Consider the following 72,089-nt stretch of genomic DNA (forward strand, 5'->3'; position numbering starts at 1 on the left):
ATACTTGGGTGATATGTACTTGGCTTCATCAGAATCAAAGACCGGAAAGGCAATAATACCCTTTACTCCACAAGAGATGGTATCTGATAGGTGTGCGTATTCATTCGGTCTGTAATAACTTACATTTGAAGTCCATTCTGGAAACCCATAATTCCATGCCCGAACTAAAATTTCATGACGTGAAAGCCCTTCCCGACCCTCCAGTTGACGATATTCAAGTAGCGTAGAATTTGAGACGCACAGGTGAGGGTAAGGGAGATTTTTCAGGGCGAATCCACGCTTATCTCGAGCCCAAAATTGTGCCAAAAAACAACCACTTCCTAAAGAATCTTTAAGCAACGATAACGTTTTTTCCATCTTTTCCCGTAGTCTTAACATTGCAGGAGGCAAATCATCATCGACGCAAGACAAATGTTCCACATCCATTTGTATTTCGACAACGTTTTTCTGGCAACAAGTCTTCTCACTCCTCAGATCTTCTTATCCATGGCTGGAAAGCGGAACGATGAGGAGTGGTTAAAGACTTGAAGGAGGTTGACTTGTTAACTTTTGGCACTGTGTCTTAAAACTAACTTGTTTTCTGCCCCTTTAAATTTACTGATATATTTCCTCTATTCTGATAGTTTAATTATTTTCAATTTCATCCTTATGCTTTTCTTGACTTAAAAAAAGCTTACAAGGTTTTCTTAAGTGAGTAATAATCCATATGACACAGAGCTGGCTGAGAATCTCAAGTGCATTTGGATTGCTTGTCTAAATTTTAAAGCTCAATCACCGTCTTGTTATTTAATCATTGAAAAGAGAATAAATTTGAAAAAAGTTAAATCCTGACTTGACTATCATAACTAACAAAGAAGCTTCTTCTGCACATTTTACTCTCATGTGTGTTTAGAGTATTTGATTATTTTCTATTTAAAAATATATTAAAAATATATATTTTTTAAATTTACTTATTATATCAGCTTTATTTAAACTCTACCTAGATTTAGCCCATCAAACTCTGGTCAGATATAACACCGAATTTCAACACCTTACAACATGCAATTGTAAGCCTTGTTACGAAGAACAAATACATACGAACACTGATAAAAAAAAATAAAATAGATGCCATGTAAAGCTCATGTCTAGTAGCAGAAATTGTAGATTGCAATAACAAACAACGAAATGGCATAGATTATCCAAGCAACCCACTTGACACCAGGGGGGAATGGGATTGAAATGGTGATGAAAAACACGGTGGCTGCCAGGAAAACTGCAGCTTTACCCAACACTTTGGATGTCCTCGGAAACTTGGTGGGGTTGATAAAATGTGAAACAAAGAGGCAAGAAAAGAGAACTGCAACAAGAATAGAGAGTAAATGCAAGGAATCGAGTTTGGAATGAGTAATTTGGTGAAAATGAAGGGCTATTTCAAGTCCTGATGTGAAGCAGATGCTTAGAAGCGTCTTTTGCCATTCCATTTCCTGCCTAGCATGGAACCTGTTGACCAGCTCTTCTTCTTCGTTCATGGGGGGATGTGGTAGCTGCTGTGATTCTAGTTGTCCTGCTCCATGCCAGAGTCGGGACACAGATTCTGGAATTGAAAGAATAAAACCCTTGATAACTCGAGCACCATTCTCCATGGTTTTCCTGTGCTGTATGCTATAAAGCTTGAGAAGACTAGAAAATAATTTATTAGAAACGAAAAAAACTGTCGAGAAAGTATGCTTGTGATGCCGATATTACCAGCTTATTTATACCAGCAGAAAAGAAAGAGATGGAGTTTGTTGATAATCGGATTCGGACCTCAAGATGAAGTCATCAACCGAATGTTGGAGTTTGAGAACAGTCAATCGGACTTGTAATTTTTTTAAGGTCCGATTAATTTTTCTTGGCCAAGTTAAGGTCCGATTAATTGCCAGCTCATTTAAGGTCCGGTTGACTTTTCTCAAACTCCAACATTTGGTTGATGACAAACTCCATCTCAAATAAAGGTCCGATTAATTTTTCTTGTCCAAATAATAATCATATATTCTTTTAGACCTTATCTACGATCCAAGTTGAATTTAATCAACCCACTATAGGCCAATAAATCATTCCTATACATGATTTAAGTTGTGATATGGAGTGATTTATTTTAGACTAGTTAAATCATCAAATAATTAAGAGTGATAAAATCAATCTAATTTTAGAATTTTTTACCAAGTTTAACTCTTCATAGTATATTCATTATTATCCTATAAATAGCAACTGGTAAATTAAAAGGAAAGTAGGGTGAGTAAAAAAAAATTAAAAATTAAAAAGATTAAAAAAATATTAACAGAAAAAATTGAACCATAAAAAAATAATTAAACAGATTATAATATTTTAAAAAATATTTGGTCTGGTTCAGGTTTAGTTTTGATTTCATAAGCTGAAACTAGAAAACCTCAATCGGATCAAACCAAATCAATTTAGTTAAAAATACTAAACCAAATCAAAAAAATAAAAAACTAAACCAAAATTAGATCCTTTACAAAATCAAAAAAATCTTAAAAAATAATATAATTTTTAATTTTTAATATAAAATAATTAAATTAAACCAAATTAAACCGAATGAAAACAAATTAATTATGATTAGTTTTAATTTTATTTTTTATATTTTATAAAATTTTAATTTAATTATGCCAAATAAAAAATAATCACCCCTCAAAGAAAGCATGAATTTATTGCTTTGGGTAAAACGGAGGCTCTACATCCAAAAAAAAAAACTAGAAGAAGAAGTGTTATAGAAAGTGACAATAATGCAGGATCAGAATCAATAATATTATTGAAAGAAGAAGGTTGGCTTTATATAGCCTTACATAATCTCAGCCGAGGAGATATTCACGTAGAAAATCATGCAAAATATAAACTAACAATCCTATGGACTAGGACTTATTAAACTGAATGCAAATTCTAACTACTTCCTTAACAGAAGCCTAAGCTTTCTCTTCATTCCCTCCCTTAAACTAGTTCCCAACTGTTACTAGTTTATTCAGGAATTTCACAGACTCCCAGCTAATTTCTAAACTTCTGGAATGTAGCTAATGGGAGAGGTTTTGTCATTATATCTGCCAGTTGTTCTTGTGTTCCACAGTAGACTAATTCAACTGCTCCTTCTCGTGTAAGATCACAAAGAAAATGGAATCGCACATTAATGTGCTTGCTGCGACCATGTAACACAGGGTTTTTTGACAACTTAATTGTGGAACTGTTATCGCAGAAAATTGTAGTGCCCTTGCTTTCCTTCAGACTTAGTTTCTCAAGTATTCTTTGCATCCAAACAGCTTGCGAAGCACAAGCAGCTGCAGCCACAAACTCTGCTTCAGTGGTTGAAAGTGTGACTATAGGTTGTTTTCTTGAAGACCAGGCAACAACTCCGGATCCCTTCATGAAGGCATACCCAGATGTGCTTTTCCTGTCTTCTAGATCACCTGCATAGTCATTGTCAGTGTATCCAATTAATCCTTCACGCCCTCCCTTTTTGGAGAAGATCCCAAGTTCAGTAGTTCTTCTTAAGTAGCGCAGAATTCTCTTGGCAGCCAATAAGTGTAACTTAGTCGGTTTAGCCATGTATCTGCTAATAAAACAAACTGCAAACATTAAATTTGGTCTTGTAGATGTTAAATACATGAGACAGCCCACCATTTGTTTAAATAAAGTTTCATCAACGCAAGCTCCATTCTCATCATTGTAAAGTTTACATCCTGGGGCGATAGGATTATGGACTGAGTTGCTGTTTTCCATCTTAAATCTTTTTAATACCTCTGAAGCATATTTTCGTTGGCAAATGTAAATGCCTCCAGGTCTCTATAGAACTTCGATGCCAAGAAAGAAACGCATTCTTCCTAGATCAGTCACGTCAAACTCCCTCAACATGGATGTCTTAAACTCAGCAAACATCAATTCATTATTGCCAATAAATATTAAATCATCTATATATAAACTGACAATAAAAATTTTACCTTCCATGTCAGTTTTAATGAACAAAGTATGCTCACTATAACACTTCTCAAACCCTTCATTTATAAAATGTGCTTCAATACGGCTGAACCAAGCTCGTGGAGCTTTTTTTCAGTTTGTATACCTGTTGTGATTCTGCTTTTTCTCATATCCTTTCGGCTGTTCTACGTAGACTTCTTCATTAAGTTCTCCATGCAGGAAAGCGGATTTGACATCAAGCTGATATAATATCCATCCTTTGTGAGCTGCTAGGGCCACAATCATTCTCACCATATCCATTCTTGCAACCGGCGTAAATACTTCTGTATAGTCTATCCCTTGTTGCTGCACATACCCTTTGGCCACCAATCGTGCCTTTAACTTGTCTACTTCTCCATCCTCTTTTAGTTTGGTCTTATAAACCCATTTTACTCCAATTTTCTTTGCACCGGCTGGCAGATCAGTAAGTTCCCAGGTGTTGTTCCTCTCTATGACCTTGATTTCAATATCCATTGTTGTCCTTCAATGTTCATATTTTACTGCGTCTTCAAACTGTACTGGATTTGTTGAAGTAAATAAAATCAAGTTAACATTTGCATCTTCTTCCTCTGAAAGTTCCCCAGTTACATAATCTCTTATCCACCTTGGAGGTCCTCTAACTCTTCTTTCATGAAAAACTGATGATATTCCCTTGTTCTCACCATGTTGAGAACTGCCACCGTAATAACCTGGCGATGCCCTGCTATTCTCACCAGATTGAGGACTAGGTTGAGGACTACCAAGAAGATTTTCATGAAAACTTGATGATTCTCCCCGATTCTTTCCAGGCTGAAAACTAGTAGTTAAGTCTTCATTTGTATCTGCTCCATGTTCTAGTTCTTCAGGAATGTCTTCCTCATTCATGGATGTTCCAGTATCACCTTCATCTCCACACGCTAGATCAGCCACCAATTGTTCATTATAGCTTTGATCCCAGTCCTAAGATTTTTCTTCATCAAATACTACATCCCTACTAATTACAATCTTCTTCTCAACTGGATCATAGAGTCTGTAAGCCTTAGATTCTTCACTGAGCCCCAGTAGCACGCAAGGAATGCTTTTGGCATTGAGCTTTGTCCTTCGTACATTAGGAATATGTACATGAGTCATGCATCCAAAGATCTTGAAGTGTTCAACTGAAGGTTTGATGCCACTCCAAGCTTCTTCAGGTGTGTGATTTTGAACTGCCAAAGTAGGACTTCGATTGAGAACATATATTGTCCAATTTACTACCTCTGGCTAGAGATTCTTGGGAATTCTCCTTTCAGTTAGCATACAGCGAACCATATTCATTGTTGTTCTGTTTTTTCTTTCAGCTACTCCATTATGATGTGGAGTATATGCTGCTGTCAACTGCTGCTTGATACCATGCTCAATGCAATACTCATTGAATTCAAGGGATGTGAATTCCCCTCCTCGGTCTATTCTTAAGCATTTTATTTAGCCCCCTATTTCTTTTTCAACGAAATTCTTAAAACGTTTGAACATATGTAATGCTTCAGATTTCTCTACTAAGAAATAAGTTCATGCTTTTCTAGTAAAGTCATCAATAAAGCATATAATGTACCTCTTTTTGCTATTAGAAATAGGAGATATCGGTCCGCAGAGATTTGCATGGATGAGCTGAAGCTTCTCTGTGGCTCTCCAATTGTTGTGCTTTGGAATAGGATCTCTATTTTGCTTCCCAATCATGTAGGTAGCGCATATTGTTAATGGAATCTTGAAATGAAGTATCCCATGCACCATGTTCTTTGCTTGAAGAGTCCTCAATCCTTTGTAGCTCAAATGTCCATATCGACAGTGCCACAAATGTGCTAAATCTGGTGTTGAGTTATAGAGGCAGGCTGGTTTCTAATGTAGTGAATTTGTTAACAGCACAAACATCCTATTTGCTGTCATTTCAGTATGTATAATAAGTCCTTTTTCCGGATGATAGATGTTCATATATCCATGTTGAATGAGGATTGTCAACCCTTTGTCTTAAAGTTGACCAATGCTGAGAAGATTAGTCTTCAAATCAAGGATAAAGAATACATCACTAACAACATGTGTAAGACCATTCACTTTCAATTTCACGTCACCTTTTCCCAACACATCCATTCTTGTGTTATTTCCTAGCTTCACCTTCTGTCTAAAGTTCTCATTTATCATATGGAATAGGCTCTTGTCACCACACATGTGGTTACTGCACCCAAAGTCTAAAAACCAGACATCTTCCCTTTAAGCATGATTCATATCCACATATGACATGAGTAGCATTTCTTCTTTTTCTCCTAGTTCAGCGTAGTTAGCTTCTTTATCCCAGCTTGGACACTCATATTGAAAGTGTCCAAGCCTATGGCACTTAAAACACTCCACTGTTGCTTTGTTGTTGTAGAACTGACTGCTTTTCCCTCTACCTCTGCCTCTATATGCACCTCGCCCTCATCTTCTGGCATTGAATCTATCTTCAGAATTGGTGATCTTGAGTGCTTGTTCTTCTCCTGTGTGACGCTGGAATTTCTGCTCATGGACAATCAAGGAACTCTGGAGTTCATCAATTAAGAGTTGATCAATATCTTTGGATTCTTCAATTGAATAGACAATATAATTAAACTTCTCACTCAATGTTCTGAGAATTTTCTCCACCACTGTAACATTAGTCATTCGCTCTTCATATGTTCTCATTTTGTTAGCAACTGTCAGTACTCTTGAGAAATACTCAGAGACTCCTTCACCAGCTTTCATCTCTAAGGTTTCAAACTCTCTGCGGAGAGCTTACAGATGTGATCTTTTGACTCTAGCACTTTCTTCATACTTCTTTTTCATTGATTCCCAGATTTGTTTGGAAGTATCCTTTACAAGGATGGTTTCCAATATTGTTCGATCTATGGCTTGAAAAAAATAATTTTTCACCTTCATGTCTTTCAGCTTTAACTCATCAATCTTCTTTCGTTGCATTTATGTCTGCTCTATGCCACTTTCAGTCTCAACATAGCCATTTTCTATCAACCCCCAATATTCCTTAGAGCGCAAGAAATTCTCCATCAATATGCTCCAGTGGTCATAATGGCCATCAAAACGAGGAATGGCTGGCTACACAAAATTTCCTTCCGATGTCATATTTCTTTGCTGCTGCAAAGGAGACTCAAAGACTGCTGCTTTAATTTAAGTAGAAAGGCTCTGATACCACAATGTTATAAAAAGTGACAATAATGCAGGATCAGAATCAATAATATTATTGAAAGAAGAAGGTTGGCTTTATACAGCCTTACATAATCTCAGCAGAGGAGATATTCACGTAGAAAATCATGCAAAATATAAACTAACAATCCTATGGACTAGGACTTATTAAATTGAATGCAAATCCTAACTACTTCCTTAACAGAAGCCTAAACTTTCTCTTCAAGAAGAAGAGGAAGGAGGAGGAAAAAGGAGGAATAAAATTGCTTGTGTTTTTGGTCTTCCTTTTGAACTGATTATCAACTTAAGTGTTTTTTTCTCTTTTTCGCTCTTTGGTTTGCAATCCATTCTCACACCTTTCCTTGCGTCGTACTGTAGGCAGTTGAAGCTACAAAGAACGTAGAGCTTGGAAACAAAGAGTTGTCTCCGGCAACACAGCGGAGTAGCAATAACAGGACTTTTCTCTTGCTTTTCCTTTTTGTTCTTACTTTGTCAATCCTCTTTCTAGATTGGTATAGTTGAATTTCTGATAGTATGTGGACTGTTGCGAGTACAGTTTTCCCTGTAAATTTGATTGCGGAATGGGAAAATTGAAGATTTATTATCAACATTTGAGCAAATTGAGTTTTGAGCTGTTGAAATTAAAAAAACCTCTGTGTCTTACACTGAAACAGAGACGTGCGTTTGTAGACCTAGAAGAATTTGCTATGCTGCCATTCATTTTGGTTGAAGCTAGAATTTCCGACATTGGAAATCTCATCTGGCAAATCAACAAAATTCCTTCATATTTGCTGTGACCTGTAACTGCCTTAGCCATATTACCATCATAGCTATGAACAAAAAAACCACTCTCGACTAGTCCATGGCAGCTAGCTGGTTTTGGTAGTCCTTATTTGGCTTCAATTCTTCTTCCTTTTCCACAGAGAAATGAGTGCATATATTTAGGTACTTAGCTATGAGTGATTTAATTCCGTAATTTTTCCCCGCAGAAGTAAATCCCATCGCCTCAAGAAACACTGCAACTAATCTTTGTTGTAGTCATGGGGCAAAACCCTTCTAATCACTGCTTTGTGCCTTTGATGATTTTGTTCTCCGGTGTGCTCATCCATTTATTCCGTTAACTCCTTAATCTCAGTTTCTGTAAGAATGTGATGGCAACCTGTGAAAGCCAGCATGTCTTTTCATATCTGCAATTGGTGCTGCTTAGCTAGCAAGATCTAGCAAGGTTATCGTGTCATGTTGTTTTTTCAGGTGCCTCTAAGGAAGAGCCATGAACGTTCGACCATCATTCTTGAGTCTATAGACCAGCTTATAGCTTTTCAATTTCTTCTGTAAATCCTACTCCTTATATATATATAAACGTATTTCTTGAATAAAATTTAACATGGGCCATAGGCCGAATAAAAGCTACTCTTATAGTCCATAAGGACGGCCTCCGAACTCTCCTTCCTCTATATAAACACACTAAAGAACCAAAATCTAGGGTTTTCCGGTGTACTTGTTGCCGCTACGGAGTTTGAGCACCTTTTTACGAGGGAGTTTTGATCAAAGTAAATAATTAACAAAATATAGGGTACATATGGGTAGATTTAGGAATATGACATTTACAGTATTTAACTTTTAATTCGTGAAACTTAAATTTTAGATTGCCACTGGTCAACCAATTTGCTTTATATGGTTGATCGGTAACCTGTTGATGCTATTTTGGCTTCCATTTCTGAATGTCTTTTGCTTCTCTTCCTCTGTTTTGTCCAGATCCTCTATTCCTCGAGAATATCAAGAACTGTCTTGTTTTGAAAAAAAATATTTATACACTAACATCCTCTTCAATCGCAATGACTCTTTTCTTATGGGCCTATCACATGATAGAACTTCTTTTGCAGCGAGTATAGAATTTTATCTACCACATGTATCTCTTCCACCTTCTCCTCATATCTTTTCAATTGATTGTATATGGATAATACTCTTATAAAGTATTCTAAAATATTCTTCAATTTAAATATATTTAACTTTTCAAAGTCACCACATAATTTTTGTAGACATTCATTTCTCACATTATTAGCTCCTTAATTTGATTTTCGTAAACTTTACATGCATGCTTAGCAGTGGTTGCGTTGACCACTATTCCAAAAGTGGCATCATCCAAACATTTGTGGATGATTGCAAGTGCTTGTTAATCTTTCCTTCATGCCTTTTACACGGCCTTTTTTTAGGATAAAGGCAATGTTGCTTTATCTATAGGCTATTCAAAGTCTTTTTCAACTGTTTCTTATACATCTTGGGAACCTATCTAAGTTTGTACTCGAATACACCAAATTTCATATTTATCATTTGTCAACCTAGGACATTGAAATAGAAAGTTTAGATTGGTCATGTCAAATAATCAAACCTAAACTCTAATATCACTTGTTGAAAATAAAACAGGTGTGGTATAAGATCAACAAATCAATACAGGGTTAAAACCTCAAGAACAAGAAGAAGATTGAGAGGATGATATATTTTTATTAAGTGTTTCTCTCTACATTCTTTTAGCGATTCTCTCTCCTTCTTGTGTTTATTCATAATGCTAAATTACGAGTATTTTTATAGGCAAAATGTTCTAGACAATCAAGGAGTTAAACTAATACAAAAAAATCATAATTCAAATAAAAAAAACATTATACCAACTTACTGGTTAACCAGTTCTCAATCATCCTTGAATTGATTGACTGATTTTCAGCCGTCGGACTGATTCCTCTGTTCTTTGAAAAAATTAAAATCTAGTTTAGTTTTAACAGTGAAGGTAGTAAATATGTCCATAACTTAGCTGCCTGCAAACAGTTGGGCTTATACAGAGCTTGTAACAGCATCAAATAAGAACAATGTCTCTTCGCGCAATTATTTCGGACTCAAACTGATGCAGTTGTAACAAGGAATGCCTCGTGAGCTCTAATTAGAAGCTCAAAGATTGTTTCCCTTCAGAAACACTAGCAAATGCGAACGCAGAGATCACAGAAACAGAAGCTAGGGGGGGCAATTCGCATTTTATGAGATTTCAAAAGCAGAAAAAACAATAACTTTGACTTCAACTCAATATGCCAAGGAAAGCTACTCTCTTTCATCTCTTTCTTTTATTCTCCTAGATCCAGACAATAAATAGAGTGGTATTTTCAACTTTATCCAAAATCTGATTGAAAAAAAATATATAATGAAAACAAACCTGGAGAGCATGAGTTTCATTCGGTCTGTAATAAGTACATTTGAACATTATTTTTAAACCCGGTTTTGGTGGTTGATCTGATTCAAAGCTCGGATTATAAGTTTTGACTGGATCAATTCTAAATTTTTTATAAATTAAAATAATATTATTTTAATTTTTAAAAAATAATCAACGGGTTATAACCGGTCACCCAACATCATCCCATTAATCAACCAATTATTTTACTTTTTTTATTTTTTTTTATAAATTCAGCTTGAATTTTAAAATTATGGATTTGAAGTCTATTCTAGAAATTCATCTCGATTATCATATATATATATATATATATATATATATATATATATATATATATATATGTATAAAAGTTGTTTATGTTAATCTAAAATAATTTTTTTATATATTTTTTAAATAAAAAAATTAAATTATTTTAATTTAATTTTTTTAAAATTAAATAAAATTTTGATTAAAATTTAATTAGATCAATCAAATTAATTATTATTTATTTTTTTAAATTGATAAAATCAACCTAGATTTAATTTAAAATAACATAATTGTAAAATATATGTATGTATACAAATTATATATCTTAAAGAACCCGACACCCTTAAACATAAAACATAAAGGATAAATTAATCATATTAGAATTTATATTTCCTAAAGGAAAAAAGAAAGCATTTTTTTCACAAATGAAAAAGAAATGAAAAAAAAAAATTTCAGGGGAAAAAATAAGAATAAAAAACTAGAAAGAGATAAGAATAAACGGTCTTTTTTCTTTTTCTTATTTTCTTCTCTTTTTTTAAAAAAAAAAAACAAAATTCTTCGTAAATGGTGACGGAGGACAACAAACTCCTCCTCCTCCTTCCCCTCCTATCTTCTTCGTCTCACCATTCTCCACGATCTCAATTTTCTTCTCCAGGTACTCTCTCCGTACGTTTTACGTATTCGTACACATACCTTCTTTCTCATACGAGTATATTTCTACGTTTATTTTTTCATGCGTACATACATTTTGATCGGATCATCCATTCATTGCTGCATGTCTATTCCATTTCGATCGACGTTTACAATTTCCAGTTAATCTATTAATTTCATGTATTTTTTTTAAATTTAAATTCGATGTTTTTTCATTATTAATCAAATTATTCAGTTAATAAGGGTTCATTAATTTTGATTTCGCAATTGCAGTTGTTGAGTTTGTCAGTTAATTACACGGCGATGATATTTAGGAAGGACTAAGAAAAATAATTAGAGAGAGAGAGAAAAGGAGGATTTTTTTGGTGTAGATGTCTGGTGGAGAGAGAGAGGAGAAGCAATGGAAATGTGGAAAAGCGATATCGGTGGTGAATTTACAGAGAGTAGGAACAATGGTGAAGGATATGAGAGAGCCTTGTCTTTCTCAATCACCTATAAAGGTTGTTATAACTGTAAGATTGACTGCTCAAACCTTTTATTTCATAAGATTTCGTGTTATCGGTGAGGTTTTTTTTTTTTTTTTTATCTTGATGGGGATTTTGTGCTGTTAATGTTGCAGGTAAGCAAAATGCTTAAGCCGGAGAAATGGGAGTCGACTTTTGATAGTAATGGAAAGGTTTCGGGTTTTCAGAAAGCACTCAAGTTGATAGTTTTGGGGGTATGCTGTCTCGTTGTTGCTATATTTTGCCCCCTTAAATTTATTTTCCAGTCCTTTGTTGAATAATGAGATGGTGCTGATTTGGTTCTAGACTGTAATTTTGGGTTTCATATCTCTATGAAGTAGGTTGGAATTTCTGTGTAGCTATATGACATCGTTTGCTGCGTGTTAGGGTGTGGATCCATCTATTAGGCCAGAAGTTTGGGAATTCTACTTGGCTGTTATGCACTGGGAACCACTTCCGAGTCCCGGAGTCAGCTTAGGACAGCGAGGAGGTATTTACGGTTTTTCTTTTTCTTTTTTCTTTTTTTTAACCACATTACCTGATGAACTGAATAAGGTCATTTTTAGTGATTTTCTATTTTCTGAAATGTGGAGGTAGTCTTAATGTTAGATTTTCTGTGTTATTGGCATTGTTTCAGTATTGTCTGATTCTTTCTTGTTATGGCTTTCATGCCAAACTATGAATGCCTGGGACCTGTCTATGGTTTTTTATCATCAGATTTTCATTTGGTTTGTGCTTTTATATATGGATTAAAAAAGAGAGAGAGAGAAGATTCTTTCTCACCAGTCCATAAGATATTACAGAGGCATGCACTTCCCTACAAAATATTATTTTCAGGATTCAGCCTTAGTTATTAGATTGAGTTCAAAAGACTCCCCCTTTACACTGTTTTGTCAATTTTTCCCCCTATATCTTACTCTACCATAGTGCACTTGTGTTTTCCTCTCAAAGTGGTAGAAGGAAGCATTGTTGTTGAGCCCAGTTGCAGTTGTTTCATGCTCACCTTTCAGTCTTAATAGATACTGCCATGTGTTCTTCCATTTAAAAAGAGTTTTTTCGATCCTTTTACTGTCATCAATACTGGCTTGGACATGATCTAACAAGCTGCATCGGACCATCATTTTAGAGTTTGCAGACAATGAAACACAATGCACATATGTATGCATATTAGCATAGTGAAAGCATCATTAACTCCATACCTTTCATCTTTTATTTCTCTCATCTTCTTTTTACTAAAACTATGACGTGTATATACCTTATTGATTGCTTTTTTTCAGTTTGCCGTACTTTGCATGACACAATGGTTAGCTTTTAATTTGATTTATCAACAATGTTTTTTTCTCGTGATGTGTCTTTATCTGGGTTAAGCAAGTTATTTAAGTATTTTGGGCAAAGGAATCTGTTTTAGTTTTTTCAGTATCTTTAAATCCTCTTAGGAGCAACAACTTTATGAAATATTTTATGCAGGGAACGGTACAAAGACCTCATTGAACAATGTCAAACAATGCATTCAAGTATAGGAACCGGTGCCCTTGCATTTGTTGTGGGGTCCAAAGTTATGGATATGAGGACATCATCCAAGGATAATGGGTCAAGGGAAGCTACAGTCAAAAGTAGACGAACTTCTGTAGATGCTATTAACATATTAGAGAATTATAGTAATTGGAATAATAACTGTACAGATACAGCATGCACATGTGCCAGGGAAAGTTCTAGTGATTCTGCTGGGCTTGTCAGTGTGAGGGGAAGCTCAGATAGTGCAGCATGTGATTCTTGTTTTATACCTTCTTCAGGCCCGCTCAATAGTGGTTCCTCAAAAGGAGGTGGAGAGGCTTATGGATCAGAGTATGTAGCAGAGAGTTATTTTGATTTTCCTCCTTTACCTGTCACTGATTTGTTTGACAAGAGAGAAGATAAGAAAGAAAGTTGTGTGCATGATGACAGACCACCTACACAAAGAAAATTGAGATTTGAAGATGACAGGATGCACAGTTTTCAAATTAATAATAATGTAGATTTAATTATGGAATCCCTTGGGGAACCATCTAACCATACTTCATCTCAGAAGAAATCTGAAATTGAATTAGTTCACCAAGAGGACCATGTACCGGTATTACAGTCCAACAATCTGGGTTATGAGAAAGGAATAGTGAACAAATTGAGAATAGTTGATGTTCCTGAGACACCATTGTTAAATGCAACATCCGATGGAGGGGCTGCTGGTGTGGGCAGTGTGTCCGAATGGCTCTGGACATTGCATCGAATAGGTACCTTAGTTACAAATTTGCAGTTTCATTTTGAAAGAGAAGCTCTGAATGTATCTCAAGAATTTTAATGTTATTGCAATTTCTTTGATCTGACAACCTTTTCTTCTTTTTCAGTTGTTGATGTTGTAAGAACAGATACGCATCTTGAATTCTATGAGGATAAGAGAAATTTAGCTAGGATGTCTGATATCCTTGCTGTCTATGCATGGGTTAATCCAGCTACTGGTTATTGTCAAGGTTGTTCTGTTATAAATTTGGTTTTGTAGGTGAACCCATAGTTATGTTCAAATTTAACATGAAGCTTGCATGTTTCATTTGGTTATCTGGTTTTAGGCATGAGCGATCTGCTGTCTCCTTTTGTTGTTCTCTTTGAGGACAATGCTGATGCATTTTGGTGCTTTGAGATGCTTCTACGGAGAATGGTAATAGGAACTTTGGCAAAAAATGTAGCTGGATAATTTGATGTTCCTCTCTAACATGTGTTTTCCCCACTATCCAGCGAGAAAATTTTCAGATGGAAGGACCAACTGGAGTCATGAAGCAGTTGCAAGCATTGTGGCATATCTTGGAACTCACAGACAAGGAAATGTTTGCACACCTATCACGTATAGGTGCTGAAAGCCTCCATTTTGCATTCCGGATGTTGATGGTTCTCTTCCGCCGAGAGTTATCTTTTAGTGAAGCTCTTCGGATGTGGGAGGTTTGTTCAGTTGCTCTGCACCGAATGCAATAAACTGTAAAGTATATGATGTTGTCTTCATACCATGAAAACAACTAGCTTGAACAGTTTGCTCAGTTGATTATGGTATAACATGAGTACTTTGTAATTGGAGGCCTACCGTTACTTGTCTTCCCAGGTGGTTGTGTATCCTTAGGTAATCTGTCAAGATTGTTGGGTGATTTCCTGAAATCTGTTTGTTCCCTTCTTAAGGGAATGTGATATCTCTACCTTTTATGGCTGATTTTCTTAGTGGTTGCCTTCTACCTGCTCCCTTGAGGAAACCCAATTTTTAAAATATGGAAGATCCGGTGGCATTTTATTGCATTGCATTGCTGCAGCGAATATTGAAAGGAAGAATTTATATAGAAATCTACATAGTTTTCGTTTAGCAAATTCAAGCTATTGTTGTTGATGTCGATGTGTTGCTTTGTAGCACTGGAAAGAAAAGGTCTGTCCGCAGAACAATGTGGTTGTTCACTGAGCTAGACAACATCAGAACAAAGCTGATATTGCTATTGTTGTTTGTATCAGGCATTGCTGAAGCTAGAAATATAGAATGAATCAATTTTATGAAAGGTGGAGGGCAATGCACTTAACTGATAAGTGTGTCTGAGTTTATATAAGCCCAAGGGATGTTCCTTAGTCAAGTACAGTTTGATGAACATGGTTTCTTTTCTTCTCTTTGTTCTTTTTTTTTAATCAGCATGAACATGGTTTCTTTAAAGCATCATGTCTTTAGAAGCATCATGAACTCAAATGGGAGGTTATAACTTTATTGCATTATCTCAGGAAGTTGAAATTGATCTGACTTTTGTGTAATCATCTTTAATGCAGATGATGTGGGCTGCTGATTTTGATGAATCTGTCGTGTGTGATTTAGAGGAGAATTGTCTGGAGGCACTGGTGCTCAATCTTCCAAGGGATTCTGGAGGAGATATCAGAGAGGAAAGCGTTGAAAATAGTGATGGTAGTTCAAGAGATGGTTCACAATCAAAGCATGGACATGTTGAGCACTCTTCGTCTGACAGACTGGAATAAAGTCTGCATCAACTTATCACTTTTGTGGTTTCACAAGGAATTTTTGGTCAAGAAATTACCACGTGCAGATTAACACCAACATGATCTCATCAACTAAGAATGGGGATGATGAATTACCTGTTTTCTGTGTTGCGGTTATTCTCATCATGAACCGTCAAAAAATAATAAAAGAAACTCGTTCGATTGATGATATGATAAAGGCAGGTGTATTATATTGTAGTACTATTATACTGTCTTCATATAATTAATATTCTTTTGATAGCTTTGTGGCAATTAATTATTATCTTTCTTTTTTTATGCTGCCAATTATTGCACCATCTACTTTACCTTGTCTAGTTCTATGGACGATGTTAATTGATAAAACATTTTTTTCCCTTTCCTCGTCTCTCCTAAAGTAACCCGTGGATTAAATGAGCAAGTTAGAGCAGCTCATCTCTAGCTTAACTGAGTGTATGCTAGGGTATTCTTCTTGCTCAAGATCTCAAGAAAGGAACAGTTAATGAACTTGAAGATGAGGTGGTTTCGTTCTGTTTGTGCTCTTGGAATAACAGCACTACTGTCTGGTATACTTGATTGTGGGTTCTTGTAAAATTGCTGGGTATTTTTTACCATTGAGTTGAGTCTGATGCATTAAACTGAAGATCTATGTCAAATGGATCCTCATCAACGTACACTGAAAAAAATTGTGTTATTTAATGACAGGAATTTCTTTTGTCTGGTTTCATTCTTTTACTCATTTCATTGACATGTTTATTTAAATGATTGCAGATTTTCAATGATAGGCTGCTCAGTATACATGTTAAAAGATGCATAAGCGCAGCAATTAAACTGCGGAAGAAATATTCTTACAAGGTTAGGTGCTCATTGATTAATTTCTCTTGAATGAAACAGTGATCCTGTTTTTCCTTTTCCTGTAATAGCATCTGTTAAATTAATGTCTAGTTCTGTGATATATCTTCCTTTCATGCTGCCTTTCTTGAAACTGAATTCTTGTTTGAATCAGCTGATGAAAAGCAAGACCCATGGAGTCCAGAATGGTGAATAGTACTGCCTTTTTTAGTATAGATTTCACTGACAGAAGCACCATGTTGGCACTTGGAGATGGTAGCAGTAGTCTGGGATGCTGCGTTTGAGTATGGCTCAACAACATTTTGTTACTTGGATCATTTATGATGGAGTTGTTTAAAGAAAAGTGCTGTTGCCATTCAAAGATATTGTTCAGTTGATTGTACTTTCATTAGCAAAAGGTGCCAGCAAGATCAACTTTGGTGCATCCAGGTTCTTATTAACTGCTATGATACTTCTCACAGGTTAGGTGAACGGATTTTTTCTTTCTTTTCCATAGACCATTATACCATATATTTAGAGAGCATGTTATTGTAAAAAAAAAAATGTTAGAGAGGGATCAAATTGTGTGTTGTCAATTTTGATTTCCTTGTTCTTTTTTCAAATGGAGTTTAAAATGAAAACTAAAAATTATTGAAAGTGACCAACAATTGCAATTGCCTAAATGCCATTGACGAGTTCTTAAACTTGAGCAGGAGTTGTGTAATTTTATGTGGAAAGATTTTTTTTTTTTTTGTCAGACACTTATTTGTATCCTCAATCCTTGACACAACAATATCATTTAATTGAAAATATTTTTATGATGACAAATCTACCTTTGTCAGTATCACAGCTCTTAGGTTTTATAGACTTTTGCCATACATCATCAATTCGAAGCATCTCTCCTGCATTTCTTGCTAGCTTTATTACCTTGTAATGGAATGTAGCATAGCATGGAAGAAGATTTATTCCCTGTTTGATATTGCCTTTCAAAGGGTTGGGCAAATTTTGATTTATTCTTTTTTTTTTGCTTAAAATTGAAATATTTTTTTTTTGTTTTTGGATTGTTTTGATGTATTAATATCAAAAATTATTTTTAAAAAATAAAAATATTATTTTGATGCATTTTCAAGTAAAAAGCATTTTGAAAAATAACCGCTATTAGATTTTTCAACATCCTTTTTTCGCTTGTCGACTTGGCATTACCGGGATAAATTTGATAAATAAACTATTATACCATCATAATTATAATGTACAGTTGTAGTCTATGATGTAAGAATTAAGTCACGGTCTGAGTGCATCAGGCTATTCACATGCCCTAATGTGTGTGTGTTCAACATTCTTCCATGCCATTATGCTATTAAGCAATGAAGGAGACGTGCCTGCGTGTGATTTCTGCCTTGGCTTTAGGGTTTCCAATTCTACAAGTCACAAGTTTCTCTGATTTAATTTTTTTTATTTTTTTTAGATATCCAAAGTGTTGTTAAAATTTATGCGGGGGAGTGTGGGAGACCATACCGACATGAAGTTAGTAATGACTAGTGTTGGATTTTGTCGCGACCTAGGCAATAGGCATCTGTTGTCTGAACAGATGTACGGACACGAATCTCCATTGTCTGTAATTAACGGAAAGTTATCAAAACGAATCTGTTAATTATTGGAGATTCCATATTCAGGTAACCAATCAGGTTTTTATCTTATAGAACTGGAGGTAGGTAGGTAGGTAGGTTGTGGGCTCATGATTTCAATGACATGGGGATCGTGATTTCTCTCTCACAATCACACACGTCTGTGTAGAGACCCAACCATAATTGTATCGTGATAAAAAAAAAAACATGAGTAATTTCATGAATATGGCTATAGAATATAGATTCATTATCGTTCTAGAATTAATTAGTTTATATTTTCATGATATATTGCGGGTTAAATTACAAAAAAAATTAAACATAATAAAAGAAATATTCAAGTTATAGAGAATTATCATCTAGAATTAATTAGTTTATATTTTCATGCTATATTATGGGTTAAATTAAAAAATTTTGAACATAATAAAAGAACTATTCAAGTTATATTGTTATTAAATTTGGTTTAATGAACCAATCTTAAAATCTTTTGTATTGACTTCTTGTCTAACGTATGAGAATTAGTCAAATATAAACCAGTTGATTTGATCGGTCTAAAGATAACCCAGTCAACAAGTAAAAAAAATCTTGTGGATGAAATTGAAAAAAAATAATGAAATTTACAGGAAAAAAAACATTTTGACCTAATTTCTTACTTAGCTCGGGTTTAAAATTAAAATGTGTGAGAGTTGTCTCGACGTGATCCAATTTGCTTGACTAGTCTAAAGATAATCTGACCGTCTGGTAAAAAAAGTTTTGAGGATGAAATTGAGAAAAAAAAATATCTCAATCTAATTTTTTATTTGATCTAAATTTTAAATTAAGTCATAGTAGAGTTGTCTCAACATGGTTTAATAAATTTGAATAGTCTAAAGATAATCTCGATGATTGTTAAAAAAAAATCTAAAAATAAAATTGGGAAAGACAAAGTTGAATTGAAGAAAAATAGAAAAGGAAATGTAAAAAGAAAAGGGGGCTGAATTTTTTTGAAAAAAAAATTACACCGTTTTAATAACAATATTCAGTAACCTTTTGAAATAACTTGATAATCCAATAATTCATATCCTTTTTTTGCGAGTCAATTCCGAACTAAATCCGAGATCCATTCCGGCATTGAGTTTATTGTCAGTCTAAGACTAACGATCATGATCTATTCCGAGCATAAAGAAGGCAAATAAGATAAAATTATCATATTTTGATATTGTTTCTCACTGGATCCCATATCTCAGCTCCCACTTTCGAGTGAAAAGGGAACCTGCTCTACTAATCTCTAATCGCGGGAGACCAAAGCTCTTCGATCGAGGCCAATTGAAAAATGAGAGAGGGGGGTCGCTCTCCAAGCTGTTGCCGCCAGCATGTACAGTAGTACACTATATTTTGCCTATGATCACAAGAAAATATTGAGATTTACTCTTATTATTTTTTTAAAGATACCCAGACAATGACAGATGGAGGTTCTTTAGTTCCAAGCCAGGGAGATATTTACTTTGTCTTTTATTTGTGTGTTTCAAAAATATTTATAAAAAACCTTATTTTTTACTTTAGATTAATTTTTTTTAATGTTTTCGTATTATTTTGATATATTAATATTAAAAATGTTTTTTTAAAAATAAAAAATTATTTTAATATATTTTTAAATAAAAAATATTTTAAAAAATAAGATATAGTTTTAAAGCTAACTGAAAATATGAGATCATATGGAAAAGGAAGGCTCCACTACTGAATTCCCAGCTTTAAAACTCAAATGGACATTATAATTTGCAAGTGTCACCTCATATATATATATATATATATATATATATATATATATATATATATATATATATATTTGTTTCTCTACATGACAGAATAAATAAACGTCATCTCTTTGATTCTATGTATTTTGTAAATAGAATCAAGGGGTGGAGACCAACTTGGGCAATTTGCACTAGCTAAAGTTACTTGAAATTGGCTTTATGATGCTGCTTAAGTGAAGGTCAAGCATAAAACATTCAACACGAAAATAGTTAAAGAAGCATCTTGTCAGCTCGTGGGGTCAGAGCTAGGACCCGGCTAATCTAGCCTCTAGTCGGCTGAATTTCAAAAGAAAATTAAACAAGAGTTAAGCTGGTTAACCCAGTAGATTAATCAGCAATATAATTGAAACTTTATTTGATTTTTTTTAGAATTTTTTTCTTTAAAATGATATTATTTTAATTTTTAAAAAGAAAAAAATCTTGAAAATACATGTTAACCTCCCTAGCTAATAACTTGCATCGTGTCATGAACCATGCCAAGTTTACTTATTTTGGCTAGATGATCAATTAAATTGCCTTAGGCTATAAAACATGGCACCGCATTAAAGAATTGAAGAAGTGTTTGAGAGTGTGTTAATGGTTTTTTTTTAAGTGTTTTTTATTTAAAAATGTATTAAAATAATATTTTTTTATTTTTTAAAAATTATTTTTAACATTATCATATCAAAACAATAAAAAAACAAAAACATTAAAAAAAATAATTTTAAACCAAAAAAAATCAAATTTTATTGAAACTTTAGTACAAACACAACCCTGAACAAAGTATAAAAGTATGAAGATAACATTCAGGCCAGGTTGAAACTTGTAATCTGTCTTTATTAGGTTTGAATGGATATTTGCAAACTTAATGTATGAGTAAAGCCAACAATTTGGAGGTATTTGACATAAATTTTTTATTTTATTTTAGATGTTTTAAGAAGTATTTTTTATTTTAAAAAGTTTTAAATTAATATTTTTTTTAATATTTTAATGTACTAATATAAAAACAAAATTTATTTTCAAACAAAAAACTAGTTTAAAAAATATTTTTCCCTCCAATCTCCAAAACCTCATGTAGTAGGGTTTTACCACAATTTTTTTTTATTAATGTAGATGTCCAAGTCAGCTTATGTGTACTTCGACTAATTCCACGGGCTCTAAAGTTAACGATCATGTAAATTTTTAGTGGTTATCATATTAATAACTACATGACTCCAACATGAGATCATAAAAGAATTTTCCGTAACTTTTTTACTATTGTGTAATGTGGCCATAGTCATGATCAAGCTTTATTTTCTCTACACTGGGTACTTTATCACCTATTTGGCTTTCAGCCGACACCTTTGTTCAAATGAAAGACAAAGATAATAAGATAGGTGTTTGTAATTTGTAACTTTTTATAATCCAAATGTATTGGTTTTTTTTTTCTTAAAATTTAATATATAAATATTAAAAGTTATTGCAATTAAATAAAATGTTGGACATATGTTAATAAAAAGTTCACATACCTTAGTAGTAATAGTTGTTTTTTAAAGATTTTTTATTTAAAAAATATATTCAAGTAATTTTTTATTTTTAAAAATTATTTTTTATATCAGCATATCAAAATAATTTAAAAATATAAAAAAACTTAAAAAAAAATATCATATTTTTAAAAAAACACAACCACGTCATAATACCAAACGAGGTTTAAGTAATGATGTGGTAGTAATGAATATAAATTTTTGATAAATATATATAAAAAAACCCTAACATAACAATTTATCTTATTAACTTCTTTTTTTTTAATGAATACTACAAGTGAATTAAAAACCAACTTAACAATTTATTTTATAAACTTATTAAATTTTTTCCATGGATATAAAAATAAGTTAAAACCCAATATAACAATTCATTTTATTAATTTGTTAATTTTTATAATTTTAATAAATATAAAAAAGGCGTTAAAACCCAAATTACCAATTAATATATTTAACTATTCTTATTGAATAAATCGAGTATTGTTAGCTTCAGTTTTTTTTTTCACCCTTGTTTTGATGTGAAAGGTGGTTTGATGTGATGAACTTTCTCTAAAAGTAGAGTTGTTAATTAATATAGTTAGGCAGGATAATTATATCAAATTTAACTTTTAATATTTTATAAATTATAAATCTATTCTATTCAAATCATTTTAGATCCAGTGACTTAGATATATGGATTAGTTTATATTTTTTTAGGGGTATTAGTTTATATTATTTTCTATGGATATTATAATATTCATGAATTAAACTTATATTATTAATTTTTAAAATTTTACATTTAAGGAATATTTGTTATTGTGACGTGACCCTTTTTTAAAAAAAAATTAAAATTTTGTTTGATTTAAATTATTATTATTATTATTGTTTTGTTGTATCAATATTTTTATTATTTTAATATATTTAAAAAAATATTATGAAAAATAATGATATAAAAAATAAAAAAAGAAAGGTTCCGCCATTAAATCCCGAACTTTGAAATTCAATGTGACTTTCCAATTTGCAAGTGTCTCCTCATATTCGTTTCTCTACATGACAGAATAAATAAACATCATCTCTATGTTATATATTTGACCAATTTGCAGAAGCCAATACATCTCTGAAGCATAAAACACTCAGCACGAAAATAGCTATAGAAGCAACTTGTTGGCTAACAACCGACTTGGGGTTCAGACTTTATGGTGAGATTCACATTTATTTAATTAACTCGGTTTACGAGATCGATTTGAGATTCGGATAATCCAACACTTATCTAGGATGAATTTAAAAAAAATTATATAAAAGTTGATCTGGTCACACAACAACCTGGTTGATCCAGTTAAAATATTATTGTTTTACTTGTTTAAGAAAAAAATTTTAATTAGATGAATCTGAGTTAACTTATAATATATAACATGAGTCTTGGATCATATCATAAACCAGACTGAGTTTAATAACTTTGACGAGTGTATCAATTAAGCTTATATTGATATTGTAGTAGTTTTGCATATGATTTGAAAAAAACATGTTTAAATTTTTTATATAAATTTATGCTTTTCTTTAACCAAAGTTTTTGTGATAATTGATAGAAACTCCATGAATATTCTGTTAGAGAATAATATAAATCATATCCTGGGACCTTACCTAACAGTTTAAGCTATTGGGTTGAGATTGTTCTTTGACATGGTATCAGAGCCTTAATGACCAAGTGGTCTCGAGTTCGAATCTCACCATCCTCATTTATTTGATAAAAATTAAGCACAAGGTAATGTGTGTCTGTGTAAATTTCAAGCCCAAAGGGCTTTCACTTGAGGGGGTGTGTTAGAGAATAATATAAATCATATCCTGGAACCTTACCTAACTGTTTAAGTTATTGGGTTGAGATGGTTCGTTGACATATTCTCCATAACAAAACAATTTTTGAAATTATATTCATAATAAAAGAATGTCCAAGCAATACCAGCCGCAAAAACAAATGGATCGTAGATCCTGCTTAAAATAACCATGGACTTGCTGCTTTCTGTTAGGGTTTGAACGCAACTTGTTCTTACTATTTTGTAAAATGGCCCATGTCATGATCAAGCTTTATTTTCTCAAAAGCTAAATACTTTATCGCCTACTTGCCTTTCAGCCGACACCTTTGCTCAAATGGAAGGCAGACATAGTCAGATCTTGAGTGTTTGTAATTTGTAACTTTTTATAATCCAAATTTATTTAGTTATTTATTTTTTAAATATTGATATATATATATATATATATATATATATACACATTAAAATTTGTTACAATTAAAATATTAGATGTATGTTAATGAGGAGCTAACGTCATCGTTAAGTGATAGTAATGGCTATACATTTTTAATTTTTTATGGATATAAAAAACCTTACTTAACAATTCATTTTATTTACTTGTTATTATTTTTTAATGAGTAAAAGAAGCGTTAAAACCCAACATAAAAATTAAAATATTATTGATATATTAATAGCTATTTTGGATTTTAACACCCTTTTTACATTTATTAAAAAAATATAAAAATTAACCGTTAAGAAAATTAAACATATTTGTTTGCAAACTTTTCAAAAATTTTTCTATTTGGTATGTGAATTTCCAAATTGACATGTGAAATATGTATACTCTTGATTTTTTTTAAGAGTATGTGACTTTTAAAAATTTATTAATGGATGCTATTAATTTTGAAATCTAACAAAGGTCAACTTAACATTCTTACATAGGCTATGTTTAACAAAGTTTACTAAAGCCAGAAATTAAAACAACGAGACAATTTAAAATTTTATTTAAATTAAAAGAACAAGAAAGTATAAAAAAATATTGTGCTAACCATAACACTAGGTAAGAAAATATATAAAAAAAACTAAAAAAACTAAAAATTAAAGGATTTTTATTATGTTTGGTATAGACACGTGTGTATTATTAAAAAATTATATAAATCATATCTTACAACCTCATCTAATATTTTAAATTATTGAGTTAAGATGATTTTTTGATATGGTATCAAAATATCATTAACTAAGTGGTCACGGGTTTGAAATATACTATTTTTATTTTATTTGATAAAAATAAAGTATAGATCTATGTAAATGGAGGAAATCTATCTAATTTGTAATGAAAATCTATCTAATTTGTGAGAAAGTAGAGGATAGCTTGACTAAAAGAGATACAACTCTACCAAAAAAAGAAAAAAAAACAGAGAGAGAAAGAAGAAAATCCTCATGAGACAAGTCATTTATTCCCTATTAATGAGGGCAATTCAGCATAGAATGAAAGACTAGTCGTTCAACATTTTCTTCTTTTGCTTCCCTTACATGGCACGAGACCTTCCTCACATTCTCTGTGAGCATCTAGCTAAAGGACCACTGATCTCTGTGGAATCCATGCTGCATTTAGCATCTGTAAATCTAGAAAAGTCCAGGGTCTGTTCTGCAGTTTATTCGGTGTTTATGAGTTGTTTTTTTAAATATTTATTATATAAAAAATATTAAAATAATATTTTTAAAACAATTTAAAAACACTATTTTTAATATCAGCATAACAAACGATTTAAAAACACTATAAAAAATAATAATTTAAAGCAAAAAAATTCAAAAACATTTTTTAAACACACAAATGTACTCGTGCGGTTAAAACTGTGTTTTGCGTTTTGGAGAGAGTTTTGTTAATTAAAGCTTCATAATTTTAAATACTACAAAAAATACCCTCTTAAAACCTTAATTACAAAAAAAACTATAAGTTATATATATATATATATATAACGACAACAACTGCCCTAACAGAAAACACGCAGGATGTTCTATACAATCGCATGATGAAAAAAAGAGTAAATGGTCAAGGGTAATTAAATTCTTACAAAATCTTTCTCGATCAAATCATGGGAGACTTGCTGTCCGAAAGTCTTTGAAACTACACATAAATGCCCCATGTGATTCACCGAGAAAAATATTTTGTAGAAATTGAAGCAATCCCCAGTTCCTCCTAGCATTTAGCATTGATGCAAATAATAATAAAAAAATTAAATTTCAAAATTCAAAAAAATATTATGGCAAATTGAAGCATTGATGTTTAGATACTTTCTAAAATGCTTGTCAAATGTTTTTTTAATAATTAAAAAGAATGTTTTAAGAATTTTTAAATGGTTTTAATATAAATATATTAAAATCCTCGAAAATCATCTAATTAATTTTTTTAAATGATTTTTTGTTAAAAATCACTTTCAGCCACATTATCTAACATATATTTAAAGAAATGGTCAAAGGTATGCTCTTTCTCTTTGGTTTTCTTAGTTAGAACTTCAAAGGGGAATATTCAAAGAATATAATAATATGCTCTATTGATCCCTTTAACTCTAAAAAAAATGATTTTTGTTTCTTCTAAAGTTTCAACATTATTTGGAGAGTTTGACCGACTAGTTAATTTGTTGAATATATTTGCTATTTATATATTTATTTTGGGTTTAACTTAAAAAAATGTTAAGAAATTTTTCTTTTATGAAGAGTTAATACAAATGTAGATTGTTTGTATAAAATCTAATTGAAAATACCTTAATTTTGATGTGCCTTGACTAGAGGTAAGAAAAAAACTGAAAAACTGATTAAACCAAAAAAATAAAAAAAATAACCGAAAAAATTGAACCACGAAAAAAACAGATTAAACTAATTAAAATTTTAAAAAAACCAACCAGTTCGGTTTTATGAGTCCAGAACCGAAAAAACCGAACAAAAAAAAACCAGAAAAAAACCTAGTCAAACCAAAAACAGAGCCAAACGAAAAATAAAAATTTCTTTTATGAAGAGTTAATACAAATGTAGATTGTTTGTATAAAATCTAAATGGAAAATACCTTAATTTTGATGTGCCTTGACCATATGAATGATTTTATCATACATTATTTTCCTTGACACCATGGCATGATTATCCATTCATATGAAATATCAACAGCTGGACTTTCAGTTTGACTTTTTTTTTAATAAAAAAAAGTCTCTTCTTCTCTATCATTTTCAAGATAAAATGTTAGGGACTCGAGGATGTGTGATTTCAACCTAATAATGCAGAAGACTCCCTGATGATTGAGCAATAAGTTCGGCAGGAGAGTTATTATTTTAATAAGAGATGCTAATTATAGACCAATCTTTAATAGATTAATCAATAATCCAACCATTTCACACGTTAATCCAACCCACCTTCAATTATAAAAGTCAAATAAAAATCTTGTTAGTCTAGAAATCCAGCCAATCAATAATAATTTGCATAGCTGCTAAATTCAATTTGAATATTAATTCTAGAAAAGCCTAAGTCATAGACTAGATAAGCTAATTTAATTTTTTTTAAATTAATTATTTATTTTTTTAAAATTAAAATAATATCAGTTTTTTTTTTAAAAGCCAACAAGTTATTTTTAGACTGACTAGATTGCAAATTAACCTGATCACTCATAATCAACTCTTTTTATTATCTATAAAATCAGGTTAGAGCCACGCTCTGGTCACTCAAATAACAAATTTTATAAATAAAATAATTTATATGAAAAAATAAATTATACTCCTGATATTTTTATTTATTTATCTTGCTTCCTATACTTTTTAAATGGGAGAATCAATTAAGTTATAACTTCACTATTCTTTGCAATTTAAGTAATATGTTTATTTCCTTTTCAATTGTATTACAAAATTGCTTTTATTTTTTTTTAAATTGTTATGTATCTCTACCCTTTAATTCAAATTTTTTGAATTTGCCAACAAGATTTTGACAATATTGCATTATATTACCCACTACTCATAAAAAAAAATAAATTCAAAACTCCAACTTATATAAAAGAACCAAAGTTAACGAGTTATTAGATTCACCAAACACTACTTAAAAAGTCCAAAATCCAACGGCAAGAAATTTCCTAAAATATCAAAACCCATAATGGTATTTGGGAAGTAATCATAAAATCTGTTGCAAGATTACCATAATTAATCACAATCACTTCATAATTACACAAGGGGCATATTAGTCCTTAAACTAATCCACCACATCCACCTTTCTTCCATACACTATAAAAATGAAAACTCCATTTCTTCTTTCTTAATAAAAACTCCTTCTTTATTTCTCCTCCAAACCATAAAAAAAAAAAAGAAAAAAGAAAAACAATTCTCCCCCCTTTGAATTCCGTACACACACCCTCTCTCTCCAGTGAATTTCATTGTCAATAGAGCTCCCTTCAGTCAAGAACACACTCTGTTTATAGATATAGACAACAAGATTCAAACTTTTATTTATTTATTTTGTGTTGATAGTTAGAGAATAAATTTTGGAAAAAGATTGTCTTTCAATGGCAAACCCATCCGGGACACATAATCAAGAAGGCAATCAGGGTCCTTCTTCATTCAATGGAAGCAATCCAAATAATGGTAATTTGGGTCAAGACCCTTCTTCTGGTTCATCTTTGAAGCATAATCCTGGTATATCAAATGATTGGACTGGTGATGAACAGGCAATTCTTGAAGAAGGGTTGGCTAAGTAAGTTTTTTTGTTTCCTGGGTTTTTCTTATTTTGAATTTTGAGGCTGTTGTTGGTTTTTATTGGAGGGTTTCTTGAAATTCATGTTTTTGATCATGTTTTTTGGTTTGAATATTGGTTCCTTACGAAACTTATTGAATTTTGAGGAGTTGATGAGTCTCGTCTTGTTTTTTCTTTTTCTTTTTTGGTTTCTGTGGCTTTTTTTTTTTCATTTATCATTGGATAAATTGCAGCTTGAGTTCAAACTTGAATTATTTGAGGTAATTGTAGAGTTTGTTGAGTTATGTTATTGGTGAACTGTTAGAGGTCACTAACAATTCTGAAATAGTTACATGTTGCACAGCCAGACTAACATGAGTTTTTAATCAAATTATGAACATGGGTTGTTACTAAGGAATTTGTTGAAATGTAATTTTTCTCAAAATCAAAGCGCTCCTACTCAAATTGCCAATGAATCTGTTGTAGGTAATCTCTCACTTTCGTTTCCAAACCAAATTTAGCTATTTAGCTAATTTTCACATTAGGAATCTTTTCACATTAGGAATCTTACATGTCTCCGCGAGGTAATCAAGTTGCAGTATTAAACAGCATAGTGTGTTTATATCATATTTTGAAGTGAAACTTATTAACCAAAATCCTTGTTTTTCCCTCACCCCCTCTTTGCTGTCTCGAATACAATAACTAAAATTCGGGTTTAATTGTTGGTGCCTTACCAATGAGAACTTGCCTATAGTGTCACTGTCCTTGATGTGTGAAACGATATGTTTATTCAATATTTGTTTTATCTTACCAAGTGAAAACATTTCCATCTTGGATCAATTAACAAATAATTTAGATCCTTTTAGCTGAATGCTTGAAATTTCTGGATTTGAATATGATTGGCTAAATTATATTGAAATCATATAATCTGTTTAGAGCTGTAGATGGTTTTAAATACGAAGTTAGTGTTCTGTTATTCTCAAAAGGTCACTGGTGTAAGTGTCTCTGTTGAGTATTACTTCTTCTTAGATACCTATTGTGCTACAAAAAGAAAGTTGTATTAAAAAGATTATTACGGGAACCACAGCCTCACGAAATGAGCTCTTTTTGGGCAATCATGAACTACTTTTCTTTTCTCAATAAGTCATTGAATCTTGTTTTTTTCCTCTTGATTTTTCAGTCAAAAGTCAGTAAATTACTGGAAAAAAAGAAGAAAAGAAAATGGCTACTGAAATTCAATTTCTCTATCCGAGTACTGGTTCACAATTAATTCATCTAAAATGTGGTTTTCCTTATGTCTCACAGATATGCAATGGAAACAAACGTAGTACGTTATGCAAAGATAGCTTTGCAGCTACCAAACAAGACAGTCCGAGATGTTGCTTTGCGTTGCAGATGGATGACTGTAAGTTCTCTTAGTCTAATATCTAGATTCATGAAGCCTTTGTTAAATTCTCAGCATCTTTGTTTGCTAGACTGCCAAAACCTGCATATCCTGTAGTTAAATAAATATCAACCCATGGAGGATTTATATTTTGAACGGTCCAGGTCTGCTTTGCAAAAGAGACAGCTTGGTGGTTCCTTTCAGAGTTTTACATCATTTGTTACTCTATATCTAATGTATCTGTTGGTTGTGAGTCAAATCTACTAATTGATTTGTTTCTTTATCCAGAAAAAGGAAAATAGCAAGCGAAGGAAGGAAGATAATCTAGTACGGAAAAACAAAGATAAAAAGGTATGATATCTTTTATTTTGTCGTGAATCTCTTCTGTGGGAGTTGCACTAATTTTTAGTTGAAAATTATGTTACAGCCTGTTGAATTCTCACACATTCAACTGTGGATTTAGATGCATTAGTTTCCTCCATGATGTTTATATATTGTGTAAATTGATTGTGGTTTACTTAATTTAGTTGTCCTGGATCTTGAACTGAAGTTTTACTTCTCAGGTCATAGTTGTGTCACATGTAAGGTGTTAAAAACCCAGCTGTGGGTACGGGTCATAGTTTTTTCAATCTAATCTGCGATAATTTCTCACACAGACATGTCCATTGTCAAGTTGCAAAATTTATTAGACAGGCAACAAATTCAGGCTAGTAATGATAAATCTGATAAGGATGGGCTTAAGAGCTGGAAAATATTATGTGTTATCAACTCAACCTGTTCAATGGAAAATATGCTTTGGACTGCCTAAAGTTTCATTTAATTGGCATAACTAAATTTCTAATGTGGTGAAACTGGTGATTGTCAAACAATTCGCGGTTAATGATTTCAAAGACAATTGCTTTTTCTGATACATTAATTCATGGCATCACATGGTACATTATAATACACGTGTAGTGAGAATCTTTGAAAGTGATAGTGGTTTCTTGGAATGAACGATGCTTAGGTTATATATTCTGCTTTCTTTTTCTCAGGAAAGACATAATGATCCTTCTGCAAAGACTTCTAACTTCATGGCTACCCGCCCCAATGTTACTCCATTTGCAACTTCAATGATGCCACTGGACAGTGACGAAGGAATCTCATATGATGGTGAGGTTCTATACTTCACAAAACCTTTGTGTATTCCAAACAGTTTTGGAAACATTTTCTTTTCCTTTTCTTCTCTGCAACTTTATCTGCTATCAATATTCTTTCAAGTTGCTGGCTTTTGGCCAAGTTTTAGTTGATGGTGGCTTCCTAATTAATAGTGAAATTTTTACTGCTTATGATGTGTTTATTATGAGGGTAAAGGGGGCGAAATATGTTCTGTAAAATTTATGGGAGAGGGGGATGTTTTAAGAGGAAGAATTTTTCAAGGGGGAAACTTCTGTTTTTAATGGCTTTTCTCTTTCTTTTATGAATTTATCACCCATTTTTTTTCTTTTCCTTCCACCTCACATTTGGTGCCTTCAAAATATATATTATTTTAAATTTTTTACTTATATTTAACTTCAAATTTGATTTGACCTGCATCGGGATCCACTCACACTTATAAATCTTTGAATTCCTAGCAAACATTCTTAACTGATTCTACACCCCCTTAAATTTTACCCCCTTTAATGTTTCAGTTCCAAAATTTTCACAACATAGGAAACACAGCCTTAGATCTAATATTAGATACTAGCATTGAATGAGCTGTTATCTTAAAAATGTCAATTCATAATTGGGCAATGGGAAATGATGATGGCAAGCATTCATGTTAGATGTTATGTTTTATATGGTTATCTTTTCCTTGCAGTTTCTTGGCACATGTTTGACTGCAGCAATTTTGTATACTCTAGAATCAATTGTGCTACACATGTGATTGCTGTATTTATTTTTCATCCTTGAAAGTATTGGTCAGGCAGTAGGTACTCATAATAAGTTATTCAGAAATAGTAATTTCTGATTGCATGGCTAAGATGTGAATGTTGGTCGTATGATATAGTTTTAGTTTCCCCATAAAAATGAAGCTTTTATGTGGATGGTGAGTTTTTCGCATCTGTAATAACGCTACCTTAAAGACTACCTTAAACAAATATTGTCCACAGGGAAGGTTCAGTTGTATTGTTTAATGGAAATAGAATTTACGGGATGGGTGAATGGAATAGCTACTCTCAAGTGTTCAGATCCTTCTCAGTAACTTTCTTTTAGTTAGCTAATAACAAAGATGTCTTAAGTTCTGATGGACCAAGAAAGATAACCTGGCTACTTCGGTTTTAGAAATTTTTCATGCGTCTATGTTGCATGCTAGTGCATAGGTTGAGCAGAGACCAACAAATGGTAAGTAGAACGATGTAGAAATGCCATTTTGAGTAAGAACCTGACATGTGATTCTAGTTGAGTTCATAAATGGAGATAATCCAGCCTCTGGTAATTGCCTCACTGAGCAACTTATGTGAGGAAAACATTTAAAGGATGTAATACCTAAGTGCCATTAATGGGCTTAAGAAGAAGAAAGAGGAGAATGTTGAGATGGGTCATTGTTGACTTTAATTGTGCCAATGAACAGCCTTTCTTGGTTGTGTTGCTTGATGATTGAGATTTTCCTGCATTTATGATAGTACAGTAAGATTTAGGTTTCATGGGATGGTGAATTAGAATTCAGGAAGGATTTGCAACAAAGCCTTAGTTTTCCAGGCATCTTTTGATAGTTGTGTTAATTTGTAATATCTTTTACTGTGTTGCTATTGTCATGTGTCATTACAGAGCTATTATTTGCCACTTGCAGTAATTGGTGGACTTACAGGAGAGCTTCTTAATCAAAATGCACAGACCCTCCATCAAATTTCTGCAAACCTTGCAAGTTATCAGGTGAATACTTCTGTCTTGATCTCATTATTTCACACTATTTTTTTGCTGAATTTAGAGTTCGGAAAGCATTTATTGAGAGTGATCTAGGGCCCTTTGAACACACCCTTTTCACATCTATGATTACAGATGATTGCAATTTTTTATTTAATTGTAATAACTCGATGCATGAAACACATGATTTGAATGGGTTTGACTTAACTAAAATATCTCGATGTGTTATTTGCTTCAGTTTCTCACACTCTCTTCCCCACTTATGTGTTATGTGAATAACATTCCTTAATGTTTGCAAGTGATATTTTTTACGAGAGCCCCTTGTTGCAAGTCTCACTTTGTGCATCTTGGTGGCTGTCAACTGAAATTGCTGTTAATTTATCCTTGACTTTTCAGATACAAGAGAACCTCAGTCTTCTCCGCCAAACTCGTGACAACATCTGCAAAGTTATGAATGAGTATGTTTTTGGTTCTTCTTAGCTTTTTTTATTAAGTAGGTTTTATGATGGCTTAATGCTGTATATTTCTTCTTTCTCGCTGCATGTTTACATATAAGCATTCATTTGCTATTTGTTTTCTCAGTAGATTTCTTTTATAAAAGATGCAAGCAGCATTCATTCTTGTATGTCTTTGTGTGTTTATGCATTTCCATCATGTGATTGACATATAAATACACTCTGAACTGCACATCTGGTTTAAGATTGTTCTTACACTGTAGAGAGGCTTTGCATGTAAGGGGAATGCAGGCCACGCCTCACTAGAGGGGGCTTAGGCTTTCCAATGCCTAATATGCAAATTTCTATAGTATGCAAATTTCTATTAATCATACTATATTCAAACTTTTAAAAGCACACTCAATAATGAAGCTCCCATGATTTTGCAAATATTGAAGTTAAACACCAATGACCTTTGATCTAAATTTCAAGCCATGTCTGGTGGCCAATGATCCTGTATCTAAAACGGAAAGAAATTGAGGGTGGGGGTGGGCATGTGTGGAGGAAAACCAGTTGCTGCCTATCGAAGTTTGGACCCAATTTATTGGTTTCAAATCAAGCTTCTGTTCAGGTATCTCTGATCCAAGCTCAGTCCAAGCAGTGTGATACTCAGCTTGGTTTTGTTACAGCTGTGGGGGTTTCCAAAAACACTTTTAACAACACCTGTTTGATGTACTGATCTTACACATTGTTTGATGCTCTATTGAGTCTTCTATCAAAGCAACTGAAACTTTGATTACAGATTGGATTAAAGGTGTTAGGTTGGAGTTTAAGACTGATTTAGTCTTGGGTCGAAGAATTAATTTTTCAGGAATTTGTTCTGCTGCTCATGCTCCATTGAGTCTTCAGTTGTACTGGATGGCGTCTCTTTTCTTAGGATGAAAGGAATTTGTTTCTCTTTCTCTTTCTTCTTTTTCCCAGATAGAATTCATTGTATTGGTTATTTGCAGGATGGATGATGTGCCAGAACTCATGAAGCAGATGCCACCACTTCCAGTCAAGTTGAATGATGATCTAGCAGACACCATCCTCCTGCCTCCAAACCTTCCCAGGCAATAATTATCTTCAGTCAGTTCTCAAGATGCGATCAAACCCTCTAATGCAAGCATCAATCTGCCTGTAGAAATAACTGCCGCCAAGCTGACCATCAATTTCCAATCGGAAATCCGCCCCTAGCTCAGCATGCTGTTAACTGTATAATGGCTTCTAGTTCTTTCTTTCTTTTAACTTTTACCCTCATTATAGTTTTTCTTCAAAGTAGTTTGTGCCTTGGGTTTTGCGTAGAAACTTAGGGAATTAGTAATAATAATAATGATTAGTGCTTGATGAAAAAAATTTGTGCTTTTTTTTTTTAATCTTTTGATCAGTGTTGTGCCAAGTATATATGAAGGTAATTACCTTTTGAGATGACAACTTCAGGGAAGTTTGTGGAGTTTGGTGTGCTTTATTTAGATAAGCTTTTGTCACAAGGAAAAACCCTTCCATCTGTTTTATTTATTTTTTCAACTTTGAGCTTCATGGATTTAGCTATCCCTGTTGTTATCAACCTGCATGGTTGTCCAACCTGTTCTGGAATCGGATTTAGCTATCCCTGTTGTTATCAACCTGCATGGTTGTCCAACCTGTTCTGGAATCTGACCCACCTGTAGATTGCTGGGTTAACTTGGTTTTAATTTTTCTTTTAAATTCCATGGTTTTGACTTAGCCGAGTCTGGATAGAGTTTAGTCGGATTAACTAGGTCACATATCTAATCATCAAGTTAATTAGGTAATGGATTTAGCTATCCCAGTTGTTATTATAGCATGGTTATCGGAATTAACTATCCCAGTTGTTATTATAGCATAGTTATTGAAATTGATCCGGGATCCAACCTGACAAAGGGCTAGGTTGCTGGGTTAACCTGTAGATTATTGGGTTAACTTGGATTTATTATTTTTATTTAAAACGATATGGTTTTAATTTTTTTTTTAAATTCTATAGTTTTGACTTAGCTGAGTTTGGATCGAGTTTGGTTGAATCAACTAGGTTACATATCAAACTGTTAGAATATCTAATTTGATTAGGTTAATATTAAAATCGGTTCAAATTGAAATCTTTTTGAGTAAGGTTTTAGATTGTGAGTTTGTTAGGTTAATTTGTTGGGTTGACTTTATTAACTACCACTATAAATTATTTGGCCAAACCTTGAGTCACATCTTCATACCCTAGCTGGGAGGTTTTCACTAATTTTGGCACAAAAGCAAAGAAATCTAGATAAAAAAAAAAGTCTACAGTTCCCATTCAAATTGTCTTAACTCCCAAAACCCTAGGCCTCAGGGTTCATCAAACTGGTGCTAGAAATTCTTGCCAAACAAAGCTACATGTCAATGACGTCATTGGGTATGCAAGAGCAACAGCCGTTTGATTTGAAAGAGAGCTAACAAGCATTTGACTTTCACTTGCTCTGCTATTTTTCCTGTCATTGTCTCTTTTATAAATCATTAATCACTCAAGATTTGAAGTTTCTATCGTCTCTAGAAAGAGACCTTCAACTTGTCCTCTCCATCTCTGGAAAGCAGCCAACGTGCAAGCTATTCTGCTGTTCTATCCGCCCGTGATCTGAGATTGACTGAACTGATTTCTTGGACTATTTCTGGGCTAGATTGCCAAACACTACTTTGCTTATAGATTAAACCAGAAGAGAAGAAATTCCTTCTTCTTTTAATGCCTAGAAAATCATATAGCATATAGTCTCAAGATTTCAGCTTTTTGTATGAGTTGAACAGCGACTTGTATCGACTTTTCATTCCATGCAAAATCTAATATATATATATATATATATATATATATATATATATATATATAAGCATAAAGCAATCTTCTCCAAACATGTGGCGATTCTGTCCTGGTTATTGTTTTAAGTAAGCTGTACCGTATTTAGGATTCTTTTAGTATCATTATGGTTTTATTGTATTTCTCTTATATATTAGCTTTGGTTTCTTTTTCTGGCCGGATAATTTTTTTTTCTGCAAAAAAATGTCCAAATGTTGAAACTAGGTAAAAATTAATATAAAAAATCCGGTCATGACAAACCTGCAATCCCGATAATCAGAGCCGAGTCAACATGAGATATCTCGTCAAACACATGGCTCAAATCATGACATATAAATAATCCAATAAAAAAATAAAGAGGATTAAAAGACATTTATTTTTCAAATCCGTAATTGATTTATTAGACTCGAAGCATCTAATTTGAAAAAGTCATAAAATCTAATTTTCAATCAATCAAATATTAAATGATAAAATTGAATGTTTTTTTAATTATACAAAAAGATTTTAAAAAATAGCAATTAATAAAATGAAGATCAAAATTAAAATACAAAATAAATTTTATATTTAATTGAAGGGTGAAATTGAAAAAAAATCAATTTAGTAAAATGATAATTTTTTTTAAAGAATTACGATAAAAATTGACTTAAAAAATAAAAACATTGTTGTAATTAAAGGGAAAAATTGAAAAGAATAATAACTTTTACAAAAAGATAAAAAAAAAATTAGAAATCAAAACAACAAAGACCAAATTAAAAAACATAATTAATACCATCAATTTGAATTGAAGAATGAAATTGAAAACTATTAAATCTTTTACAAAAGAGCCAGTGATAGAAAATAGAAATCTAAAGAATAAAGATCACATTGAATAATATAATATTTGGTTAATCGGGATGAAATGATGAAATTGAAAACAAATAGAACTTATATAAAAGGTCCAAGATAAAAAAAATTAGAAATAAAAAGAATAAAGACAGAAATTGAAATGCTAACAACTAAGAGGGTTGAACTGTAATTTTTAGGGGAGAGAGAATAAGAAAAAAAAAAGGCCTATCGGTGTCAAATCGAACCATCAACAGAAACACATGCCACTCTAATAAAAAAAGAAATATAGTAATGCTTCCAATAACATGACAGAATAGCATTTTTGGATGTCAGGAAGCGTCACAAATACCACTCAAAGGGTATAAGTGCCTCCCATGCGGACCTACCTTTTTGTAGCCAAATATAAAATTACTTCTGAACTGATTTTGTAATTACAAAAAATCTATTTTGAGAAGCTGAAAATGCCCCTTGATCTTTTGCTTAATTTTTTTGATTTTAAGGTATTTTCTTAGTTTCAATGTGCATTTTAATTATTTTTTTTATATTTATATAAACACCAAAATTCCTCTCATTTGAAATTATAATAGCAAAAAAAATTATTATGAAAATATAAAAATATACATTGACACTAGGTTTAATTATTTTTGCTTCCAAAGATATTTGAATTGTTTTACTTGCAATTAAGATAAAAAAATATTTATTTTTCTTTATTTTATTTGATAATAATAAATAAACCATGCGAAAAAAAAACTTTAATACTATTACATTCCTGTTTTAAGTTTTTGAGTGGAAAAATAAAAACACTAAGAAGAATAAATCTAGAGCTATTCCAATAGATTTTAGTTCTTTTTAATATATATATATATATATATATATATATATATATATATATATATATATATATATATATATATATATATATATATATATATAAAGACACTTGAAGTTACTTAAGAAGGAAGAGTCCCCTTACCAACCCTACCTTTTCAAATCGTGTACATGCATATTCTCCATTGGTGTCTACTATTGTTTTTCAAAAGTATTCTTAGCTCAACCTTTTGTCCCTTTTACTCTTAATATATTAAAATGTTGATATGCATAAAATTATTAAACTTCACCCGTTTTGTAACATCAAAACTTTACTTATTTGTTTGTTTGTTTTTTTTTAAAAAAATTACATAGGTTACTCGAGTTTAACCGAATTAATCAGGATATAAATGAACTCATTAGGTTACTCGAGTTTTGCTCGAGTTCGCTTTAACTCTATTTTTTTAAAAACCCAACCTGGATTAAGCTCCATATCAACTTGTATGGCCTGATAAAATTTAATAAGATTGAAAAAAAAAACAGCTTCTATGTTATTATTTTATTTTGAAATCATTACCATAGGATATATAAAAAAATTATCATAAATATATTATTATGATTCTGAATGATTTATCTAAAATTTATTTAATAAAAATCTAATCTTAAAATATAAAAACTAATCCAATAATACTATTGATATTAACATAACAATAAAGAGAGACCACGTCTCCTCTTTTACTAACATTCCTTAGCATTGATGCAATCCATACAAAAGTAGCTAACAGTTTCCATTAAGAAATTGTGTATGTCATCATTAACGTAAAGTAATAAACTTGGACCATCTTATACTACAACTTTTGTATCTATGAGTCACTTTAATAACATATGAAGTTGAGTATTCCAGGGGTGTTTCTATGGTCGAAAAAATCTGAACTGACTTGTCATATTAATTTAGAACCTGATTGATTTAAAATTTAATCAACTTGGGATTAAAATTAGTTTGGGTTAAAGAAAAAAAAAACCCAACTAATCCAATCAAAAACCTAAATTGATCCACTAACCTAATTAATTTGATCAAAACTCAATTCTTAAATCCTCAACTTTTTTAATTTTTTTTATTAAAACAATATTATTTTAATTTTTTTTCAATTATTTTCTTTAAAACCCGTAACTTTTGAGCCAAGATGGGTTCTTCACATTTGATCGAAAAATCCGGACCGGCTTGTCGTATTAATTCAGAACCTGATTGATCTAAAATTTGATCAACTCGGGATTAAAATTAGTTTGGGTTAAAAAAGAAATAAAAAAAACCCAATTAATTCAATAAAAAATCTAAATTGATCCACTAACCTAATTAATTTGGTCAAAACTCAGTTCTTAACACCTCAACTTTTTTTTTAATTTTTTTATTAAAATAATATTATTTTAATTATTTTAAAATTTTTTTCTTTAAAACCTGTAACTTCAACCTTACCCGAATTAAATTTTACAAACTATGGGTGGTCCATACCCATATCAGAAGAGTGGCTCTAGATTTTGCCCGTTACTTCTTGAATTCTTTGTGGTCAATTCAAGCCGAGCAAACAATATAATTATAGTATTTTTTTTCCTTTTACCATACATATATATATATAATCCTTTCTTTTGTTCGTTGTATCTTTTTGACCTCTCCTTCGTCGACAAATAAAGTAAAAAAAAGAAAAAAAAAGAAATAGGGTTCCTTTCTCATTTATTGAGCAAAGACAACATGGACGCTGCTTGTCTTTTAATATAGTTTTAGTTAGATTCATCCACACCTTACATAAAATAAACAAGGTACAAATCAAATGGTGACTGTGGTCACGACCAAAGAGCCAAGATGGGTTCTTAACTTGACCACAATGCAAGAGTTTGGTCTTTTTTTGACTTCCTGAGAGAGAGACACGTTTCCTTCACTTTTCACATTTGATCAAATTAATCCCTCCACTTTATATTTATCAAATAAGCCCTTCTGCTTCAAATTAAAGAGTATTTGACAACTCCCATCCAATTATCCTGCAACATTTTTCAATCACGTATAATCTTTAGTCAGTGTATGAGTTTGAAAAAATGGATCACATCATCATTATTTGCAAGTAAAAGGGTTGATTTGTTGTGATTTGAAAGAAAAAGGACTCAATTTGACTAGCACATATAATACAAGGACCATAAGAATCCTTAACCACATTCTCATTATGTAGCCACCTCCATTGTCATGCAGTCCCATCTACAAATAGCACCGTTTGGGTGCGTACAGGACCGAATAAGATAGACAGAAAAAAGCTTGGAAGGAGTTGGTGTAATTTAATGAGTGGATTAAGTTGAAAAATAACCAAACTTCCTCCACTCAAACATGTGAGTATTTGACGAGGACTTGGTAGCTTATTTAAGTGTTTGACATGTGGGTTGATATTGTTGTTAAGAGATTTTTGCTGCTTTGAAAGTTATGAGGAGAACTTGGTTAAGGAATTTGAAATTCTAGAGGTGTGTTTTCAGGTGAGGTTCCTTACTAGGAAATACTGTTTCTTCTTCCTTTTTTTTGGATTTCGTGGACTGTAAAAAGACATGTTGCATAGGAAGAGTCTCAGCTTCTAGATAGAGATTTTTTCTTCTAATAATCAATATAAGAAGGCAGCTCCTGGAAGATTTGAATGGGATAAGCTAGCTCCTGTCTTTCCTTGATTCAAGTCGTTGTAAGCAGCTGGGGTTGAAGCTGGATATATATTGCATACTTGAAGCTTTTGATCATATATGAGAAGTTTCTGCGGGAGGATTTTGGAGAATATTTGAAAACTTTTGTAAGATTTTTGTTGAGATATTGAAGTACAGATTGAAGATAAAGGAGGGCTGTCTTCTTGTTTTGGTAAGTTAACTGAATTGCTATGATCTAGTTTGCAGTGTATCTTTTCTTGGTCCCAAAATTCTGGTGGCATCTGCTTGCCCCAGTCATTAAAAAGGAAGGAGAGACTATCCCTTCTGCACCGTTTTTTGTATCATTCTCTTCTGTTTCGAGATGATGTCTTCTCTGTTTCGAGATAATATTGGAGAAAATCTTTTTATATGTGTCTTTTCTGAGTTGAGATAGTACCTTTCATACATTAAATTTAGGAAAAATGCATGGAAACATAATCTTTGATTAAGCTTTTTGAGATTCTTGAGAAAGCAAATTGGTGATCTTGTAACTTCGAAGAGGTCCCATGTTCAGATTTGGTAGGTTACAAAATGTTCTTTACTTGCAAAGGAGTTTGTGCTCCATAAAACAAGTAGCTTTTGCAAAAGTTGTGCAACTATTTATGAAGCAGAAAACATCTTTCTCCATTCACACTTAAAGTAAATTGCACTTTTTTTTGTTTAATTATTTCTTTTTCCTCAAGGGAGATTATTAGTTTAATCTCCAGCTTCCTTAAAGCTTAACAAGTAATGCTAAAACGATCCATGCAAATTAAAGTTAAGCCACCCATCTTCTTCTTCTCTCTTGTTAGTCAGGTTCTGGTTGAAGTATTAAGAACTTGTTTGATGGGTTTTAGTTTTTCTGTCAAATTAGTTTGATGGGTTAGGTCAGTCCATTTCCTGGTGTGGTTCAAAAAGTACCATTAGGATTAGCATTGGGTTAGTTGGAAAATCATGGCTGCATCAATTCTGGTCAATCCAATTTTATGAGCAATATTTGTTTACTTTTCTACTGCTTGGTTGACAGGTTAGAGATGGGCTCCACACATGCCACCCTCTTGGTTGTTTCCTTGATTTTCTTGGTCATTTTAGGCTCAAATCTCATTTCAGGACAAACCTTCTCATCAAATTCTTCTGAGCCTGGTAAGTTTTCGAAGATTGAAGTTGCTCTTCAATCCGGAAATCCAAACTGGCCCATTTCCTTAGATGGAGAAAAGTACATGGCCCTTGAGCTAATGATTTCTTGGTGTTGTTCTGGTTTTATCAGGTACAAATGTGCTTGCTGTGAACAATGTATCACAGACTGTGATGCAGCCAGATGATACTGTGAGGGTGGATCCACTAAAGGATCTCAAGAAATATAGAGGAGGATATGATATCAAAAACAAACATTATTGGAGTGTAATTCCCTCTTAATCTCTCTTTAAATTCATAATTATGTGAAATCATGATGCTCATGTAGGAAATCAGTGATGCCATCATAATTTTAGCATTTATTAATGTAATCTCATGTTGTATTTTTTGCAGTCAACCATGTTCACAGGAGTTCATGGATATGTCATTGGGGTAATCTGGCTTCTTGGTGGCATAGCATATGGAGGCTTTCTGCTAGCAACTGTCTTTTGTTGTAAAAATAGAAGGAATGAAAAGCTGAAGAAAAGATTACCTTGCCATAAGCAATGTTACCTCTGGCCTATTCTCCTGGCTATATTTTTCACCATCTTAGCAATGTAAGTCACGCCACTTCTGCATTCCAAAATCCAAATAATATTAACTGATGCAAGACTAACAAATAGAAAACTATCTGCAGAACTGCATCTGGGCTAGTTCTTGGAGGGAATGCGAAGTTCCATTCGCGAGCAAAAACTGTTGTTGACATCATCATTGACACGGCAAACAATGCAACGAAAACCATGTACAACACAACAGGAGCAATGAAGGACATGAAAGAGAGTCTAGGAGCATCTAATCAAAGTGCTGCGGTTCAGGCGTCTAGCTTCCTTACCTCCACATCAGAGCAACTTGATGTTGAGGCTGCTGATATACAAAGACAAGCTAGGAAGAATAGGCGGTTGATCGATAAGGGTCTCAAGATTGTGTAAGTTTGTCTCTCCGATTGCAAATCATGTGTAACCATGTCCATTTGAGCTTCTCTAAAAGATAGTATATGATACTTGCTACAGGTATATAGTAACCACAGTGACAATTTCCTTGAACCTGGCTGCGCTAATTGCTCTTTCAGGTATTTCTCCCTATGTGTCCAACTCATTAGTCCTACTGCCTTTTCAATTTAGTTGATTGTTACAACTTTTGAGCCTCGTGAAATCAGAATGGAAAAGAAAAAACACTCCAAAATCCGGAAATTTATTATGATTCAGCATCTGAACATTCATTCATTATTATGATCATGTTGAATATATTTCTCATTTAAAGTTTGAATTCATTCTGTTGCAGTCTGTGGAACTCTGAGGTTACGGCGACCACTTAACATGTAAGTGAAATAAAGGATCCTTACATGGCTGAAGCCGAACTAGCACACTTCCTAAAAGAGAGAATTGACTGTCAAGTACTTTGATTATACAAATTCTTATGATCTGTTTCTCTTGCAGACTAATTGCAGTGTGTTGGATCCTGACTGTTCTATGCTGGATATTTTTTGGGCTGTATTTCTTCTTACAAAAGTAAGTCTTTAAGTTTTTTCCATTACCTCAATTTCTCTTTTTTTAAACAAAAGCTCATAAGAAATTGATTGAGGAGCTGAGGTTTCTGAGTACGTATTGAGGGAAAATCCACATGTTCTGCAGCTTTTCAAGAGATTCATGCACAGCTCTCGAAAGCTTTCAACAGAACCCTTACAATAACAGCTTGAGTTCAATCCTTCCCTGCGATCAATTGCTCTCTGCAAAACCAGTCTTATTTGATGTCAGTCAAGGGATCTACAGCCTTGTCAATCAGGTAGATTAGCAGGATGCTACATTTCATTTGCATTTTGTTTCTATCCGATCGAACCTCAGTCATTTTATCATGTGATTTACACCAATACCTTCTTCTGCTGAAACATCACAGGTGAATGCAAACTTATCGACCATACAAGGATTGCCTTATAAAGTGTGCAATCCCTTCTCAGCACCACCTGAATACCAATTCCAGCCTGATAAGTGCCCTTCTAACGCAATCCGAATTGGCGATATCCCACAGGTATGTCAAAGGGAAGATCAACGAAATTTTGTAGCCTAAGATCTTGCTGTTCATATTCGCAAACTGAATTGCTATTCCACAGGTGTTGAAGGTATTTACTTGTTCCAGTTTCGACAACGGAACATGTGCCAGCGGACAATTCATATCGCCTAATGATTATACAACAGTTGAGGCATACACAACATCCATTCAGAGCCTGCTAAATGTGTATCCTGAGATGGAAAATCTTGTAGAATGTCAAACAGTGAAGGACGCATTTTCTGAAATCCTTTTGTACCATTGCAAACCATTGAAGAGATACATTCGAATGGTGTGGACATCGCTGGTGTTTCTCTCTTTAGTCATGGTGTTTTTGGTTCTGATATGGGCAAAGCTGGCTCAGCATGAGCAAGAACACCATTCTTTAGATGGTTCTGTTAAGCCACATTCGTCTGTCGCAAAGGAACCGGAAACTGGAACCAAAGATAGCTCAAACCATACTAGTCCAGTCTAGGATGTAGTAACATTATACCTAGGATACTAAATTAAATTCTGGAAGATCAATGGTGCAAGCCAGCTTCCAAGAACACAGGATCCAAAATCATGATATACGATACTGTACAGGTAGATTAGACACATACCATAAAGAAGTGGAGGTCAGAAATCAAGAGGGCTGCAGAGATTGATTTTGTCTCGGTAGGGAGATGGTCACAAAATTTTCAGGAGGAAAGTCATACAGATTTTTTCATTCATTTGATTGAATATCAGACCGAACCTGGGGGACCAACCCCACTATAGAATGTAACAAAATTTGTCAAGGCAATAATATTAAATTCCAATTTAATTCAGATTTTTTTTCTCATATCTTTTACTTTTCTTTGCTATGTTATTTTTACTATTCATTCATCTTAAATTTACTTATGTTTTTTAAAGGTAAGAAATTTTATAAATATAAATAAAATATAAAAATAATAATAAGATAATTTAAAAATTTATACTTAATATAATAAATTAATCCACAAAATTCATTACCATAAGCTTAACTTATCTCATATTTTAATTTATACGAGAAAAAATACTAATTTTAATAAATTTAGTTAACTTGGTTAGTTTTTTAATGATTTATTTGACCTGAAAATTCAATCAGTTAAATAAAATAATTTTTTTTTAAATAATATTTCCACTAAAATGTACTCAAACAATATAAATCATTTACTTATACAATTAAATAAACATTTTCCCATCCCATAAATAATTGAATTTCATTCCATCATTTTATTGGAAGTAAAACTCGTGGACGACTTGTCGCTCCAACTTAAAAACCACGCGCAATCCGTTTGGTAATAAACAAACTGTCGTCTGCCATTGCTCGGATAATCGCCGATTTGTCGTCAAAAGACAACTTGGAAATGCAAGCACTGCCTGTTAACCACGGAGAGGACTGAAACAGGTAAAGTAACAAGCCCAGTAGAGCTCAAAGATTGTATAGAAGAGTTAGTAAAGTTCACTCCTGGGGTTCAATTTAGGCCCCTCAAGGGAGTCCTCTTCTTACCTGCTCAAAGAAGATCAAAATGATCACCACCCCATTTCACATACTACTTCTGGTAAGAAAGTTTTGAACTCTATGCATTAGAAATGAACTTTTTTGATCGGTTGTTTCTGGTTCTTTTTCTTTTTGTGTTTGGTTTCTGGGAGAGTGGCATGCTTTGATTCATTTGGGCTAGTTTGTTGACTTTGGTTTTTGATGATATTATTGATGGTTGCTGAGAAATTCAATGATAAGAAAAGGATTGAGAAAGAAAAACAGATTTCTCCTTTTGAAGTTATAATTTTAATTGGTTTAATGTAGGGTTTTTTTTAAGTTGTATATAGTTGTATTGGGATTTATTCCTTTGGCCATTGATTGGTTGCTGAGAATTTATAGAAAGAAAAAACATGAAAAGGAAATAGAGAGGGAGAGAAGGTTCGTGACTTTATTGTGCTTTGATTGTTGTTTTCTTAATTAATGTTACTTAAAAGACAATTTGATATTGCTTTATGTGCTAATTTTTCTTTTTTCAGTCAGTGAGTTAAACTGTTGCAGATTGCTTCAGACAAGTTCCTCCACAGCCTCTATACAAGTGCCTAGCGATGGCATTGTATGATTCTGTAACCTGTGGAAAGGCATCTAAGAAAAAGGACTTGGCGGATGAAGACAGTGAGTCCAAACAGAGAAGAGAATGGAATGATTTGGTTCTGAATGAAGGAACTGAATTGGTAAATATATGTTTTTTGTGGTGCTAGTTTTTGCTTTCTATTGGTATCTTCACAATTCTTAACTAATTGTTTCAAGTTTTATGATCATAAATAATTGTTGAATCTTATCAGATATTAAAGACTGTAAACTTTGAACTTCATGTTCAGGAGCCTTTCTTCACATAACTGAAAGGTACAGGCTGTTTTCTTGCTTATAATTTCTGTACCTTACTATGAATGACATTCACCTTCTATGTTGTATCCTTGTCATTTCTGGGGTACTTAAAATTAGATTCGGTTAAAGGCCAATTATGGTGATTTGGTACTTTTTGTAGATGGGCTGAAAACAATTGAAGGGAGGTGTGCTGTAGGCGACTATAATCGGTAGAGTTGATGTCTGTTTACTTTTATGTAGTTGATACACATTTCTTTCTGGTGCAATTTAGGTTTCTTGTTTGACTTTTTATGTGTCTATTTTTGTTATTCCCCTTCGTTTGGTTCCAGAATGGCATCAGGAGCAGTAATCCTTTTCAATAATTGTGTTGCTTCAGGTTCAGGTGATAATATTTCCATTCAAACTTCCTATGCTTTCTTTTTGCAATTTGGTTTTCTAATAACCTTTTCTCAGCAAGATATTCATCACCATGCTTCATTTTTTGAGATGTTGGAAGCAGGGCCTTGAAAAGTCCTTCCTGGAGTAAACACCATAGCTGAAGGTAACAACCTGCACTTTACTGGAAAAAACAACTCGTTTTGGAAGGGCTAAGATAGTTTTATTTAAATATGTGGGCCAAAATAAATGCCTTTATGCTTAGTGTCCATAGCTCCGTGTCTCATTTTCATATCTTTATACCTCAAGTTTATATCTTGGTATTTTGTGTTCATACCTTATGGTTCAAATTTATATTTAGTCCAATAATGCTGTCTTTTCAGGGGTTAGAGTTTACTGAAAGTTCCACACAGAAGAGAAGGAAAGATCCAATGGAGTCCTTGCTATTTGTGCTGCAAAATCAGCTGCCCCGTCCTACATTTCTCTAGCTACAATATCCTCCCTGTCAGTCTTCTCACTCCTTGGCCCGTAATGTTCATGCATAGTTGTCGAGGCATAAAGATTTTCTCTTCTCAATGGGCCATAAACAAAGGGAGTGGTGGAAATATTTCGCTTAATGGGCCATAAACAAAGGGAGTAGTGGAAATATTTTGAAACGGTCAAAGACAATCAAAACTGAGCAGAACAAAGGAGATTTGCATTCTTGGTTCTTGATTACTTTTCTCAAGTTTTTCTCATTGAAACATATGCTAAAAATGCGTGCAGCTTCTTTGAGATAGCTTAGTGATGAGTGAAATAGGCTTCAAATTTACTGTCGGGTTTATGTTTCACATTTCAGTAAGCCACTGAACTTGTCCTAACCTTATTATTTCAACATCCGTTCCAAGGTGTTGGGTCAAGGAGGTCTTGAAAGCCTTTTGGGTCTGCCACATCTTCCATGTAAATTAAGAGAGATGCTTCCCCAGACAAAATCAACTAGTTTCTCAACATCTGCATTTACCCCTCTGATTTCTAAGCCCAATGCATGATTAAGACTTGCTATGAATTTCTTGCATTTTAACTTTAAATGAGAAAGAAATGCTGCAGCTGGTTTTAGAACACTTCCATAACTGAAAATTATGATCAATACCATTAAAACTTTTTAAACTAGGATTGCCAATGAACTCTCCAAAAATAAATAAATAAATAAATAAGTAAAAAACGAGGACTGCTGTAGCTCACAACATTCAATCTGCAAGCTAACGTTTGCACGATAAGGTAACATTTTAATATCAACACCAGTTTAATCACTATAAACTTCAGTATCATTAAAAATTTATTTCATCATTAATTTTAAGATTTTAAAAAATTAATCAAGGTGTATGTAAATTGACTTGGATACCTATAATTAAAAAAATAAATAAGAAAAAAGATTAAGTATTTATTGGTGGTTCAATCAACGCATAAATGCTGCATGATGGACCAACTTAACTGCATTTTTTTTCAAGTACAAATAACTGATAAACTATTATGTTTAAATTTATAAATTTCATAAGAAAAATATTTTTAATTTATAAAGTTATTTAACATATTTTATGAAAAACAATCAACTCACGACTTCTTCTGACTATTTCAACTGCCACTACTCTGTCACCAGTATGATGAAACCAGCCTAGAGAAACTACGGCAGAAGGCGGCAGCAGCAGAAATCAAGAGGAAACAACCGCAATGAATCGACAGTAGGAGGAAGTTTCTACTTTCTAGCAGTAGGTTGGTGCTGAAAGTCCTTGTGGAAAGTGGAATGACAGCTGAAGTCAGCATTCTGACGTGGGTTCCATGCAGCAACTGGGTAGTATTGAAGGAGTGTCTAAAGGAGAAGGAAAGTCTAGAAATAATAGGTTAATGTGTAGTTGAATTACTGTTGAAGACGGCAGCTCAAATCGAGCAGAACTGCGAACAATCATGTAGTTGCTGCTTCAATAGTTATCCGGTCTTGAGTAATCTGGAGCTTTGACCAGGTCTGAAAAAGAAAAAAAATCAGGATTACAGTTGGCGAAGATAGTATCATTCAGAATTGGAATTTCAGCTGAAACATCGGTTTTAAAAAATCTTGAAAGATAGTATTTTTTTTAATTTGATATTTAAAACCTTTTAAAATAAATATTTAAATTTTATTATTTATTTAAATTATATAAATTATTTATTAATTTTTTTCATATAAGATATTAAAACTCCAAATATTTTTTTTTTAATTTTTTCATATTAACCCTGTAATCCAAGACTCAGTTTCTTAACATAATCAACTTCCAAACCTAGTTTAATAACTACTTGCTATTATTATAAATATCACTTAATATTATTAATTTTATTATTATTATTATTATTGAAATGATCATCTTTATATCATCATCGTAAAAGCTACCACAACAAATCATGATCATTTGACTTTCATCGTAATTATTTACTCATTTATTTACCAGAAATTATAAAATTTATTAGATAAAAAATATTTTATGTTATATTAGCAAAATATTTACCCAAACCAAACTCCCCAACAAATATAAAAAATGTGTCATAAGGCCCGCAATTTGCTGGTATCTTATATATTGGATCTTTCATCGTTTGTCCACTTTATTTTTATTTAGTGTTGTTAAAAAAAAAAAAAGATACAAAACATCAAGGAGTGCCCAAAAAATAAAAAAATTAAGACATTAAACAAGTGTTCATCTCTCAATTATATTCCACACAATAAAAAGATTGATCGGGTCTCTAATATTTAAAGCATTTCACAGCTGGGTCCTTACATGCACATTTTACGCAACAAAATGATGCTATTTTGAAAAAAGTATTTTACATTAAAAAAAAAAGCTGAAAGGGAAAGGGGTAAGTTAAATACTGTATATACACTCATGTAAATTGACCATTTTGCCACCATCACAAAAAACATTTAGCTTTGTTATAGGAGGGTAATTTAGTCTTTTCCTTTGGGGTACAATGGTTAGCTCATATTTTTATTACACATAAAAATTATTAAATTGCCTTTAAATGTTATTTTTATTTAATTAGCGTTACGAAGCATTTTTTGCTATTTATGCAGCAGAGCTTATGATTTTGGTAGGTTTTTTTTTTTTTTGTTCTTTTACTATTTATAGTCATACGAGTATAGTTTATCTAAAATGTTCTTAATTTAAAAGGCATTTTAGAAAATTAATATAAAAGTTATTGGAAATATAAGATATTAAAGTAAAATATCCATAAAATTAGCTAGCTAAATTGAGATTCTACACGGCAGGATTTGAAGTTAAATTACACGGACACACAAAGCAAGCCATTGCATGAATTCAGCAACATATTATCCTGTTGTCTCATGGATCAAGTGTTGAGATCTTGCTTGAAATTCAAATCAATGGATCCTTTTCTTTTCCACGAAGAGTATAAGCAATGAATATCTCTCTCTCTATGACTTGCAAACATACCTACATTCAAACCATTAAAATTAACCAATTTTGAAATTAAAAATTCAATATTCAATACCAAGATTATAAATAATAATCAATAATAAAATTAAAAAAAATATCCAATGTTAAGATTGTTCGCTACCACCCTTTACATGTTTGTAAAAATTGAACGCGTTGAAAATATTTATTTTTTTTTTTGGAAAAAACACCACAAATGATGAAGGATACCTATTTCTAGCCAAAGACAGCTAATCATTCAATCCAATTACTTGTCCACCATTGTATCCCTTTTTTTTTGTGTTGATTAATGAGTCTTTGTAAATCAATTCTAGAAAACAGTTGAGCTGGCGATGAACTGACGACTTGCATGTTTTCGTCGATCCCTTTTTCTTTAAAGAGGGAAAAAAAAAGTCAAGTAGATGGAAAAAAGTCAACTACTTAATATGAATATAGAGGAACATCACATATTAATTAACATTGCTACAGTTTATAAGAATTAAAATATAAAAATAATATTTATTTTTTAAATCATTTTATGATTCCGTGTCCATGTGCACAAATATTTATATATTGTCATTAATTAAGCATAGAAAAACCCTATTGCAATAATTAAGTAGGAGAAGTCTTTTTAAGAGCAAAATTGTCTATAGAGTAGAGTCAATTGAACTTGATTTATGATTGTTGATTTTTAACTTTGATTCATAAAAGTTATTTTTCATAAATAACTCATAATATTATTAAGGAAATAGTCAAAATAAAAATATTCTTAATTATTTCCTAATCAATTAAAAAAAAAGATCAAGAAATTAAATAACTCAAGATAATCAGAAATTTAATTCAAGAAGATTATCGAGCGTTTTCTATAATTTATTTTATTAGATTTTCTACATATCTTGCAATACGACCATATAAACTCTATATGGATTGAAAGTAAAATATATATCAAAGAATTGATCAATAATAACATAATTTTCTATTCTATTTTTTTTCTAAATTAAAATGATTTTAATTAGAAATATATGTGAGAAAAATGATTCAAATCAGTTTTTTTTAAATGTAGTATAAACATTAAAGTTAAAAATTTAAAATTTTAATTAATCAAAACTTTCACTCAATTTTGTAACAAGCTTTGAAGTCAAATTCAAAAGTTATTTCTAACTAAACATGTCAATGACTCATTTAAAAATTACAAATTTGAAAACAACTCAGATCAATTTATAAAATTTTTACCAAACAGAATGGAAGAATTGTTAATCACCCGTCCTTGCGTGTGTGTGTGTGTGTGTGTATATATATATATATATATATATATATATATATACTGGGCTCAAGCATTTAGGTTGACAAGAGAGCAAGGGACTTCAAGAAAGAGAGAGAGAGGCTGAAATATACAGGAAAGGGGCTCGCTGCCTGGGACTATACACAGAGATACTGTCGTCTGGTCTCCCTCAGGTCAGCACTAAGTTGTTTGGTTTCTTTGAAATGTTTACTGACGATCTTTTGGATTTGGTTTAAGCTCTGCATGAAGACCTTAGGCTTAGGTGGTTCCATATAAGTTTATGCATTCTATCCATAAAGTTTACGTACCTTTCCCCTGTAAAGCTAGGTCTAGGGTGTCCGTAGTTCCATTTTTATTTGTTTTCTTTTTAAAGATTAACCATTTTAATTTTTTAATGTTTTTTGTTTTTAAAAGAAGAAACAAACTAGATCAGGTCTGGCTTTTAATTAGAATCTAAGCAACTAAACAGGAAGAACAGATTTCAATAAGATTTCGGGGAAATGATGTAAATGGTAGTAAAGTTTTTTTATTTAAGAGGGTGTTTTTATATCGTTTTAATTAGAATTTTAAAAATTTTGAATTTTTTTAAATTTTAAATAAATTTTTTATAATATTTTTAGAATTATTTTAATATGATCATATTAAAAATAAAAAATATTATTTTGATTTATTTATGAAAAAAAACATTTTAAAAAATAATAACTCCTACTATTCCAAACACAGCTTAGAATCGATTTAATTTGATAGCATGAAATCTGACTATATATACATGAACAAAATCTAGCTAATTATTTAGGATATATATTTAATGTTATAGCAAGTGAGAAATAGAGAGAAAAGGATGATTAAAAGGTAGAGAAGGAGAAAATGTGTTAATAGTGAAAAAGTTTTGAAAATTTGTGATCTTCAATCAAAATCGAACTGTGTATACCTTCCATTCATTCTTGGTTTGTTTCAGCCAACCTGCAGACTGGAAAGCATAAATTTACTGCAAGTGCTTCAAACATGGAAAACGATATTGAACAGGCAAGAGCATCAAATATGGAAGAGGATAAGGCAAGTGGTCCAAACAAGGGAAAATTTTTTGATGTGGGAAGTGCTTCAGACATTGAGATGGCTATAAATCTCGATTATTATAAAGAAAAAAGAGAGATGGCTACAAATATTTTGGCAAAGCTGGATTCTGAGGTGAAACGGATGTCCTTTAAAAGGAACGGTTCCGAGCGCTGCATCTACACGGTACCCAAACCGCTTCGACACGTAAATTGGAAAGCCTACGCTCCACTACTGATTTCCATAGGTCCTCTTCACCGCGAAAATACAAGACTAGAGGCCATGGAAAAGGAGAAACTGAAATTTTTCAAAAAGCTTACTGAACGGGATGGGATGGATGAGAAGAAAATTATTGATATTGTGATCAGCATTGAGAACCAAGAAGAGCGTCTCCGACACTGTTATTCAGAGAAATTCAAATTAATCAAGAGCCGTGATTTCGTAGAGATGATCCTGCTGGATGCTGTCTTCGTCATTCAGTTTTTGTTGGAGTCAAAGGATGATAAAGGTCCTAAGAATTTTGAGCCCAGGATGACATTTGACATACGAGAAGACTAGATGCTGCTTGAAAACCAAATACCATTCTTCATTATTCAAGAAATTTATGACCACGTCAATCCCCCTAGCCAGGATGCTACAGCCATTCCTTTTCTTGATCTTGCTACGTTTCATTTTGGAAAGTACACGTTTTCACAAGGGGTAGAAACCGGCCCGAGTGTAAAGGGAAGCAGGCATTTCACTGATTTAATTACTAAGGAATTTGATGTTGAATGGAGCCATTCAGCGAAGTTATAGCTTGAACCCTACCATGCTGAAATATAGTGCCGTCATGCTACGCAAGGCAGGAGTGAAGTTTCGGGTCACCCAAGACAAATGTTTGGTCAACATAACATTTGACAAAGGAGTGATGAAAATACCACGCTTGGAAGTCGATCACTGCTTCGAACGTCTTGTACGAAATATCATGGCCTTGGAGCAGTGCTGCAACCCGTTTGAAGCTTACGTATGCAGTTACATTAAGTTCATGAACCTTCTTATCGACAGTTCAGAAGACGTGGTTTTGCTAGTCCGAAAGGGAATCATTCTCAACTGGCTAGGTGAAGATGCCGCAGTTTCAAATCTGATTAACCATTTTTGCCAGAATATTGATGACAATTACACTTGTTTTGGTGATATCTCTCAAGAGGTAAATGCCCACTATGAAAGCCGCTTTAACCATATGAAAGCAACCTTGAAACATGTATATTTCGCCAATATTTGGAGAGGTACGGCAACTGTTGCAGCAGCTATCCTGCTGATCCTCACTTTGATACAGACTATAAAATCATTCTTGTAAGATTTTATCTTGCTTAGTTTTATTACTTCTACGTAATGATTGATTGGATTGTTATTGTTAATTTCCTCAAAAAATTGTTGTTAAATTTAGGGTTTAATTATGTAGTTCTGAAAAAGTAATAATGTTGCAGCAAATTCTTGTTGTATTGTCCTAAAATTGAGTTTGTACTTGTGCCCTGTGTGATGGCCTTTTAAAGAAACATTGAAGGTGTTGAAATCTATTTTTGAATCCCCTTATAAAAAAAAAGAAAAAAATATAAAAAAATCAAATTTATTTAGAAGAAAAATCCAAAAAAATAGTAGCAGTGAAAAGAGGATGCCATAACGCTAAGAAAATAGCTAAAAATTGGTTGAGGAGGTTCGAAAATATAAAAATTAAAATTTGACAATATTTTGTTGACTGATGAGAGTCCTGTTAACAAAGAAAATTTAATTTTAGAAAGAAAAGTCCAAAATCAGATATTTATGTATTCAATTAAATTTTTTTGAAGGTTTAATTGAATTTATAGAATGTTTGATTGCAAGAAAAATTGATTTTGAAGTCAATTTGAGTTTTAATTGGAAGAAATTAATGTTCTGGGGTCAAATTATAATTTTTAAAAGTTAATTTGGTCAAATCAGGAGCTTATTTGAACAAATATTGAAGTTTGATGGTCAATTAAAGATTTAATTGAAAAAATTTAAAATCAAGAACCAAAAAGCAAAAGCACGTAAATTGAAGGTCTGATTTGAATCTGATGTGTTTTGACGTTAATTTCCATTTTAATGAAATGACGCGTTTTGAAAAAGTGATATCATTTTGAATGGTACCATCCCCCAAAGGTACCGACACAACATCCCTAACAATTTCGTATTTTGTTTTTATTTCTCCTATCTGTTTAGGGATTCTAATTTTATTCTTTGTAAGTGTCGGTTTCTGACATATTCAAAGGGCTGTACCTCCTTGAAGAGGCAGGCAAATAGAGAGAAATTTATTGAGTAATAAAATTACTATTGTTATTATTAATGTTGAGTAATAAATTTCACCCAAAAAGCGTAACAGGAATATCCTGTCTTTTGTAGAGAATACACTGCTAATTGGTAGTCCAGTGGTATCTCGAGGATACCATGGCTAATTTATCCTGATCCATTATTCCACAGCACCATACTTTTTTTTTTTTTTTGATTATCGTGGGTGTCCGGGCCAACTTACGCGCACCTCGACTAATCCCACGGGCCCTAAAATTAACGACCATGTAAGCCTCCAGTGGCCATCATATGAGCAACCACATGGTTCGAACTTGAGATCTAAGAGGAAGCAAACCCCTTAGTCCCAAGTTCTTGCCACTGAGCCACCACCTAGATAATTCCACAGCACCATACTTCTTCAGCAGCCATAGCTCAATTTTGTTTTTCTTAAAGCAACAAAAATAGATAAGAGTTTTTGAATCTCCTATATTCATATATCCATTGCAATTGTTGGAAACAAGAACAAGGAGATTGATCTAAATTAATTAAACAAATCGCTGCTACCATTACCTTATTAATCTTGATTTAACCTTGTAATTCATTTAGCTCTGTTTCAAACATGATTTGATCGTGAAACCTAATAGGCTGTATTAAAAAAATTTCTATTTGATGAAACTTGAATGAAACAAAACTCTTTTTAAATTCTGTTCAAATTAAATGATATCATTTTATTTATTTTTTATCCAAAGCAACATTTCAAGATTGATCCGAGTTGACTTGATAACTTACTAATCAACCCTGCAACTGAATGGTCTAGGCTTAAAAGAATATTTGTGAGTATAGTAGTGATTGTTTTTTAAAATGTTTTTTTATTAAGAAATATATTAAAATAATATTTTTTTTAATTTTTAAAATTTACTTTTCATATCAATACATTAAAATTATTTTAAAAATTTTAAATTTTAACCAAATTGGCTGTAATCTCAAATGAGGCCATGCCCCGGATCCTAAGTTGATCTGAAAACTACGATCAATACCATTAAAAAAAAAAAAGAAAATATGTAAAAACTGATCCAAATACCCACATTAAACATTATAATATCATAGCCATGTCTATCAATATTAAATTAAGAGAAAATGTTAAGTATTTATTGATGGTTCAATTAACGCATAAATGCTGCATAATGGACCAACTTAATTAACTTGTAAATCGCATTTTTGTGTGATAGGAAACTTCCTTTGATGGTATGTTTTTAGTAAATTTTTAATTTTTTTAATTTATTATTTATAATATATATAATCTACACTTTCATAAATTATTTTTTCATCTAAAATATTAATATTTACCTCAAACATCTTTTTTATTTTATTTTTACACGCAACTATATCTTTCATAGTTTGTCCTCTTTTTTTTTCTTTTTTTTTTTAATTATTGTTGTGAAAAAAAAAACAACCATCATTAATTATTGAAGACATCAAGTTGTGTCCAAAAAACAAAAGACATAAAACAGAGAGGCCTTACCTTTTGGTCCTTAACCAACTGTTCATTTCTCAATTATATTCCACACAATAGAAAGATTGATTGGGTCTCTAATATTTAAAGCATTTCACAGCTGGGTCCTTCTATGCACATTTTACGCAACAAAACAATGCCATTTTAAAAAATTATTTTACACTAAAAAACAAAAAAGCTAAAAGGGATAAGTTAAACAATGTATATACACTCACAATTTATTTTAGATTGGCAATGTAAATTGTCCATTTTGCTACTGTCACAAAAAAAAAAAACATTTAGCTCGAGAGTAATTTAGTTTTTTTCTTGGCGGTACAGATGTCATTGTAATGGAGGGTAATTTAGTCTTTTCCTTGGCAGTACAGATGTCATTGTTATGGAGCGTAATTTAGTCTTTTCCTTGAGGGTACAAATAAATATTATGATTAGCTCATATTTTTATTGTATAATAAAATTACTAAATTGCATTTAAAAATTATTATATATATCTAAAATGTTCGTAATTTAAAGGGCATTTTAGTGGGACGGTGAGCCTAAGATATTTGTAGGTTGATTGATGATTTTTTTCTATAAAATATTATCCGCAGATATAAATAAGATGGACCCAGGATTCAACATTAAAGGGCTAAAATGAAGATTTAATATTTTACAGGGATTATTATGTACAAATATACTACATCTTTTAGAAATAATTTTAAAGTTAAGGGACTTTCCTAGATCCGCCCTTGCCAGGCTTGAATCTAGAAATAATTATAGCCATTGTCATATGCATTTGGGTAGACAAGGCGAGAGAGAGAGAGAGAGAGAGAGAGAGAGAGAGAGAGAGAGAGAGGTGCTGCAATATCTATATAGGAAAGAGGCTCGCTGCTTGGGACCCTATATACAGACACAGTCCTCTGATCTCCGTCCTCAGGTCAGCACTAATTAACTTGTTCTATTCTTTGAAATGTTTAGTTTTTTGAAATGTTTAGTTTTGGATTTGGTTTAAGCTCTGCAGACAATAGATGGTTCCATTTATTTTTATTTTTTTAAAAGTTGGTTTGCTTAATTATGTTTTGGTTATCCAGCATATATAAACATTTGTAATAAATTTTGTTGTTAATTTCATTGAACCTGCTGTGAAATGATCAGAGCTTCGACTTTAGATTTCTATGGGTATTAAGATAGGTAGAGAGCAAGACTTGATTAGCGGTGGTCAGCAAGTGATTATCGGTATCAATACCCATTGCAGTCACTTTAGTTACCCATACTAATTTATTTAGGAGAACTAGCTACATATCTAATAAAAATGAGCAACAGTATTACAAAAGAACTAAAACAAAAAAAAATTAGAAAAAAAAATCAGATTGTACCCGAACAAGGAACAATAAGTATTTTTTTTAAGTGATTTGTTGATGAAGTTTCATCTTTGGCATCTCAAAGTCATTAAATGCTTTATTAAAAACATTTTATAATTATTTGCAGTTTTCCAAGCATATAATGTTCTAGTTTATTATAGAGGAATGTGTTCTAGTTTATCTACTAAAAGAGTTCCATCATCTTTATTAGGAGAAATCACAAACTAATTCAGAATACCCAAATAAATCTGATGTCGTAACAGCTCACAGAACATTTTGTTAGGCTATTCTAAATTTGATCTTTACTATTTTAGATTATGTCATAATTACATCTATAAATTCTCAGCTAAAATGATCCATATACAGCACATGTGGTAGCATTTGATCAAAACCAGAAAGATTTTTTCTATATTTGTTCTCCGTATAAAACACATTAAATATTAAAAACTACTCCAAACAAATTAGGCTGAACCCCTCTCTCTTTATATGGGCTTAATGATCCCACATGGATCAAACTAAACATAAATATGTAGGTTATCTTACAAAATTCGAGGGAAACCACCTAAACATTTTCTAACATTCTTAATAAACATCCCAAAACAAAACAAAAATAAATTTTAAGTTTGGGGGTTAGCAATGCTCAATTATCTTGATTTGTTTGATGAAAGAAGAATTAATTGGTGACGCTCTGCTTCAATCTTTCTGTTTGTGATATATATTCTTATTTATGTTTTTTACCTTGTATATTAGGATTGCAACGAGAAAAAACAATAAAATTCATTCAGCTAAAAAAGTTATTTATAACTTCATATTTTTTCTTTCCACATAGATAGTTTTAAAGTTAAAAGGATAATAAATATATTTACTATCAGTCCCACCTATTTAAATATCACATCATCTCATACACTTAATCACTAAGCAATACAAAACTAACCTACAGAATCAGTCATCATATTTTTTCTTTACATAGGCCTGGGCTGTTGCTTGCCTCTCCTTGATTCCGCCCCTGAATCCAGGATTCAACATTAAAGGGCTAAAATGAAGATTTAATATTTTTACAGGGATTATTATGTACAAATATACTTGATCTCTTAGAAATAATTTTAAAGTTAAGGGACTTTCCTAGATCCGCCCTTGTCAAGCTAGAATCTAGATAGCATATAGAATTAAGTCCCTTATTTATAGCCATTGTCATATGCATTTGGGTAGACAAGGTGAGAGAGAGAGCGGTGCTGCGATATATATATAGGAAAGAGGCTCGCTGCTTGGGACCCTATATACAGACACAGTCCTCTGATCTCCGTCCTCAGGTCAGCACTAACTTGTTCTGTTCTTCAAAATGTTTAGTTTTTCGAAATGTTATGTTTTGGATTTGGTTTAAGCTCTGCAGACGATAGGTGGTTCGGTGTATGTAGGTCCATTTATTTTTATTTTTTTTTAAGTTGGTTTGCTTAATTACGTTTTAGTTTTCCAGCATATATAAATTGAACCTGCTGTGAAATGATCAGAGGTTCGACTTTAGATTTCTATGAGATAGCTATAGAGCAAGACTTGATTAGTAGTAATGTGTTGCAGTGATTATCGGAACAATAAGTTTTTTTTTTTAAAAAAACTAGTAGTAATGTGTTGAAGTGATTTGTTGATTAAGTTTCATCTTGGCATCTCAAAGTCATCGAATGCTTTATTAAAAACATTTTATAATTATGTGCAGTTTTCCAAGCATATAATGTTCAAGTTTATTATAGAGGAATGTGTTCTAGTTTATGAGTTCCATCTTTGTTAGGAGAAATCACAAACAAATTTAGAATACCCAAATAAATCTGATGTCGTAATAGCTCACAGAACATTTTGTTAGGAGAAATCACAAACTAAATTTGATCCTCATCATGTCGTAATTTTATCTATAAATTCTCAGCTAAATTGATCCATATACAACACATCTAGTATCATTTGATCAAAACCAGATAGATCACCCAAATACTATTTTTGGGAAGCTAATATTTTTTTTCTATATTTGTTCTCCATATAAAACAGATTAAATATTAAAAACTCCTAACAAATTAGGCAGAATTCGAGGGAAACCAGCTAAACATTTTCTAGCATGCATTTTTCTATAAATGTGATGTCTTAAATTTTGATGTTAATGTCACTGATCTTGTTATTGAATCGGAGGTTCAACTTGAGATTACTACTAGTTAATTTGCCTACGTGTTGCTGCCTTTTTGAAATTATTTTATTGAATTCTATGGTAATTAAAACAAATATTCTAATAAAATCAAATGTTTTAAGTTCTGTGAAGAAACCATCTATTTCTCTGGGGAGCATTTCTCTTTCAATTCATGCATTTGTTTGAGAAAAAATTTCATTTTTATTAGTATCGCTCTTTTATAAATCAAAACATAAGTTAGTTAAAATAAATATTCATAAAAACTTCATTGATTTAAATCAATGAGAAAAAAACATATTCCTTTAATAAAAAATATCATTCCTTATTCATTCATTTCTTTTTTGTTATGAAAAAAACACATTTTGTTTTATTATAAACATGAGTTTTTGAAATAAAAAAATATCATTTGGATAATTTCAATTTTGAAAAAGTAAATCACACCTTAAATAGAAGATTTGATTTTCAGAAAATCTTTATTCAAATTCTAAAACAATCCTAAATATTTATTTGGATTGTTTTGATGTAATGATATTAAAAATAAATTTGAAATTTTTATTATTATTTTAATACATTTCCAAGTTCAATTTGTTTTTGAAAAACAACCGCTACCACTGTTTTAAACACCCTTAATTAATGAGCTTAATTAATTACTGGTACGAATCAATTTTATTTGATAGCATGAAATTTGATGATATACATGAACAAAATCTAGCTAATTATTTAGGCTATTTAATGTTATAACAAGTGAGAAATAGAGAGAAAAGGATGGATTTAAATTGAGAGGGGGTAGAGAAGGAGAAAATGTGTTATAGTGAAAAAGTTTTGAAAATTTGTGATATTCAAAACCGAACTGTGTATACCTTCCATTCATTCTTGGTTTGTTTCAGCCAACCTGCAGACTGGAAAAGGATAAATTTATTGCAAGTGCTTCAAACATGGAAGAGGACAAGGCAAGTACTCCAAACAAGGGAAAAGATATTGATGTGGGAAGTGCTTCAGGCATTGAGATGGTTACAAATAAAAAAATAGAGAGAGAGAGAGCTACAGAAATTTTGGCAAAGCTGGATTCTGAGGTGAAACAGATGTCCTTTAAACGGAATGGTTCCGAGTGCTGCATCTACAGGGTGCCCAAACCGCTTCGAAACGTAAATTTGAAAGCCTACTCTCCACTACTGATTTCAATAGGTCCTCTTAACCGCCAAAATATAACACTAGAGGCCATGGAAAAGGAGAAACTGAAATATTTCAAAAAGCTTACTGAACGGGATGGGATGGATAAGAAGAAAATTATTGATATTTTGATCAGCATTGAGAACCAAGAAGAGCGTCTCCGACACTGTTATTCAGAGAAATTCAAATTAATCGAGAGCCGTGATTTCGTAAAGATGATCCTGCTGGATGCTGTCTTCATCATTCAGTTTTTGTTGGAGGATAACGGTCCTAAGAATTTTGAGCCCAGGATGACATTTGACATCCGAGAAGACTTGATGATGCTTGAAAACCAACTGCCATTCTTCATTATTCAGGAAATATATGACCAGGTTAATCCCCCTAGCCAGGATGCTACAGCCATTCCTTTTCTTGATCTTGCCATGTTTCATTTTGGAAAGTACACGTTTTCACAAGGGGTACAAACCAGCCCGAGTGTAAAGGGAAGCAGGCATTTCACTGATTTACTAAGGAATTTGATGTTGAATGGAGCCATTCAGCGAAGTTATAGTTTTTATCCTATCAAGCTGAAATATAGTGCGGTCATGCTTCGCAAGGCAGGAGTGAAGTTTCTGCAGGTCACCCAAGACAAATGCTTGGTCAACATAAAATTTGAGAAAGGAGTGTTGAAAATACCAAAGTTGGAAGTTGATCACAGCTTCGAACGTCTTGTACGAAATATCATGGCCTTGGAGCAGTGCTGCTACCCGTCTGAAGCTTACGTATGCAGTTATATTAAGTTTATGGACCATCTTATCGACAGTGCAGAAGACGTGGGTTTGCTAGTCCGAAAGGGAATCATTATCCACCGGCTAGGTGACGATGCCGCAGTTTCAAATATAATTAACCATTTTTGCGAAAATATTGGTGACAGTTACACTTGTTTTGGTGATATCTCTGCAAAGATAAATGACCACTACGAGAGCCGCTTTAACCGTACGAAAGCAACCTTGAAACTTACATATTTCCCCAATATTTGGAGAGGTACGGCAACTGTTGTAGCAGCTATCCTGCTTATCCTCACTTTCATACAGACTATAGCTTCCGTAAAATCGGCATTCTAGGATTTTATCTTGTTTAGCTTTATTATTCCTATGTAATGATGAATTGGGTTTTTGTAGTTCTGAACTAATAATATTGTAATGGAGTTTGCACTTGATAAGTTGTCGGAACATCAAAACATAATTCAGATTAACGATTACAAACAAAATAAATTTGTAGTGTAATTTTGAAAATCAGGTCGAACCAGAAGAAAATTTCATTTAATCTTTCTATAATATATGGAAATAAAAAAGAACGAGGGATTTGAATATAAAAAATTAAAGAAAAATAATTCTGAAAATAATAACTTGATATATGATTAGCTCAATTCAAGATTCTACATATTTGTCATAACCCAATTTTTGACCTTTTTATTTTAATTATTATTATTATTATTATTTTATTTACTGAAAAGGATAAAAAAAATGATGAAAAAAATAATGATGAAAAACAAGTAACAATGAAATAAATGAAGAATGAATTAAAATTTGGGTTAAGGGCAACATGATTGGAAGTTTAAACATTTAATTAAATTTTTGACTAGTTTAATTAATCAAGTCAAGGGTTTAATTGGAGAATTGATAAGTTTTGAGACTTGATTAAGCTTGAAATTGATTTAATTAATCCAATCAAGGGTTTGATTGGAGAATTGATAAGTTTTGAGACTTAATTAAGCTTGGAATTAATTTAATTAATCCAATCAAGGGTTTTATTTGAAAAATTGATAAGTTTTGAGACTTAAATGAACTTGGAATTGATTTAATTAATGAAATTATGAACTTAATTGAAACAATACCAAAGTTTGGGGTTAATTGGGGGCAAAACTGTAACAGATTAAAGTCCAAGGACTAGCTTGTAAAGGATGCCGAAATGCAGGGATTCAATTACAATTTACCCAGGGGTTTGATTACATGATTTCAGAACTTCAGTGACCAGATTGAAAGTGGCTATTCCCATCACGCAAACGGTGTCGTTTTGAGAAGTGATTCATTGCCTTCTTCGCCTTCTTCCTTAGGAACCGTTTCTGGAGTAAAGGCTCAAAGTCATTTCAATCGCAAGGATGCTTGGCATTCTCTGGCTATAAAGCCAGATAAGATGAGAGAGCGTGGGAGGGAGGAACAAGAAAAAAGCCAGGGGGAGACGAAGAGAAAAAACAGAGGAGGAGAGGAAGAAAAAACTGGGGAAAAGAAAAAGGGGAGAGAAAGAGAAGGGTTGAGAGAGTGAACAAAAGGAAGAAAACAGAGAGCTAAACCCAGCTTTGGTTTAGTCCTAGAATGCAAGCATAACATAAAAAAAAACAGAGAACAGAGGGAAAAAAAATAGAGGAACGAAACAGAGAGCACAAACCAAACAAAGAAAAACACAGAAAAGAGAAGGAAAAGTCAAGGAGCAACACACAGAGGAGTATTGGTTTTGCCATTGCTTTCGTCCCTGGAGACAAAGAAAGACCCAGAATCAAAACAAATTCACAGCAGGCCGGCCTTTTTATCATCTTTTTGGCTTTAAAAGCTGCTGAGAAAACAAAAAGAAAACACAGACAAGTGAGCACAGAAGGAAGACAAAGGGAAGCAGTAGGCGAGAATCATCATCAGCGCTGCAAGCATCTTCGGTCTCTAGAAGCAGGTACACCCGTTTCTTCATCCCATTTTCATCTTCATTTCAAATTGAATTGTTACAAGAACACTGTGCGAAGGTAATTTAATTACCTTCACACAGTGTTAATGCACGCGTGAAGACTTCACATGTGCTTTTTGTTTTTGCCTAGCTGGGTCACTGGCTTGTATGCATAAATAAAAAAATAATATAGATTTATTGGTTTATTCACTGACGCCAAAGTCAGGAATAAAAATACTGGGTTATATTTATAGCTACGTTGTAACAATCCGGTTTTTCAAGCCCAAAACAATAGTAAATTTTCTTTTTATATATATATATATATAACACATGGTGCCGGTAATCAGCGAACCTGATCCCTCACATCATCAAGATACAATCCATACAATCAACATTTCATTTAAAAGTGAATCTTACATAAACACGTAATATTATGGTTGCATGATTAGAAGTTCATATTAAAAATATATATACATAGACATGAGTTTGCATTCCTATCCTACTAATAGCCATTACAAATTTAAACAGAAGGATCTAATAAAAGTTAAACATTTAGTACATTCATACAAAATACATTGTGATTTAGAATGCATCTGCATGATTCCTTGCAAAAGTAGGTTCCCGTGTATCGGGTTTCCTAGACGTCTCGTTGGTGTGACGTCCCTGCAGCAGTACAAAACATTTAAGAGAATGTAATTACTTAATAATAATAATAATAATGGTAACTAAACGGTCTGGCAGTTAAATGAAGCATTAACATTTATAATTTCTTCATGTACTTGGTATAAACAGCTTGTAGTACATATAGATGCACCAATTTTTGGTAATCAACCATAATCTTAAACCCGGCTATCCTCTTAAGGCATCATTTGTTGAGGTTAACCGTTCACTCACCCCGGTCATCCACTCGGATGCCATTAGCCAAAGCTAATCAATCGTTCGTCCCGGTCATCCATTCGGATGCCATTAGCCGAAGCTAATCATTCATTTGTCTCGGCCATCTATTCGGATGCCATTAGCTGAAGCTAATCATTCTTTGTCCCAACCATCCATTCGGATGACCATTAGCCAAAGCTAATCAATCGTTCATTTCGGATGACCATTAGCCAAAGCTAATCAATCGTTCGTCCCGGCCATCCATTCAGATGCCATTAGCTGAAGCTAATCATTCTTTGTCCCGGCCATCCATTCGGATGCCATTAGCCGAATCTAATCATTCATTTGTCCCGGCCATCCATTCGGATGCCATTAGCCGAAGCTAATCATTCATTTCTCAACATTTAAGCGTTCGACAATCTAATATCGGTTCTAACACAATATGGTAATATTCATGTTAAAGTATTTCATTATTCAACGTATGAAAAAGGAAGGTGCAAGTCACTTACCTGCTCCACCTGTGGGTTGTTATTGTCTTGACGTCCCGACCGCACCACCTTTCGAATCTAACTAAGTTTGAGGAAGGTTTGACACTATTCTTCCTCTTCTCCTGCTGGCTCTCCTCCTTCTTCTTCCTCTCATGTTTTCCAGCCCTTTTTTTCCTTTCTTCTAGGCAGCTGACCAATCTTCTCTCAAGGTCTGATCTTTCCCTCACACGTTCACAAAGCACTCTTTACTAGTTTGGTTTAGGTTTCTGTTCTGAAAGAAGAAGGGAAGAACGACATGCAGCTGCTGTTTGGGAAGAGGATTGATCATCCTCTCTCTCCTCCTTGTATTTATACTCCCCATGAAATGAGGTGGGTTGTTTGGGGGTTGGTTTAGATGTGTTCTTATCCTTGTTGTCGCACCCTCGCGAGCGGAGCGCGGCGATCCTCGATTGGTTCCGGGGTCTTTTGTTTTATTGAATAAGGGGAGTCGCCACCTAGTATTATGGTCACTAGGAAACCTAACTGGTCTTTCAGAGATTCTAAAGCAAGGGACTGGTTGCGTAAAGGGAAGGTATTAGCACCCCTAGTACGCCCTACCTAAGGCAAGCTGCTTGGTGTTTGGTTTGCTTTATAATTGCTATAGTGTTGGTGTTTTCTAATCCCATCAGTTTTTCTAGGTTTGATTCAAACTAAATTTATTAAGATAGAAATCCAAGGAAGTTCCATGTGCTTTAAAAGCTCATTTTCCCCTTAGTTTTTCAAGAGTTTGCGACTCGTAAATCGCAAGGAGGAAAGACAAAAAAATTAGAAATCTAAGGAAATTTAGAGCGCTTTAAAAAAACCTATTTTTTTCTTAGTGTTTTATACTCTCACGGCTCGTAAACCTGGAGTAAAAAATTGAAATGTCCTCGATTATAATCAAGGCTTCTTTCAAGAATATGTGTGGATTTATTATTCCTAGAAAATTATTTTGGATATTTACCACTTCGGGTCTCTTTATCCAAATATTAACAGTGAATAATAACAAATTATTTCCAATAATATTTTGGATATTCGTCCTTTAAGGATTTCTTTATCCAAACATTAAAGGTGAATAATAACAAGTTATTCCCAATAATATTTTGGATATTCATCCCTTTGGGATTTCTTTATTCAAACATTAACGGTGAATAATAGATGAATTCCCCCCAAAATAAGATTTTTTGTATTTTTTGGAATATTGGCCAATACCCTTTGGAGTTTTACAAACATGTTGTAAAATCCAGAAATGCAAGAAAATAATTTTTGTTGTGTTTAAGAAATCCATGCGAAAACACATTTTCAAAACTTCAAGTATTTTTTGTATATAAGAAAAATATTCAAAACATGTTAGGGTATTGGCCGTATGCAACACACAAAAAAAACATTTTTTGTATTTGATCCAAATCACAAGCATCGCAATTTAACGCAAACATTACGATAAAAAATAGCAAGCCATCATATATATTGTAAGATTTACAAAAAAACTTAAAACAACTCATAAAAACCCATTCAAAAGCCAACTAACTTAAAATGCTCAGGGACGCCATGTCCTCAAGAGAGCAGAGTGAGCGGAGACCAGTAGGGCAAAAGGTCTATGTTGATGAGAGGGAGAGGGGACAGTGTCCGGCCAGAGAGAGAGATCTCTGTTTTCTTTTTAAAATCAGGGGGTGGCTGCTTCGTTTTTTTAAAAAGATGAGAAGGGGGGAGGGCTACGGCTTCTTTGTTAGAGAGGATAGGTTTGGGTTTTTCTTTGTGTTTTCTCTCTTTTCTGAAAAATTACCCCATTCTCAATATTTTTTTTTTCATTATTATGGCTGGAGGTTTATTTATATAGAAAATCTCTACACGTGCTATTCAAGGAAATATTACAATAATTATTGCAGAGATTGTTTTCTATAACCAGCACCAACAAATCCTATATATATGGTATTTTATATTGCAGTGATTATTTTCCATAACCAGCACGAATCAAATCATATATCTATGGTATGATTATTTTCCATAACCAAGCACGAATCAAATCATACATATATATATATATATATATGGTATTTTATATTGCAGTAATTATATATGATTCATAATTATCTCCTTGACATATTGCTTCCTTGATATTAGCCTTGATTCATTTATATAGAAAATCTCTACATGTGTGTTATTTAAGGAAATACTGCAATAATTATTGCAGAGATTGTCTTCTATAACCATCACCAACAAATCCCATATATAGTATTTTATATTGCATTGATTATTTTCCATAACCAGCACGAATCAAATCATATATCTATGGTATTTTATATTGCAATAATTATATATGATTCAGTAATTATCTCCTTGACATATTGCTTCCTTGATATTAGCCTTGATGCTTTATGTTATCGCCACATGTAAACCCTTATTATTATTTTTTTATTTATTATTTTATTTGAAAATTTATCAAAATATGGGTCAAAATTTGGGTAGCAACACTTGTTTTGGTCTATCTAAAACCGGTTTTACCCCTCCCTCCCAGCTCCTTAAGTTAATTAATTTTTTTTTTTAAAAAACAAAAACTGTGTCGCTGCCGATGCAGAAATCAACAGCGAAAACTGCGTCGCTGCCGATCAGGAAATCGGCAGCGAAAACTGCGTCACTAATTCATATATATATATATATACATATACATATATATATATATATTCTCTTAGGTGTTCGGCAGCGGCCGATCACGAAATCGGCAGCGAAAACTGCGTCACTGTCGATGCAGAAATCGGCAGCGAAAACTGCGTCACTAATTCATACATATATATATATATATATATATTTTTTCTTTTTCTCTTAGGTGTTTACATACGTAATATTTACCAACGCTAGAGTTGGAAGTATCCGTAGTTGAATATTCACTGGCGTCAGAGTCAGGAATATTATAAGTAAACCATCATAACATAAATCAATAAATTTTTTAGCAATTTAAGACAAAACCAGTAATGCAGCTTACCTTAGGTAGGGTGCGCTAGGGGTGCTAATACCTTCCCTAGCCACAACTAGTCCTGTACCATAAAATCTCTGTTGACCAGTTAGAGTTCCTAGTGACCGTAATACTAGGCGGCGACTCCTTAAACGAGACATTTTCCCCCAAAAGAATAAGATGTCAGAAATCTATTCTTACACCATGAGATTATTTTTAGGGCCGCCGCGATGTCCGGGTGCGATAGAATTGCTAATAACTTGATATATGATTAGCTCAATTCAAGATTCTACATATCCATTCCTATAAATTTGTTGACTATCAAAGTAAAATAAATATTCTTTCTTGTAAAACAAATAAATTTGATATCCCTTAAAACTAAGGGAAGTCGATGAGATTATGAATAAATTAATTAGATGAAGCTCTTTAATCAATTTTTATTTATCAAAATGTATGAATATATTAAAGATAAAAAATATACAAGGCTAGAGAACCAACAAATTCAATATACAAGGTTTTATAAAAAGGGAACATGCTCCCTAATGATAAATAAACATCCAGGCCAGCAAAAAATATAGACAACCAAGGAGAAAATGAGCTTGGGTAGATTAGAAACCTAATCAACAATAACGTGCCCTAACTAACCAAAAGAAAAATTACAGTATAAAATCAACTAGTGTTACTGAGAGGCTACCAGCTCACAAATCCCGAACAATGGGCCATGTTGCATCAAAGTAGGCATCAAGGGAACCTGAGCATTGAACATGCACAAACAAAGAACCAGCAAAGATGGAGCACACCCTTCTAACAAGTCGAGAAGAGCAAAATCCTTAAACATTGCCAATATAATAGAGGCCTGAGGACCAACATGGATGAAGCCAGCAAGGGCATCAAGCACAAAGAAACCGCGGCAGAAGAGAAATAAGACTGAGAAGAACAAAAAAGACAGCAGCAGCAACACCATCCAAACCAAAAAAGGCCATAACCAGCAGCAAAAGAGGATGAAATAGCCCTTTGAAGATCACACCGAGAAGCAGATCCTGAGAACTGCCCAAAAGACAAAGGAAACAAAGCCAGCCAGAGTAGGAAGGCAACCCCCAAATTGGAGATTAAAATGGTTTTTTTCATGGAAATGCAGAACCATAAAGATCATAACCTGCAATTTACAAAAAACAAATGATACAGAATTGCAGGTATTATAAAAAATCCTCTTGTTTCACTCTTCCTAAATTAAGTAAATCAGAATACCAAGTGAGACTCTTCGCATTCTACCAACAGTATTGTTCCCGGTATAGTGGAGCCCTCAAATGGAACTATTTATGGTCAACATTCGCTTGTTTATGCGAAGGCATGATTCGTCATCCGCCATAAGAGAGAAGTCCAGTGGCAAGCAAAAACTAGATGGTTTTGGGATTCTTCTTCATCTCAGTAGTAACTCAACTGGGATCAGTTTGCAGGAACCGAAGCCTATCTCAGGTTCGAAGCTTCGCCATCATAGCCAACCACAGAATAAAATTATATATGGGCATAGACCAAGGCTCCCATACCACCTTTGTCATATCCCATATCGGGAGGTGAGGGATTGGTAGCTGGCCTTATTAACAGTGCTGGTTGCTAACTTCTCATACGCGTTTTGGGGTGTCAGGCTTAGATGTGAGCTTGCGTTACCAGGAACAAAACTATGAGGGTGGTAAGGCCCAAAGAGAACAATATATGGCAAGTTAGGTCGGGCTGTTATATTTGGTATTAGAGCCGACCCCAATAGCTGCCTAGTTGTGGCGACGGGGTCGTCGGGCTTCTTAAGGGGGTGGATTGTCATATCCCACATCGGCGGGTGAGGGATTGGTAGATGGCCTTATTAAAAGTGATGGTTGCTAACTTGTCATACGTGTTTTGGGGCATCAGGCTCAGATGTGGGCTCGCGTCACCAGGAATAAAATCGTGAGGGCGGTAAGGCCCAAAGCGGACAATATATGGCAAGTTGGGAAGGACTGTTACAACCTTTGCCTAAGAAACTAAAGTACCTGTCATAACCCAATTTTGGCCCTGTGGCTTTTAATTTAATTTTTACAGGGTTTAAAATGAAAAATTAAAAGATCAGAGATTTATTTAGATGAAAAGTGTGATTTGTCAAACTTCCGTGAAAATTAAGGACTACAATGTGCTTTTGTCATTCTATCTTTATCTTCAAGATAATCCCTATCTTCAAGATAATCTTTATCTTCGAGATAATCCTTGTCTTTAAGATAATGATAGTTATCCGATTTCAAATTTGATTCTTAATCAAATTCAAACTTCAAAGAAGAGAAGGAGTTTGATTGAAACTTGGTTTCTCACACGCGAAAGGACTCTGACACTATAAATTCAGATCTCAAGTATGAAAAAAGGAGGAGGACAATTAGAGAGAAACTCTAAAAAAAAAAAAACCCTAAGAGAAGGTCATTACCAGAAATCTTAAAAAAAAAGAAGAAGAAACAGTTTCATAAAAAAAAAAGAGGGGGCACGGCCGAATCCAAGACTAGCCGCCGCCGCCCCCTTCCCCCCAGCTTTTTCCTCACTTCCATAACCCCTAGCCTCTCCATCAAATCTTGATCAACCCCGCAAACACACACATAATGGCTGCTGCTACCCACGGCTTGGGTTCCCTGAGTCATCTCCAGGAGAAGTGAGAAGACGTGAAAGATAATAAATGCGAGCAGATACATACAAGCAAAGACTTTCGTCTCACAACAAGCAGGAAGGACGCTCGTCCTGTTCAAATCAAGAGAAGCAGAGAGCTCTTGCACCAGGGAAAGGAACATTCGTTGCTGTGAGAGGCTGGTGGGGTGAAAGTCGAACAGGGACCTTGCTGCTGTGACAGGGTGCCCTCGTCCTCCTGCATTTACCCTTCCCTTCGCCTGCAAGCTTCACTGATGCTTCTCAACAGCCTAGTCGTCCTGCACCAGCTACAACAACGGCGTCGTATTCAGCACCGTGGGCAGCCACAAGACCCATCACCGACCAGCAACAAGAAAAACAGGGACCAGACCACCCTATCAGTAACTCTCCTTCTCCACAGAACGAGCTCGAGACAACACCTCTCCCCCAGTACCAGCAGCAATGGTGAGTCTCTCTCAAACCGTGACCGCCAGGTCTTTCATTATCAGGGTCTTCATACTCTGATCTTTGAATGAGATGATAGACTTCCATAATGGTGAGGAAGTTCACTGAGGGGAAGCATCCCAAATAGAGAGATTAGAGAGATAATAATAATGAATCCACTAAATCCAAATGGAATCAGTTTTGAGGTGGATGTTCCACAGCTGCTTAGCAATAAAGCTTCTGTTACGTGCTTTAATCTCAAGCAGACCTAGGCCCCCTTCATTTTTAGGAAACAGACTGTTCTCCAAGCAACCAAAGCTAATTTACTCTTCAGAATATCACCTGTCTATAGAAAATTTTGGCAGATGCTAACTATCTGTGTGATAACAAGCTCTGGAATGAGAAAAATGCTCAGCCAAAAGTGCACAATGTCATAAAGAACCGATCGGATCAACTCAACCCTCCCAGCATAACTGAGATGTTTCCCCATCCAATACTGAACTGCTGATTCCAGTTTCTGGAGAAGAGTGAATTGACTAAAAGCCTGTGAGGACTGAAAGGGACTCCCAGATATCGAAATGGAAAGCTACCTTCAACAAACCTTGTATCCTCAAGAATGACTTGCGTGAGCCTCTCACCAACCCCTCCAAAGTAAATAGAAGATTTAACATTAATCGACAAGCCAAATATTTTCTCAAAGATTAATAGCTGCTGAAACAAACAAGAAACTAATTGCATATCTCCCCGAGAGAGAAGAATAACATCATTGGCAAAAGCAAGGTGATTGATGCCATGGACTCCACACTTCGGGTGTAAACGAAAACCAGGACTCTTAGAAGCCCTTTGCAGCATCCTTGAGAAGTACTCCATGCAGGTGATAAAGAGTTAAGGGGAGAGGGGATCACCTTGACGTACCTCATTCTTCCTGTTGTAACTCATTTTTGGGTCCCCCACAAAATATATATATAAAAAATATATATACAGCCAAAGGAGGTTAAGAAAAAATAACAGGAGGCAAAAGCGCTCAGAAAATGGTTGGAAAATTGGTCAATGAGGTTAAAAATACAAAGATTGGATTTTTGACAGTATATTCTTGAAGGAGGAGAGCCCTGTTGAGGAGGAAAATTTGAAATTTGAGGAGAAAAGCCCAAATTTGGATGTTTATGGACTTAATTGGATTTTTAAATAAATTTATAGGGGATTTGATTGCAAGAAAAATTGATTTTTAATTCAATTTGGGCTTTAATTAGAAGAAATTTAAGTTCTGGGGCCAAAATATATTTTTTAGGAATTTATTAGGTCAAATCAGGGGCTTAATTGCATAAATATTGGAGTTTAAGGGCCAATTAGGGACTTAATTGAAGAAATCTGAAACCAAGGACCAAATTGAAGAAGGCGCGTAAGTATAGGGGCTGGAATTAATTGATTCAGGGGTCTAATTGAAGAAATTGGAAGTTTATTGATCAATTAAGGGCTCAATTGCATAAATCAGAGGCCAAGGACTAAACTGAAACAGGCGGCCAACTAGAGGGGCGAAGACTGAAATTGGCAGGGATGCAATTGAAGGGACAAAAGATAATTGAGGGATGCTTTGCAAATTGACGCGTTTTGGCGTCTTGCAGGACTTAAATGAAACGACGCGTTTTGCCTAAAACGACGCCGTTTCATGTAAAAAAAAAAAGAAAAAGAAGAAGACGGAACGGTGTCGTTTTGAACGACACTGTTCCTCTTTCTTCCTCCCCTGGACATGCAGCACGGGGGGAAGAAAAACATGGTTTCCTTTGTTATTTCTTCTTTATAAAAAACGCATTTCCTCTCTCCCTAGACCACACACCTCACCGACCCGAAGCCCCACGCCCTGGACCACCGACCGAAGCCATTGGCCGACCGGCC

At 33.1% G+C, this 72,089-nt stretch overlaps 4 protein-coding genes and 2 pseudogenes across 7 annotated transcripts; all 6 read left to right on the forward strand.

The window, feature by feature from the left end:
• Window positions 1-11,133: 11,133 nt before the first annotated feature.
• On the forward strand, window positions 11,134-17,268 carry LOC133670928 (uncharacterized; annotated as a pseudogene).
• Window positions 17,269-27,580: 10,312 nt separating this feature from the next.
• On the forward strand, window positions 27,581-34,232 carry LOC133670657 (uncharacterized). Its single transcript, XM_062091213.1, has 7 exons — window positions 27,581-28,016; window positions 29,301-29,400; window positions 29,668-29,730; window positions 30,411-30,528; window positions 32,189-32,271; window positions 32,659-32,720; window positions 33,707-34,232. The coding sequence occupies exons 1-7, from the start codon at window positions 27,829-27,831 to the stop codon at window positions 33,813-33,815; spliced, it is 723 nt and encodes a 240-aa protein (XP_061947197.1). The 5' UTR covers window positions 27,581-27,828; the 3' UTR covers window positions 33,816-34,232.
• A 5,253-nt stretch (window positions 34,233-39,485) lies between these two features.
• On the forward strand, window positions 39,486-43,913 carry LOC133671094 (uncharacterized). Of its 3 annotated transcripts, none has more exons than XM_062091732.1 (11): window positions 39,486-40,081; window positions 40,916-41,031; window positions 41,156-41,289; window positions 41,416-41,618; window positions 41,699-41,986; window positions 42,072-42,130; window positions 42,343-42,379; window positions 42,498-42,569; window positions 42,693-42,843; window positions 42,955-43,086; window positions 43,169-43,913. In XM_062091732.1, the coding sequence occupies exons 2-11, from the start codon at window positions 40,923-40,925 to the stop codon at window positions 43,577-43,579; spliced, it is 1,596 nt and encodes a 531-aa protein (XP_061947716.1). In that variant the 5' UTR covers window positions 39,486-40,081; window positions 40,916-40,922; the 3' UTR covers window positions 43,580-43,913. The 3 variants fall into 3 exon arrangements, with proteins under 3 accessions (XP_061947716.1, XP_061947717.1, XP_061947715.1); XM_062091733.1 differs by lacking the exon at window positions 39,486-40,081 and adding an exon at window positions 40,509-40,827; XM_062091731.1 differs by lacking the exon at window positions 39,486-40,081 and having other exon boundaries at window positions 40,509-41,031.
• A 1,282-nt stretch (window positions 43,914-45,195) lies between these two features.
• LOC133671450 (uncharacterized) lies at window positions 45,196-46,558 on the forward strand (annotated as a pseudogene).
• A 4,087-nt stretch (window positions 46,559-50,645) lies between these two features.
• LOC133670393 (putative UPF0481 protein At3g02645) lies at window positions 50,646-52,991 on the forward strand. The gene is made up of 2 exons (XM_062090879.1): window positions 50,646-50,739; window positions 51,525-52,991. Exon 2 carries the CDS (start codon window positions 51,572-51,574, stop codon window positions 52,175-52,177), a length of 606 nt encoding a protein of 201 aa, XP_061946863.1. The 5' UTR covers window positions 50,646-50,739; window positions 51,525-51,571; the 3' UTR covers window positions 52,178-52,991.
• A 3,027-nt stretch (window positions 52,992-56,018) lies between these two features.
• LOC133671148 (UPF0481 protein At3g47200-like) lies at window positions 56,019-61,277 on the forward strand. 2 transcript variants are annotated; one of them, XM_062091800.1, is made up of 2 exons: window positions 56,019-56,328; window positions 59,807-61,277. In XM_062091800.1, exons 1-2 carry the CDS (start codon window positions 56,182-56,184, stop codon window positions 61,190-61,192), a joined length of 1,533 nt encoding a protein of 510 aa, XP_061947784.1. In that variant the 5' UTR covers window positions 56,019-56,181; the 3' UTR covers window positions 61,193-61,277. The 2 variants fall into 2 exon arrangements, with proteins under 2 accessions (XP_061947784.1, XP_061947785.1); XM_062091801.1 differs by lacking the exon at window positions 56,019-56,328 and adding an exon at window positions 57,652-58,062.
• Window positions 61,278-72,089: the final 10,812 nt, after the last annotated feature.

The sequence above is a fragment of the Populus nigra genome, chromosome 13, assembly GCF_951802175.1.
Source record: "Populus nigra chromosome 13, ddPopNigr1.1, whole genome shotgun sequence".
NCBI classification, from domain to species: domain Eukaryota; kingdom Viridiplantae; phylum Streptophyta; class Magnoliopsida; order Malpighiales; family Salicaceae; genus Populus; species Populus nigra.

What these genes read in the sequence shown, in the direction of transcription:
- LOC133671148 (XM_062091800.1), top strand. Translation starts at nt 56,182, where the DNA reads ATGCATTTGGGTAGACAAGGCGAGAGAGAGAGAGAGAGAGAGAGAGAG. An exon ending in CCTCTGATCTCCGTCCTCAG is followed by an intron (nt 56,329 to 59,806) that starts GTCAGCACTAAT and finishes GGTTTGTTTCAG; the next exon opens with CCAACCTGCAGACTGGAAAA.
- LOC133670657 (XM_062091213.1), top strand. Translation starts at nt 27,829, where the DNA reads ATGGCAAACCCATCCGGGACACATAATCAAGAAGGCAATCAGGGTCCT. An exon ending in CTTGAAGAAGGGTTGGCTAA is followed by an intron (nt 28,017 to 29,300) that starts GTAAGTTTTTTT and finishes TATGTCTCACAG; the next exon opens with ATATGCAATGGAAACAAACG. An exon ending in CGAAGGAATCTCATATGATG is followed by an intron (nt 30,529 to 32,188) that starts GTGAGGTTCTAT and finishes TGCCACTTGCAG; the next exon opens with TAATTGGTGGACTTACAGGA.
- LOC133671094 (XM_062091731.1), top strand. Translation starts at nt 40,875, where the DNA reads ATGAGCAATATTTGTTTACTTTTCTACTGCTTGGTTGACAGGTTAGAG. An exon ending in TCTACAGCCTTGTCAATCAG is followed by an intron (nt 42,844 to 42,954) that starts GTAGATTAGCAG and finishes GAAACATCACAG; the next exon opens with GTGAATGCAAACTTATCGAC. An exon ending in GAATTGGCGATATCCCACAG is followed by an intron (nt 43,087 to 43,168) that starts GTATGTCAAAGG and finishes GCTATTCCACAG; the next exon opens with GTGTTGAAGGTATTTACTTG.
- LOC133670393 (XM_062090879.1), top strand. Translation starts at nt 51,572, where the DNA reads ATGGAAAACGATATTGAACAGGCAAGAGCATCAAATATGGAAGAGGAT.